Consider the following 56,499-nt stretch of genomic DNA (forward strand, 5'->3'; position numbering starts at 1 on the left):
ACAGCCTATCACTCTGAAAAAAGGAAAAGACGCCAGTGTTTTTTGGGACTTAGACAATTTTTTGAGGAAGTCTTATGCACTCCATTGCACTTTGACTTGTCTGAGCAAAAATTTGCCTGGCGTTAGATTGCGAAGCAACACTAGCCTTTGCTAGCGAATTGACGCCTGCGCCTGTTAGGAAATTGGCGCTAGTGTCAGCCACTTCGCCCTTTAAGTAATCTGCCCCTTAGTTACATTGAGTAGGAGAAACAACAGCCTGCCAGAAAGCAGTTCCACCCTAAAGTGCTGGCTCTTTCTGAAAGTACATGACCAGGCAAAATGACCTGAGATGGCTGCCTACACACCAATATTACAACTAAAAAAAATACAATTGCTGGTTCAGGAATGAAATTTTATATTGTAGAGTTCAAATAAAAATAAATCATAAAAATCATGACAGAATCGATTTAAAGGAGAACTACCACTTTAAGTAATTGTGATATAACATGAGCAGTCAAACGAGGCAAAAGTAGGTGAAAAACTATGAACATAAACTATATTGCCCAAGGCTACCACATTTAAAATTGGCGTCTAAGGTAATGTTGGTCTGCCCTGTAAGGAAATCAAAGCACCCACACCATACAATTACATGACTAAGCGGCCCTTTATGAAATGCACCCAGAGCTGTCATCAAAGAGCCCATGATTAAATATCAAAGGGAACACTAAGTAACAAGGTGCTAATGGCAAAATCACAAAGAATCAACATAAAAACCCAACACTTTCTTTTAATGCAATTTTCTGGAAATTAATATTTAGCATCTCTTTAAGGGCTTGAACGCACATGTGGATGCAGCTCCCAGCCACTGAACACAAAAGCAGTAATCATCCAGTATTATTCGAGTATTTATTTGCAATTTATAACAATGGCGGAAATCGAGAGTTTCCAAAATAAGATGTATTATTGGCAAGGATTTAAAGGGGACCTGTCACTATTTTTATTTCAGCCCAAATATATGTGCATAAGCGTTTTTAGGCTGATTACTGCCCCGTATGCGCAGTGAACAATTGGCCACTGGTGGAGAAAATGCATAGATTGAGGTTTTCCTATATGTGTATGTTTTGTCTTCTGTGTTCGGATCCCGAGTGTATAGTTACTATCCTAAACTTAAAGCAAAAAAAAAGTCTTTGGCTGTTTGACAAATAAAGACAGAAATAGCGACACGAGTACAAGAAGAGCATTCCCCCAAGAATGAAAGAGCCAGTAAATCTGTTTTTACTAAAATTCCACTACTTCCCACAAAGTCACTTATTTTTTTCCACATAAGAGTAAACATAATATTCTGTTGACAGGAGTATCACTATAATCCTTTGAGTTGCCATGCTGTACATTGTCAGTAAATGCACAATGTGGGGAAAATGGCTAATATCATAGATAGATTGTGCCAAAACTTTACTCAGGACAAAATTACCGCTGCAGCACCTCTTTGTTGTAACCTTCTTTTGACGGTTCACAGTATAACTAAGAAATGGTGCCAGATCCCGGACTGCATTGAGGAAGGTATATTTGAAACTTCCCTATCCAGGAAAAGGTACCATTGTTTTTATTATCCTTATTTTAACACTATGTTTTCTTATTGAGATAATAGGCACTATGTCTATCTAGGACACAATTAATAATCACATCTCTAAAAATATGAAGCAAAGACTAAGGGCTATTACAGACCAACGTTTTTACCTGCGCTCCCCTGCGTTCCCCCCCCCTGCGCAGGCGTAGACGCACTGAATTCTCTTCAAAGGGGCTGTACTCAAATGCATGTAAGCGAAAATGCAACATGCTGCGTCCCAACCTGCGTTCGGCGCTTACATGCGTCTGTGTGTGTACAGCCACATTGAAAAGAATTCAGTGCATCTACTCCTGCGCCTGAACGCATGAAACCGGAACGCAGGGGAGTGCAGGTAAAAACGCTCGTCTGTAAGAGCCCTAAGAGACTGTTGAATACAATTGTACTTATCACACTTGTTATACTAATTGATTTATGTGTGCTAAGGGGGGTGGGTTCTGGTGTGGTATACTTCCACTCAAAGAGGGTTAAATAGTTTGTACATTGTATCACCAGACAGGCTTGAGAAAGGGCGTGCGTAAGCCCGAAACCTTGCATGGTTGTTTGACCTAATAAATTAAAGTTTTCACTTTTTGCAGCAAAGAGGTGCTGCAGCGTTATGTTTTCTGTATGTCTATGCAAACCCCTGGCAAGAGTTTCCGAAACTGCTATGCACCCTACCTACAAGGTTAAATAAGGTGGTTGAAGCACAAACAATATTGTCTATTTTAAAGACTTCAATTGTAGATATATAGGGCGTGCACACTCAAAAAGTAATCATTACCATATTCACACAGTGGTCTTCTTAAAAAGCTTTCTTTATGTAATATAAATGCATCTGCAAAATTGCTTCTTGGAATCAATTTGAATCAAGAGTATTAACATATTAAAGGCATACTGTCATGAGAAAAATATTTTTTTTCAAAATGAATCAGTTAATAGTGCTGCTCCAGCAGAATTCTGCACTGAAATCCATTTCTCAAAAGAGCAAACAGTTTTTTTTATATTCAATTTTGAGATTCTTACATGGGGCTAGACATATTGTCAGGTTCCCAGCTGCCCCCAGTCATGTGACTTGTGCTCTAAAACTCCAATCACTCTTTACTGCTGTACTGCAAGTTGGAGTGATATCTCCCCCTCCCTTTTTCCCCCCAGCAGCCAAACAAAAGAACAATGGGAAGGTAACCAGATAGATAGTTTGTTTCCCCATAGAGCAGTCGGCGACTGTGTAGGGATTTGTATTGGATTTTATTTTGGCTTTACAACCCCTTTACTGTTTCTAACTCCAGCTGCAGGGACGAAGATTATTTCTTGCAAAGATGTTTAACAAAGTTATAAAATGGTGACCCATGTGGCCAACTTTGAAAGCATAAATCATTTGTAAGATTAGGCTTGCAGTGCAGTAAGGTCATGTTTATATTTAGTATACAAAATACAGCATTTCTAGCCTTATTCTATTTTAGACTTTACATCCCCTTTAAAGGAGCAGTGTAGCACCCATGGAATGCTCTTGGATAAATTTACGAATACAGTGCAAAGTGCAAAATTCTGAATCACTATTTTATTACCCACAATGCAGTGCACTATACACCACTATTGATGGATATTAGCATTCATTTTGGTAAATCGTGCGCAAATTATGACACATTTTCACTGCTAATTTGTGTTTAGGAACCCTGGATTTGTGCTAGGCTCATGATAATTCCGGGATCTACTAGCGTCAGTGTACACACTTGCACTTTATTATCAGGTAGGAGAGCGGCTGGGGAGGGGGGGGCAGGCCCGGACTGGCAATCTGTGGGTTCTGGCAAATGCCAGAGGGGCTGCTATAAGGTGCCATAGAAAGTCAGTATGTAGTGGGCTGGTGGGGGCTGTTTGGGCCTCTATGTGGGCTGATTGGGCCTCTGTGTACCTGAAATGCCAGGGCCTATTTTAATTCTCAGTCCGGACCTGGGGGGGGGTTTCTGTATTCTCAACTATAGAGGATTCTATAGTTGATTCTGAATAGTGTCAATGTGCACTCAGGGAACCCTTCTAGGTATGAATATGTTTTGTCTAATGCAGATGTCCCCAACCTTTTTTACTTGTGAGCCACATTCAAGCATAAAGAGAGTTGGAGAGCAACACAAGTGTGATAAAAGTCACAGGGGTGCCAAATAAGGGCTGTGATTGGCTAGTTGGTAGCCCCTGTGTGGACTTGCAGACTATAGGAGGCTGTATTTGACATTGTTTTTATACAACCAAAATTTGCCTCTAAGCCAGGAATTCAAAAATAATCACCTGCTTTGAGGCCACCGAGAGCAACAGCCAAGGGGTTGGAGAGCAACATGTTACTAACGAACCATTGATCTAATGCCTAGGAAGATCTGTATTTGTATTGAGTCAAAGATCTATATGTAACAGGCCGAGGGAACCCAGAGGACTACAGAAGTCGGAATAGCGTGGGAGAGCTTTGCTCAGATAAGCCGGTTTTGATTAAATCTTTGCATTTGGCTTGACTACATATTATATGGCCATTTTATTATAAATATTGTATCATACGAAGTCCTGTTTATGTGCTTTCTCCCTCTCATTCTGTTTCTATTATTAGTGTTATCAGTTCCTGAGAGGACACAGGAAGTATTTCATTCCATTTTTGGATGACTCCTGTAAAGGAGCTTCTGGTAAAATCTCTCTTTCTAGGCCTCTTGTGACTGTACGGCTTATCTTATCATTTTACTGTTACCCACTTTATTTCCTCAGGCTCTAAGGCCTGTTACCTTAGACATTTTCTCTGCTGGCCTATCTACACAGCCAATTTACTTTCTTTTGATATCGGCTGACAACATTGGTCTGTTGCACAGACAGAGCATATTTCGATGTGGAAATGTGAAAATATGCAGTTTCGCACACTGAGGCCATTTGATTTGTGGGGAGGCATTATTTTTTAAAAGAAAAATTGTTCTACAGGCAGTTCAACCACTGTAATGCTGCGGTGCTGCACTCTGAATCAGGCTGTAACCCTACAGGCCCCTATGTGGTAGTGCTGTGGCTTTACTTCTTAAAGGAACACTAACACCAAAAAAATGAAAGTAGCTCTAATATAGTTTTTATAAACAAGTTCATTCAAGCACAGGAGACACAGTAGATAACAGATGAGTACTGAAGAATCCCATTATGTTCTACAAAGTAGGGATGCACCGAATCCAGGATTCGGTTAAGGATTACGCCTTTTTCAGCAGGATTTCTGGAAAGGCCACCAAGGCCCAGGCCTAGGGCAGCAGATTTTTTGGGGGTGGCATGCTGCCCAACCACACCCACATTGGTTCAGAAACATTCGGGATACAAAAGTTTTTAAAATTAACCCTGCATCAATTCCCATTGCTTCGGGCCGATGATGAAAATTTGTGCAAATAAAGGAGAGGAGATGGGGGCGCCAAACGGCAAAGGTGCCTGGGGGCACCCGCTATGTAAATCCGGCCCTGAGGATTCGGGTTCAGCTGAATCCTTGTGCCTGGCCAAACCTAATCTAAATCCTAATTTGCATATGCAAATTAGGGGTGGGAAGGGAAATCACTTGACTTTTTGTCACAAAACAAGGAAGTTAAAAAAAAATCCACTCCTTTCCTGTCCCTGCATATGCAAATTAGGATTCGGTTTGGTATTCAGATGAATCTTTCACAAAGGATTCGGCTGAATCCAAAATAGTGGATTCAGTGCATCCCTACTACAAAGCTTATCTGTTATCTGCTGTGTATCCTGTACCTTTTCTCCATTTTCAGCTTTTAATGGCTGCCCCCATGGCTACACAGCAGCTTGTTTATATAAACTATATTAGTGTTGCTGAAGCAAGCACACCAGTTTACCAGTGGCAGAGAAACAGGACATTATGTTTTCATTATTTTTTTTGTCGTTACTGTTTTTTTAAAGGAGAGAGAAACAAATCTTGCATATATTCCAGCTGTTTGGCCATATGTGAATGGCTAACTGATGTAATATATTGGCTACAACCAATGTGGGCTGATAAACATGCTGAGCTAGGCTGCAAGGGTGAGCTTATCATAGCTTTGTATGACTTTATGAGATATCAGCTTATATTTGCAGTCTGACTCTGACCTGATAATATCAGAAAAATGCATGTGTAGGTGGGCTTTTAGGATATGGATGCTGCTGATTGGCTGTATGGTAAAGTCTTATATTGTTGGAATACGTTGTCCACAGATTGTCCACCTCTGGCTCATATAAGGAACTGTCCTCACATAAACTGGGGGTACACATACATGCTGTGTAGGTGGGCTTTTAGGATATGGATGATGCTGATCCTTTCCAGTCTAGAACAAAAAGATGGCTTGCAAGGCTGATTGTACCATAAACCACAGCTTCCATGTTATTAACACAAGCCTTCAATTTACCTGTTTAACTGGACAAGAAGTTCTGGTTTCCCACAATCCTTATGTGCCTCCATTTAAGAAATTGCAGCCAAATATAAGGCAGATTCTATGCAGGAACAGATCTGACTGTAAAAGCATCCAGTACATTAGTCTCCCCTGCTTCCAACCCTGCAGCCATCATTGATCACTTTCTAAGGGGAAGAGGTTCCCTGCATGTAGTCATTGACTATGTCTGACCCAATGATCCAATCACTGGCTCAAGGGGCAAACATTAGCTAAAGTGCACCATGGGGGGTGTTGAATAAATTAGTTAAAGATGCATTTGTGTGGTTACCTGGACAAACAAATAGACCTTTTTTTTCAGGCAGTCAATTCACCCGTAAAATCATTATTCTGTGTGGACGGTGGGTGTGTGTAACTGGGCTCTTCTATAAGTGAGGTAAGGCTACTATTGGATAAAGCTGGCCATACACGAAGAGATCTGCTCGTCTGGCGACATCGAAAAACGAGCGGACCTTCCCCCGATATGCCCACTATCGGCAGGGCTATATCGGGGTAATCAAGGAATAAAGTAATGGTGTGGCTCAACTGATTCCAAATGTAATGCAGGTACGAACCATTAAATTAAAACATGTAATGCTTTATTAAAGACGCTTAAAAATAGCAAGATAGCAGGCAGGGGAACAGCTCGACACGTTTCGTGACGTAAGTGTCACTTCATCAGAAGCATCTTGCTATTTTTAAGCGTCTTTAATAAAGCAGTACATGTTTTAATTAAATGGTTCGTACCTGCATTACATTTGGAATCGGTTGAGCCACACCATTACTTTATTCATTGATGATCACTTTACCGCGGCCAGAGCGGATTGTGTTGCTCCACCGGCGGAGAGATTACCTATGAGGGCTCAATCCCCGCCAGGATAACGTCTCCTCTCTTCTCAACTATATCGGGGTAACTCTAAAATTCGGCCCTAGGGCCAAACAATCGGATTACAATGAGGAGCAATGAGCTCCGATGGGTCAGTTGTGGGAAAAAATAAACCTTCCCCATCAATATCGTGGCCAGATATCAATTGGGAAGACCCGCCGGAAGCCCACATACAAGGGCAGATAAGCTGCCAAAATGGTCTAAAGGACTGATATCGGCAGCTTTATCTGCCCGTATACGACCACCTTTAGACAGAAATTCTGCCCTTGATCCAGATAAAATTGTTGCATAGGTCTGTTGCCCTGTGGCTGTATGGTAAAGTGTTATATTGTTGGAATACGTTGTCCACAGATTGTCCACCTCAGGCTCATATAAGGAACTGTAAGGTACACATACATGCTGTGTGAACTCAGCCTTTCATTTATTAGATAAATAATCTGTTGGTTAAGTGTTTGTTCTAAAATCTAGTTTTGATTTAATGCTAGTTGTATGTAGTTCAACACTTCTAGATCTTATATCCATATCCCTCTATAACTACAGGCACTAGCTGTTGTAGCAGAAGGTACTCCGGAGTATGGACCCACAAAATTGTTGGCTCAGACTTGCTTATCGTGGAAGTCTGGTAGATATATGAAGCCATATATTTGTACACAGGCTAGGGCGTAAAAAATATCTATATCTGCGAATGCCACTTTTTCCAGCTGTAGGGCCAGATTCAATTTCATGAGAAGAACTTCACAAGATGTCTATGGGGAAATTTGGAATTTAATTGGGAGTTTTTTCTGGTCATTGAACTATGAACAAAGAGCGACAGTGTGTAATAAATACAGCAACAAGAAGATATGAGAGAATATGCTGCCAGAAAACCAGGATCATGATATGCATGTTCAATTCTCTTATATGAGCTTTTTTTCTGTGCCATAAGGTAGTTTATCATTGGTTATGCACTTCATTTACTTTTAATACAAACAAACAATAGAAACTGCATACAGACCTGGGCAGAATGTCATGGGGAGCTAAAGTTGCTTAACTTAAACTTGCCCTGTGTAGTCCTCTGCCTGTTGTTTGGGCCTTTTCATGGCATGGTGGTAACTCTGTCATTACAGCAGTGCCATAAATAGGCATCCCGTGTGCCCCAGACCTCACTGCACCACAATCCATCTGCATATTAATCTGCAGCAAGATATCTATAGAATCTATATGCTCTGTTTAGAGACCTAACTGTGCAAACATCCCCATTCACTATACTACCATTGTACTGCCTGTCAGAAACTTTCCCATTCAGCTTCCCTTGGGCCCAGGTCTGGATTGAGATTCATAATAGGCCTTGACTCCCCTCTGGCATTTGCCAAAATCCACAGATTACCAGTCCAGGACTTGGGTCCCTGTCAAAGCCAATCTTGCTTACCAGTTGGACCTCTTTTATATTACGTCTACTTACATGACCAGAGCTGCAATCAGAAATCATAGGGGCCCCGTACAACAAAATTTTCTGGGACCCCTGGTCCCGGCCCACCACGGCCCAGTCTCCAAGCTCCACCCCAGATCCCACCCACTCCACAGTAAAAAGGCCACACAGACATCAGAGCGAAAAACAATAAACCTCTCTCTCCACACGAATTATAAAAAAACATTGGTGGCCAGGATCCCACATAAAAGTTTTTTTAAAAAAACATTGGTGGTCAGGGCCCCCTACAAGTTAAAAAAAAATTGGTCAGGGCCCCCCATAAAATATTATTTTATAAAACTTGGTGTTTAGGGCCCCTCTACAAGTTAAAAAATTTGGCGCCAGGGCCCCACATAAAAGTTTATGGTCAGGGCCCCCCTACCATAAAAGAGAGGTTTATTGTTTTTAGCTCTGATGTCTGTGTGGCCTTTTTACTGTGGAGTGGGTGGGATCTGGGGTGGAGCTTGGAGACTGGGCCGTGGTGGGCCGGGACCAGGGGTCCCAGAAAATTTTGTTGTACGGGGCCCCTGTGATTTCTGATGGCAGCTCTGGTAGGTAGTCAGGGGCTCCATATAATATTTATAAAAATTAATAAAATAAACAAATTGGTGTTTAGTGGAACTTACCTTAGGCTCCTTTCGTCTGTTTGTGGCTTCGACTCTGTTCGCGGCTTCGGACTTCGGCACTTCAGCGGTCAGGCTATTCAGGACTTCTGCATTTTGGAGGCTCAGCTCTTCTGCGGTTCGGCACATGACTTTTGGCGCTGTCGATGGGGGCCCTGCTAGTTTGAGAAGTGCAGCACAGCTGGACCCCCCTTTAGGCCTGGGCCTGGTACCCCCTGATGGCGGCCCTGTACAAAACTATGCTGATCCCATAGTCAATGCATAATGCTTGCCAGAAGGTCTGCTGAGCTGAACCCATCCTTCTTGAATCCTTGTTACATATTCCAGGGCTAAAAAAATAAAAGTGTAATAATCAGTAAACTCAGATTAACTGAGGCTGATATTTATTTCTGTATGAGCTGAGCTTATAATGTTCAAAACACAAACCTTGCAGCATACCAGGGGCCTGGTTTGCTCCTGACTTTCAACCTTTTGCATAACAATCAATTATATTGCTATCCTGTGTATCCTATAGCTACTATCGTCATACATTAATAATTGCCTATTCATGCCTAACCTTTGATCCCTGATTGTTACATAGCTATACATAGTTACACAGTATGAAAAAAGGACACACAGAGCATGGTGACCCAAATCTTCCACAGACAAGATGCAAATTAACCCAGACTAGCCAAAAAAGTAAAATTACTTCCCTGACCCTAAAACGGCAGATGGAAAATTCCTTGGATCACCTACTTCTTCTTTAATAATAAAAGATACATATGGTCATTGAGATAGCTACATTATCCCCTTTACTATATGCCATATAAGAAATCTACTTTCTGCTCATTATTAATCACTCTTTAGGATTTCACGTGTCATAAGCAGCAAGAGGATTTCGTACATTGCAATACCAAGGATATGTTTTAAAGTGCCGAAACTGGGACAGAAGAATAAATTCCATATAATGAGATCTAAAACCATATTGGCATTACCAGCAATAGTCCTATTTAACTATTCCTGTAAACAATGAGAACGTTATTGGGGTAATTAAACCTAAATTTAAATGAACTGTTCAGTATAAAAACAAAAACTGTATAAATAGTTGGGCTGTGCAAAACAAAAAATGTTTCTAATATAGTTAGTTAGCCAAAAATGTAATGACTGGATGTCTAACATAATAGCCAGAACATTACTTCCTGCTTTGCATCTCTCTCTTGGATTCCACTGATTGGTTACCAGGCAGTAACCAATCAGTGATTTGAGGGGGGCCACATGGGCCATAACTGTTGCTTTTGAATCTGAGCTGAATGCTGAGGATCAATTGCAAACTCACTGAACATTTATGTCCCATGTGGCCCTGACTAACACAGAGTTAGAGAGCTGAAAAGCAGGAAGCAGTCTTCTGGCTATTATGTTACACATCCAGTCACTCCAGCCTATATACATTACATTTTTGGCTAACTAGCTATATTAGAAACATTTTTTATTTTGCACAGCCTTATCTATTTTCCCAGTTTTTATTTTTAGATTGAACAGTTCCTTTAAGGAATATTTCCTTGGTAGTATTGAAAGTTCATTGGTGTGCATCCAGATTTATAGCAGTGGGCTCAGCTGTATGGGCATGTCACTTGCTGATGCCCGAGACCTATTGTTGGGGGGTACTCCTGCTAAACACATGTGTATAACTGCACTGCACAAAAGCAATGGTGAGAATGTATCAGAGTTTCTGGGTCAGCTCAGAAGTCAGATGCAGGCAGTGTCGGACTAGGAAGCCATCAGAAAGGCCCATTGGGAGATTTCCGGGTGCCCTGGTGGGCCAGTCCGACACTGGACACAGGAGTGTTAGTGTGCCGTGTTTCCATATGTTGTGGCATGCAGATCTAGAAGTTCACATGATGTGTTTATTCTTGCTTTTTGCCCTTAAGGGGTGGTTCACCTTTAAGTTAACTTTTTGTTAAAAAAGTCTAAGCAACTTTTCAATTGGCCTTAATTTTTTCATTTTTTATAGTTTTTGAATTATTTGCCTTCTTCTTTTGAATCTTTCTGGCTTTCAAATGCGGGTCACGGACCCCAACTAAAAAACATATGTCCGTAAGGCTGCAAATTCATTATTATTGCTACTTTTTATTACGCAAATATTTTATGCAGGCCCTCTCCTGTTCATATTCCAGTCTCTTATTCAAATAAATGCATGGTTGCTAGGGTAATCTGGACCCTAGCAACCAGATTATAGAAATTGCACCTGGAGAGCCAGGCCCGGATTCATGGCGAGGCCACAAAGGCCAGAGCCTAGGGCGGCAAAATAATAGGGGCCAGCTGCATCCTAAGGAGAACTGGGTTCTCTGCTTCTTGAGAGTGCACTCGGGAGGGGGGGGGTTTCGTGTCTAAGATGGCGCTAGGACCCTGTGGCCACAGAGGGGGTTCACGCACGAAGCATCCGACGCTGGCCATGGGGCGCCAGTTCCTGAAATCTGGCCTTGTGGAGAGCTGCTGAATAAAAAGCTAAATAACTCAAAAACCACAAATAATAAGAAATGAAAACCAATTGCAAATTGTCCCAGAATATGTCGCTACATCATTCAAAAAGTTTATTTAAAGGTGAACTACCCCTTTAAAGGAGAACTAACCCCCCTACCAAAAGCCCCCCTAAACTTCCAGGCATTGCTCCCTCTCCGTGATGTGCTTTATTGTCAAAGAACCCTTTAAAAAATGCTGACCCTTAAATGCAGAGAAGCGCAGCAGAGCTCCTGGCCGACATCTTCCGGCTCTTCTTATAATCTTTAGGTCTCAACACTGATTTGCACATGTGCAGTAGAAGCCGATTCCTGACTTAGCCCAAATGCACATGCTCAGGCAGGCTTTGTGTCTGAGAGACCAGAAAACTGTAAGAAGAGCCGGAAGATTGCAACCAGGACATTGTCGGAATGGCCCACCGGGATACCAGGAAAACTCCTAGTGGGCCCAGGTGTCAGGGGGCCGTTGTCCTGCTAAAGATTTGGCCTATTTCATGGCCATTCCCTATTTCTTTGAGAACAAAGAGGCTAAAAAGATGGAATAATAGATTATAGTATGTAAAGAATAGAGACTAGGAGAATAGAGGTTGAGTGAGGAGAAGAACAATAATAGTACTGAGAGTGGGCCCAGGGGCACGCCGCCAATGAGGCGAGCTAAGACGCTTGCCTCAGACGGCAACGTCGGAGAGGTTTCCAGGGGCGGCAAAAAGCCGCTCATGGTACCTTTAAGAGCCGAATTTCCGTTTTTTGGAGTCTGGAGAAGACGGTGCCAACTAGGGGAAAGCGTCAGAAGAGGTATGTGCCTGGCAACCCTCTGCCTTTGTGCCCTAGGCATGTGCCTCTTCTGCCTACCCCTAGTTCCGGCCCTGCTGAGTGGGTCCCCTGGTCTAAGGTTTTTGGGTGGGCCCCTGGTGTCCCAGTCCGACACTGGACCGGGAGCTCCATTACGCTTTTTAAATGCTTTTTTTTTTAACCTTAAAGCACATTGCAGGGAGGGATCGGGGGGCAATGCCTGGAAGTTTAGGGGGGATTTTGGTAGAAGGGAGTTAGTTTTCCTTTAAAATGCCAGAGCCATCACTCATTGCTGTGTAATTTGTGACACTGATCTTTCTGCCTTTTTATTCAAGTTGTTGACCTTTGCCTAGATTGGACCACTCCAGTTTCCTGTTGACTCTTGGCTCCACGATTTGGATTCATGAACCTGTGGCACCTGCCTCAACTTTATCTTTTCTGAAGCCCTCCTGCCCCTCTTCCACATAGCACTGCCTCTTCTCACTCCCAGGTCCCATTGCCTCTTGTGTGAAAGAGTTTACATGTCACAGAAGGTTCTGGACAGCATCAATGGCAGCATGTGATTTCTAATAAAATGAGCTTTGATGTACTGTATATCATTATAAACGGTGAGTTCTGATGTCATCAGTTATAAACGGTGAGTTCTGATGTAATTTCTGTCACATGACTCATTGAAATTTGTGTATTATAATAAATAAAGTACCCCCAGTTGTAAAATATGAGGATATTAGAAGTTACCTCGGAGTTCCATGACCTGTATAAAAATACGAGGCCGTGGTCATGAAACTCCTCGGTAACTTTAATATCCTTATAATTTACAAGAGGGGGTACTTTATTCACTATATAAACGGTGCTTAATGATGTCATCTGGTTATAATCGGAGCTTAGCGATGTCATTTCTGTCACATGACTCACTGAAACGTGTGTATTATAATAAATAAAGTACCCCCTGTTGCAAAATATTAGGATATTAGCAGTCACCTCGGAGTTCCATGACCTTGGGCCTTGTGCTTTTATATAGTCATGGAATTCCTCTGTAACTTATAATATCCTTATATTTTACAAGAGGTGGTACTTTATTTACTATATAAGGGAACCATATAATAAACTCTCTAATGCTTTACTTACCAGTAGGTCCTTCCAGGAGGTTTCATCTTCTGGAAAGGGTTTTTTTTATACAGTGAGAGCTGTGAAGATGTGGAATTCTCTCCCTGAATCCGTTGTACTGGCTCTTACATTAGATAGCTTTAAGAAGGGGTTGGATGGCTTTTTAACAAGGGAGGAAACACAGAGTTATTGAAAATAGGAGCAAGTACAAGACACTGTTTTAATATTACAGACAAAAAGGAAATCATTTTAAAAAAATTGGATCATTTGTATAATGTCTATGGGAGATGGCCTTTCTGTAATTTGGAGCTTTATGGATAATGGGTTTCCGGATTCCATAACTGTTGTACACCAGTTACTGGCAGGGCTGGTCCTATCAAATGTGGGGCCCAATTGGAACCATGTTGGCGGGGCCCCTAGACAAAGTGTTGCTGGCTACTGACACACCAAGTATTTAGGAAAATAAGGGCATACAGGCACAAAATAGAAAGGAAAGGGGCAGACAAGGTAAGAGAGTGAGAGGGATGAAATAGGGGCACATAATAGGGGCACACAGGGTAAGAGAGAGAGGGAGGAAATAGGAGAGTGGACTGGGCCAATTAGTTTGGGGGAGGCTGGGCAGATTCAGCTTGGGAGCAGGCTTGGTTGGATTGGGGGCAGGCAAGACCTATCAAGGTTGGAGGAAAGCTGGGCCTATGAGAGTTGGGGGCAGGCTAGACCTATGGATTTGGGGATGGGCTGGACTCTCAAAGTTGGGGGCAGGCCAGGCAGCATCATGTGCTGAGGGAAATATTATCTGTGGTGCGGGGCCCCCCAGAGGTGCGGGGCCCTATTGGGCTCAATTGGTCCAATAGGCCTAAGGACGGCCCTGGTTACTGGATCACACCTTACCCCATACCACAATACTTCAGTGTAGATATATATATACATTTGCCCCCTTCCTGGTTTCTTATTCTTTTGCATGTTTGTCACACTTAAATGTTTCTGCTCATCAAAAACCGTTAACTATTAGTCAAAGATAACATAATTGAACACAAAATGCAGTTTTTAAATGAAGGTTTACGTTATTAAGGGAGAAAAAAAACTCCAAATCTACATGGGCCTGTGTGAAAAAGTGATTGCCCCCCTTGTTAAAAAATAACTTAACTGTGGTTTATCACACCTGAGTTCAATTTCAAAGGTTATATAGTCATTTCTAAAGCTTTGGGACTCCAGCGAACCACAGTGAGAGCCATTATCCACAAATGGCAAAAACATGGAACAGTGGTGAACCTTCCCAGGAGTGGCTGGCCGACCAAAATTACCCCAAGAGCGCAGAGACAACTCATCGGAGGGGCCACAAAAGACCCCAGGACAACATCTAAAGAACTGCAGGCCTCACTTGCCTCAATTAAGGTCAGTGTTCACCACTCCACCATAAGAAAGAGACTGGGCAAAAACGGCCTGCATGGCAGATTTCCAAGGCGCAAACCACTTTTAAGCAAAAAGAACATTAAGGCTCGTCTCAATTTTGCTAAAAAAACATCTCAATGATTGCCAAGACTTTTGGGAAAATACCTTGTGGACCGACGAGACAAAAGTTGAACTTTTTGGAAGGTGCGCGTCCCGTTACATCTGGCGTAAAAGTAACACAGCATTTCAGAAAAAGAACATCATACCAACAGTAAAATATGGTGGTGGTAGTGTGATGGTCTGGGGTTGTTTTTGCTGCTTCAGGACCTGGAAGACTTGCTGTGATAGATGGAACCATGAATTCTACTGTCTACCAAAAAATCCTGAAGGAGAATGTCCGGCCATCTGTTCGTCAACTCAAGCTGAAGAGATCTTGGGTGCTGCAGCAGGACAATGACCCAAAACACACCAGCAAATCCACCTCTGAATGGCTGAAGAAAAACAAAATGAAGACTTTGGAGTGGCCTAGTCAAAGTCCTGACCTGAATCCTATTGAGATGTTGTGGCATGACCTTAAAAAGGCAGTTCATGCTAGAAAACCCTCAAATAAAGCTGAATTACAACAATTCTGCAAAGATGAGTGGGCCAAAATTCCTCCAGAGCGCTGTAAAAGACTCGTTGCAAGTTATCGCAAACGCTTGATTGCAGTTATTGCTGCTAAGGGTGGCCCAACCAGTTATTAGGTTCAGGGGGCAATTACTTTTTCACACAGGTTTGGATTTCTTAACTCCCTAAATAATAAAAACCCTCATTTAAAAACTGCATTTTGTGTTTACTTGTGTTATCTTTGACTAATAGTTAAATGTGTTTGATGATCAGAAACATTTTGTGTGACAAACATGCAAAAGAATAAGAAATCAGGAAGGGGGCAAATAGTTTTTCACACCACTGTATGTATATATATATTTTTTTTTTAGCAGGGTGGATAGTTATTCTACATATACCATTGAGCTTTGACTTAAGATCTTTGTCTTGGTCAAACACAGGAATGTTGTGACTTGGCTACTATACTGTATATAATCTCTACCACCACTTATCGGTCAGTAGTTGGGCCTGACTGCAATGACCCCTGACCTATAGATTAAGGTTCAGCACTGTGGGACTGCGCACAAGACAGGTCTGGAAACCTTTACTGTCAAACAAAACATGCCTTGTGTGTTTCATATGTCACTGTATGGAACTGAAGAGCACACAAACAATTGCTGGTCCTTCTTGTTTCGCAGCATGATTTCTCTCAGGTTGCACCCAGGCCCCATGTCTTGACTGGTGAGTTGTGACACAGATTATCTATAATATCCAAATCGTAACTGGGTCACTCTCACGCTTTTTTGTCAAAATTCAGGTGTGATTTTCCATATGTGAGAACCCTCAAGTGTAGGACCTGGGTCAAAGTTTTGATTGGGTGAGAGGATTACATTATAAAGGAAATTCCTAGCTACAAGAATAGCATGTTCATAAATGAAGTTGATTGTAGTTAGCGATACCATTTTTTTGAAGGTGCAACACGGACTGAGCTATAATTTTTGATTTAGTGATTTTCCATAATTCTCTTTGCATACAGGTATGGGACCTGAAAAAATTGAGTGAAGGCTGCGCTGTTGCACAAATAATTATATTTGGGGGAAAGCAGCACCAAAAATTAGTGGATCCACACTTCCACTGTGAGTAATGTCAGTCAGCAAAAAAGGTGCGCTAATAACCTTATAGATCCTCAAACAAAGGCACCTAAAAAGAAAAGAAACTACACATAGAGTAGTACGTTCAACTCTTCTTAGAGATAACTCAGATGTTAGAACTACTCACATTCACGATCATCAAACGAGAGCGTGTAGATTATTCTTTTTTAACAGGGTATATGCTGTATTGTAGCTTGCGATGTTTCTAAAGGGAAGAGACGCTACAGATGGTGAAGAATCGTCAGAGATCTGACTTAGACCCTGCGGGTCCTATGGACTTACCAGACTGCCGTCAGAGGAGAGCGTTGGAAAAATCACAAAGAGATCGCTGGATGTCGGCGTGTTTCCCAGGCGCTGTTTAGACACCGCTCCCTAAGTTCAAACAGCCTCGCTCACACACTTCGCGTCCACAAACACTGCTGTATCTCCTCACACAGTCAGTCCGCTCGCCTCCGGTGCCGTGCAGAGGATAAATAAGTGATTCCAAAGGGGATTAAATCTATAGCAAACTTTTATTTCATTAGCACAAAAGGCCCAACGCGTTTCATATCCTACCATACTTCCTCAGGGGAAGTATCGTAGGATATGAAACAGCCACTTATTTATCCTCTGCACGGCACCGGAGGCGAGCGGACTGACTGTGTGAGGAGATACAGCAGTGTTTGTGGACGCGAAGTGTGTGAGCGAGGCTGTTTGAACTTAGGGAGCGGTGTCTAAACAGCGCCTGGGAAACACGCCGACATCCAGCGATCTCTTTGTGATTTTTCCAACGCTCTCCTCTGACGGCAGTCTGGTAAGTCCATAGGACCCGCAGGGTCTAAGTCAGATCTCTGATGATTCTTCACCATCTGTAGCGTCTCTTCCCTTTAGAAACATCGCAAGCTACAATACAGCATATACCTTGTTAAAAAAGAATAATCTACACGCTCTCGTTTGATGATCGTGAATGTGAGTAGTTCTAACATCTGAGTTATCTCTAAGAAGAGTTGAACGTACTACTCTATGTGTAGTTTCTTTTCTTTTTAGGTGCCTTTGTTTGAGGATCTATTAGGTATGGGACCTGTTATCCAGCATGCTAGGGACCTGATGTTTTCCAGATAACAGATCTTTCCATAATTTGGATCTCCATACCTTAATCCTACTAGAAAACCATGTAAACATGGGGGGGGGAATCAAAATCTGAAAACTTCTTCGGTAAAATAGTCTGACAGAATCCGCACAAATTTTTTTTCCCCTTATTTATCAATACATTTTTTCTGAAAATTTCCGATAAGGGAAAAAAATGCAATAAAATCGTGAAGAAATTCCAATCATACAAATTTTTTTGGATTTGAGGCCCGAAAACCACAAAATCTCCTGATTATTGCATGAAACCCATCACAGATCAGGATATCTTTGGGACTCCTCCCATTGACTTCTACATGAACTCGGCAGGTCTGAGTTGGAGTACTTTTTTATTCAGACTTTTAACACCCTCTGGGTTTAATAAATTCAGAAAAATTTAAAAAAAAAAAAAAATTCGGATCTGATGCCCACAAACCATGAAATCTTCTGATTATTGCACGAAACCCAGTGCAGATCAGAATATCATCGGGACTTCTCCCATTGATTTCTACATGAACTGGCAGGCAAGAGTTGGAGTACTTTTTTATTCAGACTTTTAACACCCTCTGGTTTTAAAGGACCAGTAACATCAAATAATTTTTAAAAAAAATTCGTTAGAATACAACGAAAAAAAACACCAAGACAAATTAAAATTTCAAAATTGCAAAGCCTTTATTAAGAAATAACTTACCGAATCTCCACTTCCTGTCCTCTTCAGAAACTGCGATATGGCGACCATCCATAGTGCGGTGCTGGATTTGTCCTCCCTGGCTAGCTCCCATAGTCTACTGACAGCAGGAAGACGGTGCTGGAAAGCGGACGGCTGGATGAAGAGCTGAAGTGCCCGGTGTGTTCCCGAAACATCCTTGTGCAGAGCAGCGCGCCTCTGGGGAGATCTTGCAGGGACTCAGCCTCCTACTAACCCGGCCCTGCAACAGCAGCCGATTCTTAGCGAGAGTGCCCCAGGCGGGTGGCAGGGCACACAGACATCGCTGATTGTCTCTTCATCCCCTCTGGGGCGCATCTATCAGCGCAGGAGAGTTACATCGCTCAGATACAAGAAGCGGTGTGCCGGGCCGGTGTCTGTGTGAGGCGCACACCGACAGCCGCACACTTTTTTCACAGGCAGCATTCTTATGCACGGATTGTAATCTGCATCGCGCCGCTGCTTAGAAGCCTCCTTAGTCCCGCTCTGGAGAGAGGCTGCTGGGATTGTACAGATTCCCCCTTTTGATTCCACTCAAATCCCTCATCACCAGGGCTCCCCTCCTCCTCCTCAGGTTTATCAGCACTCCCCTGTCCCCTCCTTTCGCCTCCATCGCTCCGGCTTTAGCTCCCGGTCACTGCCACAACTGCCGCCTGCATGTGAAGCACCCAGGGGCCCCCCGCCTGGGGCACTCTCGCTAAGCATCTGAGGGATGTAACTCTCCTGCGCTGATAGATGCGCCCAGAGAGGATGAAGAGACAATCAGCGATGTCTGTGTGCCCTGCCACCCGCCTGGGGCACTCTCGCTAAGAATCGCCTGCTGCTGCAGGGCCGGGTTAGTAGGAGGCTGAGTCCCTGCAAGATCTCCCCAGAGGCGCGCTGCTCTGCACAAGGATGTTCCGGGAACACACCGGGCACTTCAGCTCTTCATCCAGCCGTCCGCTTTGCAGCACTGCTGTCAGTAGACTATGGGAGCTAGCCAGGGAGGACAAATCCAGGACCGCACTATGGATGGTCGCCATATCGCCGTTTCTGAAGAGGACAGGAAGTGGAGTTTCGGTAAGTTATTTCTTAATAAAGGCTTTGCAATTTTGAAATTTTAATTTGTCTTGGTGTTTTTTTTTGTTGTATTCTAACGAATATTTTTAAAAAAAATTTTGATGTTACTGGTCCTTTAATAAATTCAGAAAAATTCAAGTTCTTTTTTTTTCCACTTAAAATTCGCATTTTAAAATTTTTCGTGTTTTTGCCATTCAGACTTTAATAAATAACCCCCTTAACAAACCAATTTTTTTTCTGCTTCCAATAAGGATTAATTATATCTTAGTTTGCATCAAGTACAAGCTACTGTTTTATTATTACAGAGAAAAGGCAATTGGATTTCCAAAATTTGTATTCTTTGGATAAAATGGTGTCTATGGGCAACAGCCTTTTCGGTGCTTTGTGGATAACAGATACCATACTTGTAAGGGTGGTGGCAGACGTGGCTACTGGGGGAGATTAATCGCCCATCAACAAATCACCTCTTCTTCGGGCGACTAATCTCCCCTAAATGCCTTCCCGTCAGCTAGAATGTAAATTGCCGTCGGGATGGCACTCAGAACGCTTCGTTTTCCAAAGTCACCCGCTGTTGCCTGACGAGGAACGTTCTGGCGACTTTGGAAAGCCGAAGTGATCCGAGTGCCATACCCAGGGCCGGAACTAGAGGTAGGGAGAGTAGGCACGTGCCTAGGGTGCAAAGCTGAAGGGGCGCCAGCAGTAACGTAACTAGAGGGGGGCGGCCACTGGCGCGGGACTTGCTGCCAATTGCACCCCCTGCTCCCCCGGTAGTTACACCACTGGGCACTTACCTGGTCTGTTGCCTACCCCTTGTCTGGTCCCCTCTCTTCCCGTCTTCTTGCGTTTTTGCACGCACACCGTTTGACGTTTCTGCGAATGCGTGCCGGTGTTAATTCGCACATGCACTCAGCCGGAGCTGGTCAGGTTGCCTAGGGAGCCTGGCCCAGCTCTGGCCATACTGCCTGTGATTTACATTCTAGCCGACGGGAAGGCATTTAGGGGAGATTAGTCGCTCGATGAAGAGGCGATTTGTCACTGGGCGACTAATCTCCCCAGTAGTCGCATCTGCCACTGCCCTAATAGGTTATATCGTGCCTACCGGGCAGTGTTGCTAAACACTTTGTTGAAAAAGGAAAAAAAAAAGAACAAATGGTGCAAAACAGATGAAAATACCTGGAAGAACCCTGTTGCCAACATGGAACATGATTACTTCAGCCCTTACATCACCGGCTTTGCACTCACAATCGCTTCCCAAACATCATGATGACAAAAAAAAATAACTTTTCCCATGGACTGTCCCCAGAAATGGAAGTCTGCAACCTCTGACACTTTTTTTTTTGTTCCTACAAGAATAACGGCGATGCCAGGAAACGGTGTTGTCAGGATGAAGAGCCTGCAAAACCTAATTCCCACCACACAAACTAGATCCACTTTCCTCTGTCCACTCACGTTCTTATAGCGCCATCTGGCGCGCCATATCACCTAGTCAAAGCGGGAATCATGTGCTTTCATCTGATTGGCCAATGCTGTAGGCTGTGCTGTTTGAATCATGCTGCGAATAGCGAAAGGCGTGTCATGGCGGCTGCGTGTTTAGCTGTCAGCAAGTGATTCAATTCGGCTGAAGACTCGTGCTCCTGTTGTACCGGGGCAGCCGCCGGTGTGCGAGAGACAGTGGAGGAGATGGACTTTCAGAGAGGTAGTAATAGTGTGTCACTATACAGTTACACTTATGCGCAGTGTCAGCTCGTCCTGGAGTTAGATTGTCAGCTGTTCTGCACAGTCACCAAGAGCCAGACGTCAACAAGATGTGAGCAGGGCAGTATTAAGGGCATGGTTCCCCCACTTTGATTATGTTGAAGAATGGCCAATTCAAGCAACTTTTCGATTGCCCTTCATTGTTTCTTTTTTTTTTTTTTGTTTATAGTTTTTTTTAATTATTGAATTAAATTAAATTAAATTGAAATGCGGGTCACAGACACCATCTAAAAAAAAAAAATGAAATGCTTTGTAAGGCTACAAATTAAACAGTATTGCTACTTTTTATTGCTCTTCTTTCAATTCGTGCCCTATTCATATTCTAGTGCATGGAATATATTCAAGTGCATGGTTGCTAGGGTAAATTTGGACCCTAGCAACCAGATTGCTGAAAAGCTGCTGAATAAAAAGCCAAATAACTCAAAAATGACACGTAATAAATACCAATTGCAAATTGAATCAGAATATCACTCTCTACATCAGTGATCCCCAGGTCCGGACTGAGAATTAAAATAGGCCCTGGCAGAGGCCCACTAAATAAATACTGACTTTCTATGGGACCTTACAGCAGCCCCTCTGGCATTTGCCTGAACCCACAGATTGCCAGTCCGGGCCTGGTGATCCCCAACCAGTAGCTCGCGAGCAACATGTACTCTCCAACCCCTTGGATGTTGCGCCCAGTGACCTCAAAGCAGGAGCTTATTTTTGAATTCCAGGCTTGGAGGCAAGTTTTAGTTGTACAAAAAACAGGTGTACTGCCAAACAGAGTCTCCTGTAGGCTGCCAGTCCACATAGGGGCCACCAATCACAGCCCTTATTTGGCACCCTCATGCTTGTGTTGCTCCCCAACTGTTTTTATTTTTGACTGTGGCTTATGGGTAAAAAAGGTTGGGGACCCCTGCTCTACATCATACTAAAAGTTAATTTAAAGGTGAACAACCCCTTTAAAGGAGAAGGAAAGTTTAAAACTAAGTTAGCCTTATCAGAAAGGTCCATCTAAATATACCAGTAAACCCCCAAAGTAATGTTGCTCTGTCTCCTGTCAAAAGAAACACTGCATTTCTTTCCTTCTATTGTGTACACATGGGCTTCTGTATCAGACTTCCTGCCTTCAGCTTAAATCTCATTGCCCTGGGCAAGAGCATGCTCAGTTTGCTCCTCTCCCCCCACCCCTCCCTTCTCTACTGTGATCTGAGCCCAGAGCAGGGAGAGACTCAGGCAGGAAGTGATGTCACACCACATTAATACTGCAGCTCCTATTCTAAACAAACAGAGAGTTTCTAGAGCTTTTTACTCAGGTATGGTAAAACATTCTACAGAATAAATATAGCATTCTAGCTTGCACTATTGCAGCTAATCTATTGGCAATAAAATGCCTCCGTAGCTTTCCTTCTCCTTTAAGGCACAAGTGGTCTCTCTGATTTTGCATTCAGCATTGCACTCTGATAGAGTGCAATGCTGAATCGCCCATAAATATCAAAATTTTCAGGTACCCTTCTGCCACCGGGCACTGTTCATGATGAACTTACATTTCAAGCATCCCTATGTAATAAATACAGGCAGAGAGATATCAGGCACATCCTAAAAACATGGAGATCCATCTGTGCATTTGGGCCTAATTGCTTAACATCCAGGCCTGGCCCAGAAGACAGCAGTTTATATATTCTCTGCATATTTGGGTGGCTTTCCTCTGAATGCTAAAAGTTTCTGTCCAAAGACCTTTTGGTAGTTTATTGACTACTGATTAAATTGACCCTAATATGGGTGTGTGTTATGGCCTCTGGAAGGGACATTAGATTGCAAGATCCTCAGGTGTAGGTGTATGATTAACTGGTTACACATAAGTGACTCTGACCAGAGAGACAACAAGTAGCCTTGCTGAATAACAACCAATATGTCATTTTATATGGGTATAGCCAAGGGTAATTGTATCATCCCATAATTTCCCCTTTTAAAATATTTTTAGTTTGTATGCCTTTCTCAATTTGTATCGGACCTGTTATCCAGAATGATTGGGACTTGGGGTTTTTCCATATAAGGGGTCTTTCAATAACCTGGACAGTCCTGGATTTGTGGCAAGGCCACAAAGGCCCAGGCCTAGGGCGGCGAAATTTTAGGGGCGGCATGCCGCCCAGCCACATCCTAAAGTGTATGGGGAACGCAGCGTTCCCCATCGCTATGACGCACACTTGCGCGGGGTGGGGGAATGTTGATTGTCGATATTGGGTGCTAGGACCCAGAGGCCTCGGGGCGCCCGGGAGAGAAATCCATCACTGAACCTGAAACTTCATATAATAAGTCTTCTAAAAATAATTTAAATAGTAATCAAATAATTGTTTTCCCACCAATAAGGAGTACTTATCTAGGATTGGGTACAGGTACTGTTTTGTTATTACAGAGAAAACGGTATTATGGTTTATTTTGAATTATGTAATTGAAGAGGTTCTCCACCTTCCAAAAAACTTTGTTTTCAGATTGTTCACCAGCAATAAATACTTCTTTAAATTACTTTCAATGTTTTATTTTTCACTGTTTTTCCAAAACTGAAGCTTTAAGTGGAATGTTCCCGTGGTTACAATTTGCTACATTTAGTTGATCCATTTCTCAGCAGTATCTGTGGAGTATCAGCAACTATTGTATCAATTCTAACAGCTGCCTTTAATGGCACTCAGGGATTCTGCTCAGCAGGGACAAAGATAACAAATGTATCAATTTAGAACAGGAAAAGAGTCGGCGATGACAACCGTCAGAAAGACACAAGAAAGTGAAAAATTAAAATGTAAACTTCATTATTAGAAAAATGATCACAAATAGAAAGCAATTGAAAAAAAGTGTTTGTTTCTGGTGAACAATCTGAAACCAACTGAACTGAAAAAAGTGTTGGAACCCCTTTGGGATTATTTTCACCTTTCACCACAAGGGTGGGTTGTTCACCCTTTTGGAGATGATCTTTCTGTAATTCGGTGCTTTCTAGATAATCGGTTTCTGGATAATGGATCCTATGCCTGGATTATATATATAATCCCTGCTCATAACATTACATATGTGGATACTTGCCACATCTCTGTTTGTTAAAGCTGAACTATTTTGAAAATGAAAATTTAATATAAGCTTCATCATACTGAAATAAGAAACTTTCTAAATACAATCTGGATCAACTGGCAGATAGTTAGTTAATAAAAAAAAAAAAAAAAAAAGGTTGAACTCGATGGACATGTCTTTTTTTCAACCTTACTTACTATGTTACTATGTTACTATGTTACAATCAATTAAATATTCTGTAGCGTTTCTGAAATAATCACGTTTATGTTCGCTATTCCACTCTCTCCATCTGTTTCTTTTCATTCTGTCTTCATTTAGGAGTTGTATGTCAGATATTCATTGACAGTTGCATCCAATATATCTTAGAGGGGGGCTCATTTTGCCTAGAAGATGTATTACAGCTCCAGGGCCGGAACTAGGGGTAGGCAGAGTAGGCGGCCGCCTAGGGCGCAATCATGATGGGGGGCGCACTTTTAGGGGGATTTTGTTTTCTTTTTTTTAAACCCTGGTTTGATTGGCCTTTAATAGTTTTTTAATTCACCTAGTCCAAGCCCCTCTTTCCCATGATTTGTACTGTGGGCACTCTCCACCTCCCTCTTGGCTGCTGCTGGCACAGCTACATTTTTGTGGGCAATATGGTGGATTTTTGGCTCCTGCTTGCACAAGTACATATTTGGGAGAAATATTGTGGAATTTCTGGCTGCTGCTGGCACAATATGAGGGATTGGCTACTGATGGCACACGTACAAATGGGAGTAATATTATAGCTGCTGGCACAGGTACACAGATGTTTGGGGCATTATGATGGATTTTTGGCTTCTGCTGGCACAGGTACAAATTAGGGGCAATATGATGGATTTTTTTTGGTTGCTGCTGGCATAATTACAGACTGGGGGTAACACCATGATGGATGTTTTGTCTTATGCTGGCACTGGTACAGATTGGGGGCTTGGGGGTAATCTGAGTGATTGACTGCCATTGGCACAGGTACAAATGGGGGTAATATGATAGGCGCTGGCACAGGTACATGGGGCAACATAATGGCTGCTGGCAGAAGGTGGAAATGATAATATAATAATTATAATGATAATATAATAACAAATGATAATGTAGGGCCGGGTGGGGGGCACTGATTTAATCCCTTGCCTAGGGTGCCAAAATACCTTGGCCCGGCCCTGTACAGCTCACTCGATTAAAATCACCAGACATCATGTCTCTCTACATTCAGAATTTGTGCAAAAGGCAGTTATTTTGTTAGATTTTGTTTGCACTGGAATCAGTTATTTGAGTGAGCTCTAATTCATCTGCTAGGAAAGGAAGCCCCCCTATAAGATATATTGGATCTAACTGTCAATGTATATCTGACACCCAACTGCTGCATGAAGACAGAATGAAGAGAAACAGATGCTGAGGGAGGTGAACATAAACTTAATTATTTCAGAAACAACGCAGAATATTTAATTGATTATATTGAGAAATTTCCTTATTTCAGTATGATGAAGCTTATATTACAATTTAATTAATGCAATAGTTCCCCTTTAAGCTTTCTCAATTTCCCAGCTGATTCATCTTGTTCAGCGTTAAATCACAGTGCTGCTGCTATGGTAGGAATGCTCTGGACAGGCAACAACATACTGTATGGGACGATTATATTATAATGGGGGACAAAATGCTTTACATCACATCATTGTCACTTTGAATGGCAGTTGCATAAAAACACCTTGCCTGATGTGGATAAGGATTTATCTATCGCTGGAGATCTGACAGCAGCATAAGTTTTTGTGCGTTTGATTGAACCATGTTAGAATGGAAACATCTATGCTGCTTCTTTGTGGTTGTACTAGGCTACATTGTTGCATGAAGACAAGCAATTGACTCCAATCTCCCACAGGTATCTGGTCGGCGGCTCTTGATGGAGACCTCAACAAAGTTAGATACTTTATTCATAAAGGGAGGGATCCGAGCCTGCCTGACAACTTCAGCTACACAGCGCTGGTGAGACCTTAAAGGAAAACTAAACCCTAAAAATGAATATGGCTGACAATGACATTTTATAAACCAAACTTATTGCACCAGCCCAAAGTTTCAGCTTGTCAATAGCAGCAATGATCCAGGACTTCAAACTTGTCACAGGGGGTCACCATCTTGGAACATGTCTGTGATACTCAAATGCTAAGTGGGCTCTGAGCAGCTGTTGAGAAGCTAAGCTTAGGGGTCGTCACTAATTATCCAGCAGAAAATGAGGTTTGTCTGTAATATAAGCTGATGCTACCCAGCTGATTATTAAATTCTGATGCTAATTGCACTGGTTTCTGTGCTGCCATGTAGTAATTATCTGTATTAATTACTAATCAGCCTTATATTGTGATATTTATATTCTATGTGTACTGTATATTGTGAGTGGGTCCCTAAGCTCACTATATTTTTCATTAAATCCAAACATAGATGTTTAGTTGTAGGAGGTGAATGATTGCCTCTGATTGATAAAAACTGGATTTGTATTAAAAATGAGGAATATGATATCGTACCCTTGAAAAGAAGAAGGCTGTGTATCATAAGAACATGCTTATTCTGCTCCATGTCACTGGGAGGGCTACACTGATAGCCAGGAAAGTAGCAGGACTATCCTTTGTATAAAAAGACCAGCTTCAATGTATTCACAATAGGAGAGGACAGACTGTCTGAAATAAGCTTTGGCAGTCTGGCACCAAATACCAGACTGTGTACCCAATCTAATATTAGATGGCAACTCTGGATATGTCCACAACAGTGCAGCCATTTACAATCTTGTGATTGAACAAACATCCAAAATTAAGGAAGAGCACTGGAGCCACTTTTAAATACTGGTGATTTTTAATGTTATAATTTAGATTTTAATCTCATAATTTTGATTTTTAATTTCATAACTATGACTTAATCTCATAGGCATGACTTAATCTCATAATTATGACTTTAAAAAGTCAAAATTATGAGATTAAAAGTAAGAATTTTGACTTTTTAAAGTCATAATTATGAGATTGCACCGAATCCACTATTTTGGATTTGGCAGAACCCCCGAATCCTTCGCAAAAGATTTGGCCCGAATGCCAAACTGAATCCTAATTTGCATATGTAAATTAGGGGTGGGAAGGGGGAAACATTTTTTACTTCAGTGTTTTGTGACAAAAAGTCACATAATTTCCTTCCCTGCCCCTAATCTGCATATGCAAATTAGGATTCGTTCGGCCGGGCAGAAGGATTCAGCTGAATCTGAAAACGACAGAATCCCGAACCGAATCCTGGATTCGGTGCATCCCTAAACTGCTGTAATGAACGGAGGTTTGCGACAGGTCTGCAACTGCCCTCGCTAGAATTCATGGCACAGTCAGTGCACACAGGCTACAAAGATTAGTGCAAGGACTACGGGATAATGTTTATATAATTCCAATTTCCACACTCCCACGTTCTTGATTAGCTTAATACAAAATTAACATAGAACAATTGTCTATAACTTGTCTATAAAATCTTAACCCTAAACTTTGTGGCTTCTTCTATACAGCTCGGTGGCATGTCTTCCTAGCTCGTGTGCCTGCAATGCTGCGTCCTGGGGGAGAAATAATCGGTCGGTGTCCTTCCAGCTTGAATGTATTTGCAGCACGACAAAGTGAAGACCCCTCTGGCCAGCAAGGGAGAGACGGAAAATGCTTGGGCACTTTATCTTTAAAAAATATAATGGCACGGAGGAAAGGCATTGGGGGAAATCTGCAACAGGTGCCAGTATAAGGACATAATAATGCTCTCCGCTATATCAACAGGTCGCTGCAGGGGGAGAGAGTGGGTGCCATATTTGCTTGCAAGTTACGTCGGGATTAGAGAGGTTTTCCTCCTTCATCACTTCCTCTCCAGCATTCTGTGGCCAAATATCTGTTGGATTTTCTTTTCTGCTTTCTGCAAACAAAATAGAATAAAAGTCAATATTTTAACTGTTCAGCACCCAGGGAATGGGAATGTGTATGCACTAATTCACTGCTAAACAGTGGTGTGGTCTTTGCAGCTTATGGGCTGGTCATGACTGTGCTTACTTAAAGGGATACTGTCATTTGAAAACATGTTTTTTTCAAAATGCATCCATTAATAGTGCTGCTCCAGCACTGAAATCCATTTTTCAAAAGAGCAAACAGATTTTTTTTTATACTCAATTTTGAAATCTGACATGGGGGCTAGACATATTGTCAGTTTCCCAGTTGTCCCCAGGCATGTGACTTGTGCTTTGATAAACTGCAGTCACTCTTTACTGCTGTACTGCAAGTTGGAGTAATATCACCCCCTCCCTTTCCCCCCGCAGCAGCCGGACAACAGAACAATGGAAAGGTAACCACATATCACCTGCCTGGTAGATCTGAGAACAGCACTCAATAGTAAAAGCCAAGTCCCACTAAAACTGATTTAGTTACATTAAGTAGGAGAAATAACAGCCTGCAAGAAAGTAGTTCCATCCTAAAATGCTTGCACAAGTCACATGACTGGGGCAGCTGGGAAACTGACAATATGTCTAGCCACATGTCTGAATTCAAAATTGAATATAAAAAAATCTGTTTGCTCTTTTAAAAAATGGATTTCATTGCAGAATTCTGCTGGAGCAGCACTATTAACTGATGTGTTTTCCCATGACAGTTTAACTTTAACTTAACTCTATGTTGATCCAGATGAAGGAAAAGCACCTCCTCTGCAAGTTCTAAGACTGTTTATCATACAGTAAAAATCTTTTCCTGACCTCAGCCTTTTATTTTCTGGTATAAAACAAACATACAAACCACCCCTTTTTGGTGTCATATGTACAGAGCAATGCACATGGGACCAAATATTCTGCATGTAAGAAAATTGATTTAAATACACAGGTATGGGATCCGTTATCCGGAAACCCATTATCCATTAAGCTCCAAATTAAAGAAAGGCTGTTTCCTATTTTATCCAAATAATCAACAGTTTTTAAAAATGATTTCCTTTTTCTCTGTAATAATAAAACAGTACCTTGTACTTGATCCAAACTAAGATATAATTAATCTTTATTGGAAGTATCTGTAAATACCCAGGTCCCAAACATTCTGGATAACAGGTCTCATACATGAACCATGAAAGGAAGGCATTTTCTGTGTTAAGGCCATTAACGTTATAATTATGGTAATGGCTGATGTAATAAAGTACTAAATGTTATTTAACTGATAAAAGTGTCCAAGTAGAAATCCACGTGCACTGTAAAGGTGACCATACACATGATGACCCATACAGCATAGTGATGCCCAGGTGTGTCCGTTACCTTTCGGTTGCTGATGTGGGTGTCAGGTCCAGCTGTCGATATAGCCAGATCTTCACTGAAGCCCTTTATTTTTTCCAGTGATCACTCACCTCTTTGTGGCATCAATGGCAGTCTCCTTTGTGACGTCACTAGCAGGTTCAGGTCATGGGAAATGTAATGGTTTGGGTGGATAGGGTCGGGTGCTGGTCAGAGATTTTGTGTCCTGCATATCACTAGTATAGTACTCCGATCAACTGACCCACAAGCTGAATGCATGAATATAGTAGAAGTAGCTATATATTTGTATGGCCGCTTTTCTATTCAGTGCTGGCTGTTCACAAATTCAGAGCAGCAGGAAGTGAATTCCTTTAACTAACCAATGGCAATTTTCTGTCAGGCCAGATAACCCTATATCCAGCAAGATTAACTGTTACTATCCATTGCTATACAGAGAGGTCACGTGCACACTCAGGCCCTTCAGCGCTGATTCCACTTGGTGCCAAATGTCTAAGGGAGACGCCACCCCCAAAATTCCAAGTAGTAAAGCTATACAGGCTAGCACACACAACGAATAAAACCGGGGTCATACCCCTGGTGCGTTTATTGCGTCACAACGTTTCGGGGGTTTGTCAGGTAATCCACCTGACGAAGGGGGAACACCCCTGAAACGTTGTGACGCACAAACGCACCAGGGGTATGACCCCCAGTTTAATTCGCTGTTTGTGCTAACCTGTATTGCTTTACTACCCATTGCTATACATGATCATAATATTGGGCCATATGGTTGAAATTGGACAAAATCTGGTTTACCAGCTTAAAGAACAGGAAATATTTTTTTTTTCTCCCTGCGGCATAATAGTTTTTTTGTTTTTTTTCCCTGGGGTACAACCTGTGTCACTGTGTAAGCTAGAACAATGAGTCTACCATCTACACTGTTTGGTAGGAGTAGGCCCATTCACTGTTCAATGAATAATGTTCTTAATGTACTTTGTTAGACTTGAACATGGGGTAGCAGCAGACTAATGAGAAGGCTTATTCAGTTGTGTTCAGAATAATAGCAGTCTGACATAACTAACCTGAACAATCACTGTTTTTGGTAGAAATTCTATTTCTACATGGCAAATAATTTACTAGTAGGTGTAGTAGAGTAATAGAAACCCAACAGTCTTGACATTTTGCTGATTCGGTGTCACTAAATCAAGGAGTGGTTCACTATTAAGTTAACTTTAGACGCTGCTACTTTTGGGAACAGCCAATTTTCTTCACTTTCTGTAAAGGAATAACACAAATTTCATAAATGCTTGTTCATGTTTTGCTTTGGAATATAATGTGCAGTGTTCCCAATGCATTTGCGTGTATGGAGATAAAAGCTATTATAAGGATTTTTAGCTTTAGTAACTTTTTTATAAACATGCTGCTATTATTCTGAACACAACTGTACATGCAGGGAGCTTCCATACCACATCAAACGCAGACTTCATCTAAGCCAAGTGTCAGGTCTTAAATATGACAGAATTGTCCGCATTTCACTAATGAACTAGAGTTAGTTGGTGTTTCTACATCAGCGAAGCATGAGAAGTGCAGTAAAGCTTAAGCTTTGATGATCCTATAGATCAGTACTGAGAAGCACCACTGAAATTAAAGCCTCAATTTTGAATTATTGAGAAGAACTGAAATAGAATAACTTATTGAGAAGAACTGAAATAGAATAACTCTGGCCCAAATGTAATACATCCAATGTGCTCCTTTCACAATTAGCTTTCTCCATGTATTTATTTGCAGCACCAGTAAACAGTACTTATTCCCTGCTACCATTTTAGATACTTATTTAAAGGAAAAGTAACCCCCTTAAAAAAAACCCACCCCTCCTCCCCAGCCTATCTGCTACCCTGGGCAAATGCCCCTAATTTTTTACTTACCCCTCGGTGCAGATTCACGGCTTCAGAGTTCACAGGCACCATCTTCTTCGGTCTACTTCTTGCTTCAGCAATTTTCGTGACTGTCGGCGCATGCGCAGTTGAGAAAAGCCCAACTGCGCATGCGCTGATACGGAACTTACTCCCCGACGAAGACAGAAGAGAAGAAGATGGCTGCCGTGAATTCAGATGCCGTGAATCTTCACCGAGGGGTAAGTAAAAAGTTTAGGCATTTGCCCGGGGAAGCAGCTAGGCTGAGGGGGTGGAGGGAGGGGGTCTATATAGGGTAGGGTTTTTTTTAAATAAGGGGTTTCATTCTCTCTAAGGGTAAGGGCACACGGGCAGATTCAGGGAGATTAGTCGCCCCGGTGACAAATCTCCTCTTCTTCGGGGCGACAATCTCCCCGAACTGCCTTCCCGCTGGCTAGAATGATAAATCGCCAGCGGGATGGCACTTGCGGCGATTCATTTTCCGAAGTCGCCTGAAGTTTCCTCATGAGGCAACTTGGGAAACCAAAGTGCCGCGAGTGCCATCCCGCTGGTGATTTTTCATTCTAGCCGGCAGGAAGGTTAGAGGAAGGCAGTTTGGGGAGATTGTCCCCCTGAAGAAGAGATTTGTTGCCGGCGACTAATCTCCCCGAATCTGTCCATGTGCCCTTACGATAAGTGTTTTTAGGTCACTCATATACCAAACCTATCTAAACCGTTAGATAAAGATAATGATTTTCCAGAAAGGACATAGTAAATGTGGGCCTTTGTGCTGAATGAGAAGAGAAGCATTAGCGTGAAGGATGAAAGGCACAGCATTGGCTGCAAGCAGAGAAGGGGAGCCAGGGTTCCTCATAGATTTGCACTGGATGGTTGATAAGCAGCAAAGTCCCATATTATATTTACCTCTGTACAATGGTATGAGCCGCTATTAGCTGAAACTCTCAATTGTGCCAGTAACTGAAGTGTTGATTAGAAGTGCTAGAAGTACAGGTAATATAAAGAGGTAGAGATGGAGAAAATGGAGAGAAAAGTTAGGGGGAAGAAAGACATTGTTCCAGAAAAATGATTCAGTGCGGATTATAATTCAGCAAATCAAACAGTATCTTAGGTGTAGGCAAACTCAGGCACTCCATTTGTAGCAATAACCAGCATGTAGTGCCAGCAGTCTTCTCACCTAAGCACATCATGTAACATGCACATCTTACTACAGCACAATTATCTTACTCCTAGCGATGCACCAAATCCAGCTTCTGGTTTAGGTTCCTGGAAAATCCTAGCACTTTTTGTAGGATTCATATTCAGCCAAATCCGATCTCTTACAGTTAAAGGCGCATTTATCAAGGGTCGAATATGTGCGAGTTTTTTTTAAACTTCCTTAAATTCGAATTCAAAATTCAATTGGGGGAAATTTATTTGATAAATCAAATTGTTAAAACTAGGGACTAATTTTACCATATTCGATCTGAATTATACAAAACTCAAACGTCAGGAAGGCTACAAACATCTCCAAATTGATTCCTGGACTTCTCCCATTGACTTTAACATGAATTCAGCAGGTTTTAGGTGGCGAATTGTCAAATTCTTAAAGGGCAAAAGTATAATAAATCTCAAAAAATCTAATTTGATTTTTTTTTAAAAAAACTCGAGTTGATTTTGGATAATTCCCTAGTCAAATCTGAATGTTTTGATTGGGTGGATCTAAGAATGGTGGATTCAGTGCATGCCTATTTTTGCAAATTTTTTTTTGAAATTTAAGGGAACAGATTTCAGTTGCATTTCTAAAGACAGACACATGAGGGCACTCACCAAACTGCACCGATGTGCTCAGCCAATGGGCTCAACAAGTGGAGCTGTAACAAGGCAGATACAGCCCCTGGGTTGGCAGTGTCTCCCACAAGCACCAATGGGAGGTATTACCAAAAGGACAAATTTATTTAGATCGATGGGATTGTCTGTTAAAACTGTCCCAAGGGGGGGGGGGGGCACACAGGGTAATAATTCTAGCAGTTAACCCAAAAGTGGCCAGAATAATATGTTTGTATATTGACAAACTAATGGCCAGAGATTTGCTCCTCACAAAATATCAGCTTCACACAGTGGGGCTCATTTATCAGCATTGGGCAAACTGTCATCTGCAATTACCACTGATTGGTTTCTATGGGTTTCTGCCGAGGTGCAATGTGTCCTTTATTGGAAAATAAGCCTCTGTAAGTTTTAAGCATCTTTAAGGAACAGTAAAATCACAAAATTAAAGTGTTTTAAAGCAATAAAAATTAGGGATGCACTGAATTCCCTATTTGGGATTCAGCTGTATCCTTGGTGAAAGATTCGGCCGAATACTGAACCGAATCCTAATTTGCATACGGAAACTAGGGGCAGGAAAGGAAAAAGTGAAAAAAATGATACCCTACCTGCCCCTAATTTACAAATGCAAATTAGGATTCGGTTCGGCCAGGCACAAGGATTCGGCCGGATCCGAATCCTGCTGAAAAAGGCCGAATCCTGGATTTGGTGCATCCCTTTTATAAAAATATAATGCACTGTTGCCCTGCACTGGTAAAACTGGTGTGTTTGCTTCAGAAACACTACTATAGTTTACATAAATAAGCTGCTGTGTAGCAATGGGGGCAGCCATTTAAAGGAGAAAAAGGCTCAGGTTACACAGCAGATAAGCTCTGTAGAACATAATGGTGTTATCTGTTATCCACTATTTATCCTGTGCCATATAGCCTTTTTTCAATTTCCGCCATTGCTACACAGCAGCTTGTTTATATGAACTATAGTAGTGTTTCTGAAGCAAACACATCAGTTTTACCAGTGCAGGGCAACACTAAATGACATTGCCATTACTTTAAAACACTTTAACTTGATGTTACCATTCCTTTAAGTAAGATGATCGGGGTTAGAAACATAGGCATCAGCCTCCCAGCAGCTGCGGCAGCAGCCCCCAAGACAAACTAGCTCTTGTTTCTCCTACAGTTACACTCCTGAGAATTATAACATTATAGAATACTTGCTACATACCTTGACTATCTGCAAGTCACTCAAGGCTCTCACAGTGTAGTCTGGATAGTAGAAACTGGAATCTGTAGGACTGTTTTGAATACCAGGGGACTGATGACCTGAGGAATACGGCACGAGTGACAAAAGGAAAGCAATGGTGATTGGGATGATGTGGTTAGTATACGGGAAGAAGTACAGGCATGGGATCTGTTATCCGGAAACCCATTAACCAGAAAGCTGGGAATTAAGGAAAGGCCATCTCCCATAGACTCCATTATAATCTAATAATCCAAATTGTTTTAAGATGTTCCCTTTTTCTCTGTAATAATAAAACAGTACCTTGTACATGATTCAGACTAAGATATAATGAATCTTTATTGGAAGAAAAAACAGCCTATTGGGTTTATTTAATGTTTACATGATTTTCTAGTAGACTTAAGGTATGAAGATCCAAATTACAGAAACATCCATTATCTGGAAAACCCCAGGTCCCGAGCATTCTGGATAACAGGTCCCATACCTGTATTCAGATTCTACATTGGAACTATAAACCTCAATAGTTTAGACCAGGGCAGGATAGCAGAAATCTGTATAACTGAATTGGCTCTTACCTAACAGACAGGGACTCAGTGCAGCTACACCATAGTAGGTGAATGCTCCATTCTCAAACTTCAGCCCTTCTTTTCCAATTTCCACTTGCACCGTACCCTAATACCAAAAGAGAATTTGTAAAAGCCTATGACTGGAAGGCTGACCGTTTTGAAATGACCGTCCCCTAGAGATCACCTGCAGAATTAGAATGAAGTAATCCACAGGCTGGCTGCGTAGGTATAGAAAATGCTCAGGACACAGACGATCGCTGTCATCAAACTTCACCTCCTGGGTGACTCCTGGGAGCTTTAGTAGGTTTAAGAGGGCTTTCTCTGAAACCCTGGAGGTAACAAATAAAACCACTTCTACCAAAGACAAGAAGAGGTTAAGTGGCAGGGAGGGAAAGCAGCATTGTAAAGAAAAAGAGTGTTATTATTACTAGCTTATATTTGTAAAGCACCAACATATTCCACAGCTATGTACAACAGAAGTAATTATACCGTGAATATACAGATTCCATACCAAAATATAACCCATACAAGAGGTAAGGAGAGCCCTGCTCAAAACAGCTAAAATCCATTGGGTGACAAGACCCTGGGGAAAGAAACACCCAAATAAGAAATGAGCCTCCCCAAGTATCTGCAACTATATAAATTGGTGCACCAGCATTGAGTGACTGTTAAAGGAGAACGAAGGCTTAACTAAAGAAGTCGGCTAGAAATTTTGTACATTATGTGTTAGGCTTCTGTATTATCCCAAGGCAACCACATCCCTTTAGCAGTAAAGATCTGTGTCTCCAAAGATGCCCCAGTAGCCTTCCATCATCTTTTCTGCTGATTCACTGCACATGCACTGTGCTGCTGTCACTTACTGAGCTTAGGGACCTACTCACAATATACAGTACAAATAGAATAGAAATGTAACAATATAAGGCTGATTAGTAATAAATACAGATAATTACTACATGGCAGCACAGAAACCAGGGCAATTAGCATCAGAATTGTATAATCAGCCCTGTAGCATCAGCTTATATTACAGACCAATCTCATTTTCTGCTTGATAATTTGTGACGATCCCTAAGCTTAGCTTCTCAACAGCTGCTCACTGAGCATGTGAGTGTCGCAGACGTGACAAGTTTGAAGTCCTGGATCATCGCTGCTATTGAGAAGCTCGGTATATAAAATATGGCATTTTTAGCCATATTTATTTTTAGGGTTTAGTTCTCCTTTAAGGTGGCCATACATGGGTCGATAAAAGCTGCATACAGACCGAGTTAGCAGCTTATTGGCCCGTGTATGGGGTCCACCGACGGGCTTTCCCAACTGATATCTGGCCGAAAATGGGGCAGATGCCGATCAGGCAGGGCTAAACATCCCGTTGGATCGCAGACCGCATCTGTTCTCAAGGTGGGGAGAAATCTGCTTGTTTGGCAATGTCTCTCTGAGTATGGTCACCTTTAGTGGATAAAGAGGCACACAAGTGTTTCGCTGTCCATTTGGCAAGGCATTTGCTGGAAGAAAACAAAAGCAACTGCTGCCCCATTTTAGTCGGGTGAAAAGTTCATCACTTTAGAAAGTCTACACGCAGGAGTAGTGGGAGAAGTTCATTAAATTAAATAATACATATGATGGTTTGAAAATAAACATGCAGCACTGCAGCAAGTGGTGGCCATGGATAAAACTAACCCTGAGTCAGAAAGCGCTGTGTTGCCAGCAGAAGCTGGGGCGACATTTTAACCTTCTGTTCGGCTTCTGAGCTTCTAAAGAAGGACAAGTCATCCCCACCACGGGGTATTACTATTGGCTGTACTGGCTGCCTCTTCTTTTTTACTTTGTGCCCTGTGGAGAAGTAAAAGGTACAGCAAATATTGCCATAAGTAGGTAATGATATTCTCTCATACGCTCTACAATACAGTAACATGTCTGACCTCTAAGCAACTTCCAGTTGCATTTAAGAGCAGTCTTTATCATGCAGGCAGTGTTTTTAACCAAAACAAGGTAGTAAAGTATTAGAAATTGTGTCAAATTGTTGTACATTTAATTTTAATATATACTGATATTTTATATATAGTTGTGGTGCTTTAGATCACAACTACTTTTTCAAGACCATAAGCCTAAATATTCCAATTTACTGCAATAGGGGGTGATTTAAAATGGTTTGTTCTTCAGTCCCCATATCTGGATTGCGTAAAGGGATTCTGTCATTTTTATGATGTCGTTTTTATTTCTATTTTTACACTGCAAATAATTCCCGCTACAATATAAAATTTAATTCCTGTAATATTGGTGTGTAGGCAGCCATTTAAGGTCATTTTGCCTGGTCATGTGCTTTCAGAAAGAGCCAGCACTTTAGGATGGAACTGCTTTCTGGCAGGCTGTTGTTTCTCCTACTCAATGTAACTGAAGAAGTTGCAGTGGGACCTGGATTTTACTTAGATCTACCAGCCATCTGTTATCTTATCGATAAACTGTGGTGTGGTAATGGCGTATGCTCACCCGGCAGCACGTATCCACGTGATCGATGCTCTCGCGAGAGCCCGGCCACTTCGCTCTGGCTTTGGCACCACAATATCTCACTTGCTTCTAAACACTGAACAAGACAGAGCTGTTCAGCTGTTATCTTGTGTCAGGGAGCTGCTTTCTCGTTACCTTCCCATTGTTCTGTTGTTAGGCTGCTGGGGGAAAGGGAGGGGTGAGATCACTCCAACTTGCAGTACAGCAGTAAAGAGTGACTGAAGTTTATCAGAGCACAAGTCACATGATTGGGTGCAGCTGGGAAACTGACCATATGTCTAGCCCCGTGTCAGATTTCAAAATTAAATGTAAAAAAATCTGTTTGCTCTTTTGAGAAACGGATTTCAGTGCAGAATTCTACTGGAGCAGAAGGGGCAGATGTGAATAAAAAGTACTTAGCTCTGTTCCTAACCACCAGGGTAGCAACTACAGAGGAAGCAGACCCTGCAGCTGCAGGGGGCCCCCAGGAGGTATAAGGGCCCCAGGAAGCCCTAATTGATATACAATTTCCATCATTATTGGTAATAAAAAGGTCACCTTCTAGGCATTTTGGGGGCCTGAAAAATAATTTGCTGTGGGGTCCATTAATTTCTAATTACACCACTGCTAACCACACATTGATAACAATGGCCTTACTGCAGTCCTCTGACTCATCCAAAATTTCTGATTTTATGATCTCCTCTATGACATCTTCGAGGGTCACCAGTCCCATAACTTCATAGAACGGATCTCCTTCTCCCTCGTTGTTCACTTTCTGTACGATGGCCATGTGGGACTTGCCTAAGAAACAAAGTCACAGAGGAAGGATTGCCAGGTCGAATTTAAAACACAATTAAAAAAGAATGCATAAATGATGAAAAAGACCAAAGGATGGACAAATATTATAAGGTTGTACTTTCATTTCAATACAAATACACAGAATACAGTAGAGGAGGGTGCAGTTTTCATATTTCAGGGACACTCCAGGGACAATATCTTCGGTCCCTTTTATTTGAAGTATCTCCTACCTCCTGTTTCTGATTAAAGGGGTTGTTCATGTTTGCGTTCACTTTTAGTATAATGTAGAGAGTAATGTTATGAAACAATTAGCAATTGGTTTTCATTTTTTATTATTTGTGGTTTTTGAGTTATTTAGCTTTTTATTCAGCAGCTCTTCAATATGCATCTTAACCAATCTGGTAGCTAGGGCCCAAATTATCCTAGAAACCATGCATTGATTTGAATAAGAGACTGGAATATGAATAGGAGAGGCCTGAATAGAAGGATCGGTAATAAAAAGTAGCAATAATTATACATTTGTAGCCTTACAGAGCATTTGCTTTTTAGATGGGGTCAGCGACACCCATTTGAAAGCTGGAAAGAGTCAGAGGGAAAAGGCAAATAATTATAAAACTATAAAAAATAAATAATGAAAACCAATGGAAAAGTTGCTTAGAATTGGCCGTTCTATTATATACTAAAAGTTTACTTAAAGGTGAACCACCCCTTTAACCTAAAAAAGACATACAGGCTTGCTCAAACACTCATACAGCTCTTGCATTCACCACAACCCCTCACCCTTCTTGAACTCCTCCAGCACAGCTTCCAGCTTGGTATCACTGAACACAAAGTGGACAGGATGGCTGTAAAAGCGAGTGATGGTGCTCAGTGAAGTACAGTCTTGTGGGTCCACAAAAGCCAGGTCCTTGACATAAAGGATATCCACAATATTGGAGCGCTCGTTCTCATATACTGGGATTTGGGTATAGCCACCCTCCATGATGCTGGACATGGTGTTGAAGTCTAACAAAGCATCACTGGGAAGCATAAAACATTTACCCACCGGAGTTAGAATATCCTCTACGGTCCTATTCCTTAGGGCCCCCTTGCTGAATTCATCCCTCACCAATTCACTGTAGGGGTCTCCACATCGGGCCATTTCCAAGATATGGACTCTTAGTCGGCTGCAGCTTGGATCCTGCCCAAACGCTGTCTCTAAAAGCCATGACATAGGGAATGAGAGGAGCCCTGCCAGGAGCAGGAAGAAATGTGTAAGCCATAGGCACTTGGGAGCTAGGACGGGCCCCCAGCGAGAACTTACTGCAGCTGGTAGCGCCTCACCAGCCAATAAAAGCAATCCAGCTGCTGAGAATATGGCTGCAGGTAGTGAACCTATAGCATGGTACAGCAGAACGGCCACTGCAGAGTTAGTAAGGCAGCACAGGGCCAGCATGGAGATCAGTGTGTAGCCGCCCCAGCGCGTCCGGAGGGGGTCCAACCGAGTGGCCCCGTGTCTTTCACTGGGACTTCCCCAATCTCGCAACAGGCCAAGCTCTGGGGGTTCCAGGATTAGAGTGCTGAGCTGAAGCCCCCTGAGCAAGCCAGACAGAAGGACACACAAGACAATAAGAAGAGCCAGGAGCCAGGAAGCCAAATAATGCCTTGCAGCGGTTTCAGAAGGTTCTACTGGGGAAACTTCATCCCTAAAACTAAACAAGCTGGAGCTGAAGGAGCCCATGGTACACTGTGGTTCATCTCCTTGCCAGGGCGGCTTCTCCTCTTCCTCACCAGCCTCCAGGACTGTAATGAGTGTGTCTCCGCCGGGGAATGGGGCCCAGCTGTTTCCTTTGCGGGTGCACAGGGGGTACATGAGGCCTCGGTCCTTCCTCTCATTCACAGCCCGCACAGTGACCAGACCTGAGTGCTCGCTACACACTCGGAACTCTTCCAGCAGTTGGAGGGGCGAGTCTGGCCCTGGGGAACAAGTCTTGTTTGTGGGGCTGCCAATAGATACCCAGGGCCAGGTGTCATTTCGTAGCCCCGATCCATAAAGACGGAGGCGGAAGGAAGAACCAGGGCGAGCTCTGATCACTCCGCCACTCATTGACACGCCACTTCCCTCCTCCAGCCGCAGTCCTAACACCCGATCTTCAATACCGCCAACTACTTGCGCTGAAGCCAACCCGGTGTCACCGAACCCGGCCAGAAGCAGCAACCCAACCCCGGCTGCCGCCATGTTGGTGGAGGCAGAACAGCCTCTTCTATGCGTTTGACCCCTCGACCAATCAGATGGAAGCCGCCGCTTTCGCTCCTCCAGTGAGAAGCCGAGTGAATAACTAGAGCCTATAAAAAGAAGGAGGCGCGGCAGAGGGCGTGGCTACACTGTAAGGCAAATGTAAACAAGGACAAAAAGCACTGGAAGGCTTAAAACTTTACTAGTGAGGTGTTTATTGGCTACACTTCTCCTCACGGACAAGGCCCCTCAGGTGTTGTGACCTGTTCCTCACATGCTCAAAAGAATAACACCTAACACTGTATAAGGGCTTGTCATCCTTTCCCACCGGTCTGAGCTTGTTGGAGCATTGTGGGAGTTGTAGTAATACGTTCCTCATATCCATGAAAATCCAACATATTCTCTCATATTTAAATCGCCTGCTTGGGCAATTCTTATAAGCAGCCTCTGAGCCTGCACCTTGTAAGGCCCAATAAAGAACCTTACCATAATATTTGAAAAGATCTGTCATTAATGGAGTCCAGTCAGGGGTCCCAGGAGATCTGATGGGGGCCCTGGTTCTAAAGCTGCTTATGTTTATAGTTTATTAGTGTTGTTTCAGAATGTGCAGGTTTGATATGTAACTGAGTATGTGATTGGCTGTCAGTTACTGGGATATCATGCCTTATCTCGGTGACATCACTCCCAGCTCAGCTGTGATTGGCTGAAAGCTGCAAGGAAGGTGATTTAACGGCTCAGGTACAGATGACCGTTATTTCATTTCTGGATTCAGAGGTAAGTGCAGCTGATCCATCCACGGGGAACAGGGGGGGCATATTTAGATGATACAAAGGGCAATTTTGGGTGTTTTGTCACCCATCATTTATAGTAGCTTGGGTAGTGGGACCATCACTCCCAAAATTGACCCACTGCCTACCACTCTAATTGCTTGGGGAGCTGCTTGTCATGGAACTGTTCCAAATGGCATCTGTGTGACAAGCAGAGAAGGGGGGGAGTAATTTAAGGCAGCTTGGCATGACTTTCCTGCAATAAATACACTATGGTGGTATACATTGTGCTCTCTGGGTATTACCTTCTAAACATGTGAAATTTCTGCAATTGTACACCGGGACTGCAGCCTGTTGAGAGGCACTGAACATATATTTAAATAAAAAGACAACTCAGTACAGATATCTAGATATTACACTTATACAGGGTATCACCTGAAAATGGGTTTCTGATGGCAACCCTGACCCCCAATCTACTAACACACGTGGGTGTTAAAGTGCCTAAAATCTCCCCATATGCCATCTCTAATGGGAGTGAGACCATAAAAACGTATAGTTCTAAGGAAATATGTGTTTAGTTTACTTGTTGTTGCATTTGAACCATTAGACCATTTTCTCTGCCTCTGCTGTAAATACCAACGGTCATATTCCAACTGTCATTTTCCAACGGTCGCAGTCATCCTAGCAACAGTCAGTGGCCTCAGCACTAGAGTGGGTGATCGTTCAGAGAGGCTTAAGTAGAAAGACAAGTAGCACAAATCAGAAGAATAAATGTCTGCCCTTAGGATTCCTGGCATTATGGGTGCAGGGGCACTGATCAGTGCACAGCTGGTTATGGGAAGCAGGCACAGTGGGTACATACAGGGGGAAAGGGAAACCAATAGGAATATGGAGATGATCCCTGTATTAATATAACCAATAAATCATAGAGCATGATGGGATCTGTAGTCCTGTTACAAGCCAGTCGTGATCATGACATTATAAGCAATATAAATGCTACCTACCTCTTATGGTCAACCCTTATAGTGCATTATGGGAGATGAAGGCCCTTTCCACATGCCAGTGATAAAAGCCTACATCCTGATTGCCCAACATTTTTGTCAGCTAAATAGCACACGCAACAGCAGTCAGGCTCCCTCACTTCCAATTACAGCCTTATAGTGGATAGGATATGTAGTTTATGCATTGGCATACTATTTTTAATCACAATGTAGAAGGATAAAGAGCTGACATTGCCATTTAGGGCATCTGGGGCTCTAGAGGTGTCGGGGTCCACAGCCCCCATTATGCTCCTGCTCACAATCTCTTATTATTTCTCCCCAAAAAGTGAAATATCCCGAGCGATTTGAGAGAGACAGCAATTTGAGAGTGACAGTGATTTCAGAGAGCCAGCGATTGTGGGAGAGAAAGATTGTGAGAGAGAGACAGCGAAACAAGAAGAGAGAGAGAAGAGAAGAAGAGAGAAGACAAAGAAGAAAGAAGACTTGAGTCACCCCCTGCCAGAGTTTAACAACATCCTCCCATTCAGGATCCTCTGGACAAAGGTACTGGTCCTGTATTTCCCCCTCTATAATATGTGCTTGGAACAGTAATCACTTGGCTGTAGGAGTTGCCATGCTGCTCGTTATAGATGTAGCTATAGCTGTTCTTCTTTATTCTCACCTGTATATTTGTGAGTTGGGGGATTTATCTTTAGTCTGTCCCTGTAGTTCCCCCCCCCCCTGCAGGCTGATCCCAACATACTATTGTCCCTGAAATTCAATGTACACTCCCCACTCTAGCAATGTACTTTATCCCACTAGTATAAACTGGACTGTATGCTTTTCTATTCCAGGGCACCCCTAACATGGGACTCCGCTGGAAAATTTCCAGGGTGGGGCAAATAATGTATTATGTAATTTAGGGCAGATGGGCAGCCAATCATAGCATTCGAATAGTTCTAGTTCAACAGGTTCAGTAGACTCACAATAAAATAGGGCATACTATCATGGCAAATAAATCATTTTAGTAAATATGCTTGTTCCTATGTGCTGTCCCTTTACATACGGCACCTCTCCACATTAACTCTAACCTTCCCAAATCTCTATTTTATATTACAGGGGCGTCGAAGATGGGTTTGTGTTCAAGCAAGAACCGCCTCTACATAAAAGACTATCGCCAGGTAAGGCTGCTCTCTAAAGTGGCTGCTGACAAAGGTACCTTCCATGTAAATGTCATCAAATAGAAATATAACAGGGTTTAGGTTAGCTATTTGTGAGAGTTGACATATTATTTGCTCTGTCTATAGAAATCAATGTAACAGCTCCCCTAGTGGTAATAAATACATATTGTTTTGTTTATTCTGCCTATGGGAAGAAATTGTCACTTTCATTATTACTGGGGATTAAACACAAACTACTGGAAACCTTAAAGGACCAGTAACATCAATTTAAATAAAAAAATCGTTAGTATAGAATGAAAAAAAAACCACAAAGACAAATTTTAGTTTTAAAATACTAAGTCTTTATTAAGAAATAACTTACCGAAACTCCGCTTGCGCTCCTCTTCAGAAAAGGCGATCCATTGTGCGGCGCTCGATTTCTTCTACCTGCCTTCCTTATAGGAGAAAGCCAAGGAGGAGAAATCGAGTGCCGCACAATGGATCGCCGGATCACCTTTTTTGAAAAGGAGCACAAGCAGAGTTTTGGTAAGTTATTTCTTAATAAACACTTAGCGATTTAAAAGTTTAATTTGTCTTTGTGTTTTTTTTTTCATTCTATACTAATGAGTTTTTTTTAAAAAACATTGATGTTACTGGTCCTTTAATATCTTCTTGTTTCTTACATTTCTCTAGGGCTCACAGTGGATCTACAGGAAGGAGGAGAGGATCTGTAAGATCGCTGATTTGGAGAGCATGAGGAAAGACATCATAGGCGAAATCAAATGGACAAGTTATGATTATTGTATGGCCAGAGACAGCCTCGAATTCAGCAGGTGGTGGAAAATCAGATTTATGGCTGAGGTCCTGCAGGACAAGATGAAGGCCAAAGCCCAACTGAAGTCCCTCTACAAACAACTAGAGGAGATAAACTGGGCAATTTATAGGAAGTACATGGATACATATCCAGGTGCAGTATCTGATGAATATATTTGTTCAATTATTATTATTTTGTAATAGGGCTGATTGCTACTGATTGAAAGCCATTGCAATACTGCGATTTTCTGAAAAACAACCTCAAAAAGAACATATAAATCCTGTGCCGCTGAAACCTATTGAGATGCCTTAGAAACCAATGGGAAGTGTCTTTATCATTGTGGCAAGGAATTGGGTTTGATCAAATGGCTTGAAAATGCAGAGAAACCTGCGATTTGCAACTTGTCCCATAATCACAGAAAGCCGAGGGAAATGGTACAACCGCATTGAGTAATGTTAATTTGCTTAACTGCCATATTTCTGATTAAAATGCCCCGAAATGTTACAGAATGTCTCCAGAGATATCACCTGCTAAGGTAAAAACCTTTGGTACAAGTTTAATATTATTTTTTTTTGGTTTTGCAGAGAGCCCACCAGCCATCAGCACCACTGCAGTTTACTCTGTACCAAGTATTGATTTACCTCTGTGTAGGTGATCTTCATGACACAGAGGTGAGTGAACCATTCACAATTCCATCAGCAGTGCCTCTACTCCAATACACCACGATTCCACCAGTGGTGCTCCTCCTTACACCTAAAATATGGTTCCATAGACAGGAGCACCCTTAGGCCACTCGGTAGACCCTGCATTCCTTTTCACTCCATCCCTCAGACTGCAGAAGCCGGGTCTGCAGGCTCCCTGGGGTCCAATGGAATGAAGAGGAATGCAGTGTTCACCTAGCAGCTTAAAGGGGCTTGTGTGTATGTAGCCATATTCCCCTCTGTTTCAATTCCCTGCACTGTAATTCCACCAATGGTGTCCCCTTACACGTAAAATATGGTTTCATGTACAGGAGCACCCTCAAGCCACTCGGTAGACCCTGCATTCCTTTTCATTCCATCCCTCAAGACTGCTAAAGCCGGGTTCTGCAGGCTGTCTGGAATGGAGAGGAATGCAGTGTTCACCTTGTAGCTTAAAGGCGCTCATGTGTATGCTGCCATATTTCCTTCTATTTCCATTCCCTCCATCGCAATTCCAACCACAGTGTCCCTTCATTCCCCCTAAATATGGTTCCATAGACAGGAACACCTTTAAGCCACTCGATAGACCCTGCATTCCTTTCCACTCCATCCCTCAGACTGCAGAAGCCGGGTCACAGGCTGCCTGGGGTTCAATGGAATGGAATGTAGTGTTCACCTTGTAGCTTATAGGCGCTCATGTGTACGCTGCCATATTCCCTTCTGTTTCCCTCACCCTGCTTCTCTTTATTTAATTTGGCGCATTGATCCTGGGAGCAAATCCGATCGTCGTTAAGGGGTCAGGAAGGAATTTTTCCCTCTAGTAAGCAGATTGTCTCAAGCTTGCCAGGTTTTTTGCCTTCCTCTGGATCAAATAGCGCAGTTTATCTAATTATTATCAATAAAACTGTGACTTACACAGATTTAACATCAAGCTGCTTTGTGTGTGTCTTTATTCTGGGTATTGGTCACATTTGGGAGGGGTAACATATAGATGGGGTAGGGGGTGTAAGAATGGAACAAATAAGCAGAGAAGAAACACTGGAAAGTTAAAGAAGAATGAAAGTGAAATTTACTCATGTTCTTGTTTTATAAGAAACCCAATCAGTGGAAACCAAGTGAGCTGCAAAGCAGGAAGTAGTGTCTATTCTGTTAAACATCCAGTCACTCCAGTCTTTATAAATTAAATTTTTGGCTAACTATATTAGAAAAAATGTTGGTGTTACAGTTCCTTTAAAGATAAGTTCTGTCATCCCAGTGTCATTACTATAGAGAATTGACAGGGCTGGTAAACACTTGTAGGCTGCAGCTACATTTATATGCAAAATATATTTGAATAAGTGGATAGAAGTAGAATACACAGGACAGGATCTGGTTAATACTTTGCTGCACAAGGGAGATGAAGGCGAATTATAGACTGAGAAGACTAAAGGCAAAGGTTAAAGTAAATGTATGTGTGCACTTTGTGGAGAACTTGAGATAGCATGCTATATTTTCCCTTGTATTAGTATAATGGAACACCAAAGGTTTTGTTGAGCAAAATGTGTGACAATTCATTCTTATGGGAACAGCTTGCAAGTGCTGGCTAATGCAACACTCAAGCGGCAAATGCTGGGTCCATACAGAGAGTAGACGTCAATGACTGTTCCTTTAAAAGAGGCTAGTATGTGTATAGGATATTTTTCATTCTTTAGGCTAATCAAAAGGCAGAAGAAATTGTTGCAATTTCCCATTGACTTAAATTGGAAGCTTGTGGTCTAGGGCACTGCCAGACGTATTCTTCACACTGCTGCTACTTCATCTACTTACCTAAGACAGCTGCAAAAATTGGAAAGTGGCTCATTTTTAGGCCAAGCTGCTTGGCCACTTCCTGCATTACAAACTGGTTGGTGGTCAAATTCTTACCATTCCAACTGAGTTTGAGGGCATGGGAGCTGTAGTATGAAGGGATGTTACAGCAGGCTTCATGTACACTCATGAGCAATTAGTCCATTAAAACCTGCTTACCAGGTGTAAGATTTAAAAGGTATCAGTACTAAGATTAACTGGCCACAGCATAGAATACACATCAAATTCATATTGTAAAATTCTGCATATTTCACACCTCTAATCCCCCCCTGCATTGTTCACACCTGTAACCCTCTATTGTTCACACCCCTAAAGCCCTGTACTGTTCACATCTCAGACTGAAAGTGCCCACACTGTTCACACCTAATACAAACTGCTGGAGGAGCACCAGCATTTTGTCACTGTATGTAGCACAGTATGAACTGCTCTTATTAGTCGTCCTAAAAGGTTTCCCTGTCTCCTGCTGTAGTCTGCCTTCCCTATGCTCCCTGTTTGTGCCATACTCTGCCTGCCCTATGGCTCCTGTGTGTGCCATACTCTGACTGCCCTATGCCTCCTTTGGAAAATCAATATGGCAATTGATTTTAGCTATTTTATTGCAATAAACAGTGAAAGAATAAGAACAGGAGAACTTCTCCTCGGCAGCTTTCTAGTTCTTCTGAGCAATCATGGGAGGAAAGGAAGGTCCCGAGAGGGTTGTATTTCAAAGTCTTGTAAGTCTAGTGATTGTGAATCCCACTTGGAGTTGTTTGCCTTAAAGGGGTTTTTCACCGTTAAGTTAACTTTCAGTATATTATAGAATGGCTTATTCTAAGCAACTTTTCAACTGGCCTTTAATTTTTAAAGTTTTTGAATTATTTGCCTTCTTCTTCTGACCCTTTACAGCTTTCAAATGGCGGTCACTGACCCCACGTAAAAACAATTGCTACTTTTTATTACTCATCTTTCTATTCAGGTCTCTCCTATGCATATTCCAGCCTCTTGTTCCAATGAATGCATGGTTGGTAGGGTAATTTGAACCCTAGCAACCAGTTTGATAAAATTGCAAACTGGAGAGCTGCTGAATATAAAGCTAAATAACGCAAAAACCACAAACAATAAAAAATAAATACCAATTGCAAATTGTCTCAGAATATCCCTCTCTACATCATAGTTAACTCAAAGGCGGACAACCCCTTTAACTGGGGTCTCTGACGTTTTCCAGCTTTCATTGACCCCATGTAAAAAAAAAAAATGAATTTAATAAGGATATGGTCACCCTTGATATCAGAGCATCTTTTGCTGTGGAATCTCAGACAAGGGAATCCTAACAGATGTCAAATCCCCCCCCCCCGTTAGCCAGGGGGAAAAAAACACACAAATAGATGAATAATAAGTTATTTATTGAATTTTAATAATAATGACAACGTGTAAAGGCATACTGAATAGCATTGAATTACTAGTTAGTGATGGGCGAATTTATTTGTCAGACATGGATTTGCGGCGAAAAAATTTGCACATGTAAAAATTGTCAAACGGCAATATTATTTTTACTCCCATTGAATTTAATGCATTTTGACAAAAAAATTGCTGCGCGTCAAGATTATTTTGACGGCCATTTACTTAAATGTGTTTCGCAAATTTTTCGTCATAACCGGATAACTGTAGTGTACGTACCTTCAACGGGATACACCATATCTGTACTGCCACATTGATAACTGAATTGATGCTGCTAAGGTTGTTGGTTATGTAAATACTATGTAAAAAAACAAAATACAATAAAAATAAATTTGGGGAAAAAACAAATGCTCTGTAAGGTTACAAATGTGTTGTTATTGCTACTTTTTATTACTCATATTTCTATTCAGGCCTCTCCTATTCATATTCCAGTCTCTCATTCAAATCAATGCATGGTTGCTAGGGTAATATGGACCCTAGCAACAAGATTGCTAAAAATTGCAAAGCTGAATAGAAAGCTAAATGGAGAACTAAACCCCTCTTTTAGGCTAAAGTCCCTACTGGCCTCCCTCCTGCACAGTGCAACAGCAGATTATGTGTCCCCTCTAGGAATACTGACCCACACCTGCAGAAGAGCGCAGCAGAGCTCACGGGCATCATCTTCGTCAACTCTGTATTCTTCGTGAAGTGAACGGTGTATCGTCACATGCGCAGTTGGTACGTTACAACTACGCATGCGCTGAAAATAATGGAGATTCCCAAATGGCTTCACGAAGAATACCGAAGCAACGAAGATGACGCCCGTGAGCTCCGCTGCTCTCTTCAGCAGGTGCGGGTCAGTGTTACAGTAGGGGGGCATGTCACAGTCAGTCGGCGGGGGGCCCTGGACAGTAGTCCCGGTGGGCCCCGGGCTACCCTGGTTCTGGCCCCAGAGGGGCTGCCAGTGTCGGACTGGCCCAGCGGGACACTGGGAAAAAACCCAGTGGGCCCGACCCTTGTGGGTCCCTGCCGGGCCAGACCCCATCTCCCTATATTTCAATTTTGAAAAAAAAAGTTTTCTGCGCATCGTCGTCTGGGTGCCGACATTATGGAGTGGCCAGCCCAATCCACGGACCTTAGTAGAAAACTTGTGGGGGGACATAAAAAATGCTGTTTCTGAGGCAAAACCGAGAAATGCAGAATTGTGGAATTTAACAGGTGGCAGAAGTTGGTGGACTCCGTCCAACACAGATGTGCAGCAGTTCACAGAAACACTTCTTATACAACTACATATAAATTGTCATTCAATGGAAAGCAAAATCTTGAATAATTTTTCAGTTTATACAGTGAATGTTTGAGTTTGTATAGAAGAAAGCAGACACTGCTATTTTTTGGAACAGCCTAATATTCCCTTTTCTTCACTTTCTGTAAAGGAATAATACAAATTTGATAAGCTACAAGGATTTTGAGCTTTATTCACTTCTTTAAACACATTATTATTTTGACCACAACTGTATCTAATGTGCAACCCTTCGAATTTTGTTGAAGTACTCCAGAGCACTGGGATGCATGCAAGCGTCTTAGGGCTCATACATACAAGCATTTTTCCCCCCTCCGCTCTCCTGCATTCAGTTTTAACTGGTTTCACTGCATTGGAGCGCAGGATGAAATGTATTCTTTGATTTCTTCTGGTGCTGTAATCCCACAGGCATGTGTAAGCGCCGAATGCAGGTGGAACAGAACATGTTCTGTTCCACCTGCCAGAACATGTTGAGTGTTGTAGGTTGGGCTTTCCCGATCTTAATTTCTGGCCGGCAATGATGCACACAAACCCATTAAATAATACACTCTTTAATAATTAAACAATTCAGAATATATAGCCATCCAAAAAATCGTACCATTCTTCCCCTCTGCAAAAAGGCAAAACAAAAAAAACAGGAAAAATAAATAAATATTTGCAAACAATTCCTTTTTTCCCCCCAACAGTACAACGTGTTATTTTCCATTCACTGATCAGGAGGGCCCAGCCAAAAAGAAAAGGCTATGGCTTGTGCAGATATAGAATCTGGAAAGTTCACTTATTAGCAAGCACAAGGTTCTTTTTGGAAACAAAAAAAAAAAAAAAAAAGGTGGGGGGGCAGTAGGTAAAAGGTGGTCAGCTTCATCCAAAAAATGCAACTTCAACTTGCTGGAACCTGTGTGGAACTCGTGTGTGTTCACTACTGGAATTTCCAGAATTGAAGGAGATACTCCTGCAATAATACTTCTTCTCCTTCAAGCAACAGTAGGTCATTAGAAAAGGCCGACACCTTGCGGATACAGTGCAACAGGGCATTAAGAGAATTATTATTATTATTTCTGTGATAGTTCCCCCTTTAAAGGAGAAGGAAAGGCTTGGTGCACTTGGGGTGCCAAATGTTAGGCACCCCCAAGTGATTGAAACCCCAGGCTGGTGCTCCTATCAGCAGAAAACTGCACCGGCCCGGGATTATACCAGTGAGCCCCACGGAGCGATCCACTTCTGTCTTCCTCCTTTTTCAAATTTCCCGGGGCAGACGAATGCACAGTTGAACGAAATAGCCGACTTTTTCGTTAAAATTCAGCTTTTCGTTCTACTCCACATGCGCAACTGCGTGAAGAAGGAGGAAGATGGAAGAAGATCGCTCAGTGGTGCTCACTGGTATAACCCTGGGCCTGTGCAGTTTTCTGCTACAATACAATCACTTGGGGGTGCCTAACATGTGGCACCACCAAGCCTTTCCTTCTCCTTTAACTCTTAGTTTTGTACCAACAAGAATACTGTAAATTTCTGCAAAGAAAGCACAGAGAAAAATGTCTAGGATGAACCAATAAACCTCCGTGAGTGCAGCAGCAGCAGCAAAGACCACATACTTGTGTGAGATTAAAGGGCAAGCACATGACAAAGTACACTGCAACAGAACAGGGTTGGGTGAGTGAGTCTTACAGTGGGGAAACCAATTAGCAGCCGGGAGAGGGAATTGTGATGTGAAGTGTGCGAGGATCTTTTGCACAAAATGCCATGCTGCTTCTACGTGCAAGAACATTTTGTAACATTCATGAATTTGCAGAATTAAACTGAAAGCCATGTGCTTCCGTTGTACCAGGAAAAGTGGTAGGGGGATTGCTGTGCATAGCTAAAAGCATTAGGGCATTCTTTGTCCTCTGGGGAGTGAATGTGACATTGCTCAGTGCCCCGGTAAACCAATGTGTCTTTCAGACTATGGGCCAACAAACTACAGTTCCAGTGAGCAAGCACCCAACTGCCATCATCAGCAATGATATTTAAATAGGACACCGAACCTACTACACATCTCCTTACCTGCCTGAAACTACAGCAGCACCTCTTGTACCTATATGAACAAAAGTTGTAAAGTTGTCAGGTATAGCAGCTTGTAAACATCTGATAACACCACACAGTGCTTAAAGGAACATGAAATGAAAATGTTTTTAAATAATAAAAATATAATGCAGTGGTAAAACTGATGTGTTTGCTTCAAAAACACTACTATAGTTCATATAAACAAGCTGGTGTGTAGCCACGGGGACAGCCATTCAAGCACAGGATACACAGTAGATAACAGATAAACTCTGTAGTACATAATGGTGTTATCTGTTATCCACTATTTAACGTGTGCCATATAGACTTTTTTCAATTTCCGCCATTGCTACACAGCAGCTTGTTTATATGAACTATAGTCGTGTTTCTGAAGCAAACATCAGCAGTACCAGTTCAGGGCAACGCTACAGCATATTTTTATTACTTTAAAACACTTACATTTTTGGGGGTTACTGGTTCTTTAAAGGATAAGTAAACTTTTAAAATAAATCACTAACTGGCCAGCTCACCTTGCATAGACAAGCATCTTATTTTACTTACAGTTTGGAACTGGCCCCCCATGTTATTGTGTCCAGTGCAAGAACCCCCTAATGAACCCTAAGCGGGCTAGTCGGTGCACACACAAGAAAGAAGTCATACTGTCACATAATCTATGGGATTTTGCATTACATTTGGATGAAACTTTGTAAACAGTAAAGGGAACATAAAAGCTATAGTTGAACAAGAACACACTAAACCAATTCAGCAGCCTTACCCAGAGTGCAATGCAAATAAGTGGCATGCATTTTATCCACCATGAACACACTCGATCTACAGTCTTCAAGCATTAGAAATGTTATATATGACAAGATGGTCTCTACAACTTCCATGTTGAGCCGGCGGCTCTCGATGGAGACCTCAACAGAGTTAGACACTTCATTAATAAAGGGACAGATCCGAGCCTGCCTGACAACTTCAGCTACACAGCGCTGGTGAGACCTTAAAGGAAAACTAAACCCTAAAAATGAATATGGCTGACAATGACATTTTATAAACCAAACTTATTGCACCAGCCTAAAGTTTCAGCTGGTCAATAGCAGCAATGATCCAGGACTTCAAACTTGTCACAGGGGGTCACGATCTTGGAACATGTCTGTGACACTCACATGCTCAGTGGGCTCTGAGCAGCTGTTGAGAAGCTAAGATTAGGGGTCGTCACTAATTATCAAGCAGAAAATTAGGTTTGTCTGTAATATAAGCTGATGCTACAGGGCTGATTACTAAATAATGATGCTAACTGCACTGGTTTCGGTGCTGCCATGTAGTAATTATCTGTATTAATTACTAATCAGCCTTATATTGTGATATTTATAGTCTATGTGTACTGTATATTGTGAGTGGGTCCCTAAGCTCAGTAAGTGACAGCAGCACAGAGCATGTGCAGTGAATCAGAAGAAAAGAAGATGGGGAGCTACTGGGGCATCTTTTGAGATACAGATCTTTACTGCTAAAGGGCTGTGGTTGCCTTGGGCTAGTACAGAAGCATAAAACATAAAGCACAAATGTATAACATTTCTAGCTACTTCTTTAGTTAGACTTTAATTCTTCTTTAAAGGGATACTGTCATGGGAAAAAAAAAAAATTTCCGAAACGCATCAGTTAATAGTGCTGCTCCAGCAAAATTCTGCACTGAGATCCAATTCTCAAAAGAGCAAACAGATTTTTCTATATTTAATTTTGAAATCTGACATGGGCTAGACATATTGTCAGCTTCCCAGCTGCCCCAGTCATGTGACTTGTGCTCTGATAAACTTCAATCACTCTTTACTGCTGTACTGCAAGTTGGGGTGATATCACCCCCCTCCCCTTCCCCCAGCAGCCTATCAACAGAACAATGGGAAGGTAACCAGATAGCGGCTCCCTAACATAAGATAACAGCTGCCTGGTAGATCTAAGAAAAGCACTCAATAGTAAAATCCATGTCCCACTGAGACACATTCAGTTACATTGAGTAAGAGAAACAACTGCCTGCCAGAAAGCAGTTCCACCCTAAAGTGCTGGCTCTTTCTGAAAGTACATGGCCAGGCAAAATGACCTGAAATGTCTGCCTACACACCAATATTACAACTAAAAAAAATACACTTGCTGGTTCAGGAATGAAATTTTATATTGTAGAGTGAATTATTTACAGTGTAATTTAGAATTAAAAACATCCTAAAAATCATGACAGAATCCCTTTAATGTGCCATTATATCTCTAATACATGCATTTGCTACAGGTTTCTTAAAGTAATCTTGTACATTGATTGTACAGCTTTTGAAGGAACATCATAACTCAAAATATTGCTATACCCAATCTACTGGTTGTTGTTTACTCCTCCTTCCGCTTCTTTCCAAGCATTACAGCAGCAGACAAGGATGTGTCCCAGTGTGCCGCTTGCTGTTGGACAGTGTGGCTGACTGCAATGCCCAGACACATGGGGGTGGCACAGCTATTCACAGGGCTGCATACTGTGGGCACTTGGAGGTGGTGCAGCTACTCTTACAGCTACTCTTACAGCACGGAGCTGATCCAGAAAAGACTGACTCAGACGGGAGTACAGCTCTTCACAAGGTGAGAGTAACCAAAGCCCCTGCTAATGTATTCAACAAAGAAGGCGTCTCTGCAGAATTGCCTTTCTTCTGTAACTTATTCATGCCTTCTAGCATTTTTGTTGGTGAACTCCAGACAATACCAGCACACCATCTAAGAGGTGATAGCATTTAGCAGGGTTCTGCACAGAGCACACCTCTTTGCACAAGGGGATGCAAAATTATGCCATGGCCATTTCAAGGTCCAGGGCAGGGCTCTAGTAAAGATGCCATGGATATTTATTTTTAATCCAACGTGCAATGTTTATTTTTGATACCATCATACTTTTCTGTGCCCCAATAAGAATGTTGGTCAGCAGTACTAGTAATCCTGTGAGGACCGGGACAGGAAAAACAACGTCAGAACCCAAAAATTTCTGGACCTTGACACCCAACATGTTGCTATGAAATCCTAGACACATGGAACTTCAGTAGTAATTTGTCATCATGGCAGGGGTGTTATCTCTGAGTTTTATGATGTTACTCTAAGTGTCATTGCCCACGGGTTGCCTTGCTGGGTAAAATTAGTTTTGCCAGTGCTTCCATATAATAAATCCCCTATTGTCCCAAGCATTTCAACCTACAAGAAATCCCTAGTTGGCCTCAAACCCCAGGCAGATCGGGGCATGATGAGAAGGAGGTGGAGGCAGGAAGGAAAACTTGGCATTAGAAAGCAAGACAGGGACTCCTTCCCACTTATGTTAAGCGCAGAAGACCCAGAAACATGTTTGCTTTTTATATTATAGGAACTAGAATGGTTTATTGGATATTTACTGTTTTGGGAGATAGGCTAGACATACCCCAGTGAAGAATCAGGTAGACTTGACTTGTTTAAGCTCTCATGCTTGAAATCAGTTGTAATCACTGATGAACCTTAATAGAGACCATGATTCAGTATCTTCTATTTCTCAATGGGAATTATAGATTGAGGGAAGTTACTCTGAACAGCATTTATCATCCACGAAAAGAAAAAGCCAGTGTCATTTTATGAAAAGTCTATGCTCTTAAAGGAGAACTAAAGCTTAATTAAAGGAGTAGGCTAGAAATGTTGTACATTATGTTTTGGGCTTCTGTACCAGCCAAAGGCAACCACAGCCTTTTAGCAGTAACGATCTGTGTCTCCAAAGATGCCCCAGTAGCTCCCAATCTTCTTTTCTGCTGATTCACTTACTGAGCTTAGGGACCCACTGACAATATACAGTACACATAGAATAGAAATGTCACAATATTAGACTGATTAGTAATTAATACAAATTACTACATAGTAGCACAGAAACCAGTGCAATTAGCATCAGAATTTAATAATCAGCCGTGTAGCATCGGCTTATATTACAGACAAACCTCATTTTCTGCTTGATAATTTGTGATGACCCCTAAGCTTAGCTGCTCAGAGCCCACTGAGCATGTGAGTGTCACAAACACTTTCCAAGATGGTGACCCCCTGTGACAAGTCTGAAGTCCTACTTCATTGCTGCTATTGAGAAGCTAAAACTTTAGGCTGGTGTAATAAGTTCAGTATATAAAATATGGTATTTTTAACCATATTCATTCTTAGGGTTTAGTTCTCCTTAGTCCTCATTTATTAAGACATGCATTTTGTAGTGACACAGTACCTCTTGTCTAGGCAGCGGAGTGTGGTCACCAGAAGATATGTCACCTGCTTCTGAATCACAGTAGCAAACTCTTGGAACTGCGGGACAGTAGGGGCCAGACTGCTGCCGACCTGACTCCTACGGGTGTGAATCAGCTCTTATCCCTCTAAATTTCCAGTAAGTTAATCCGAAATTGATTTTTGATTCTGACTTTTGTATACTTACCTGCAGGGGTGGCAGATTTCAGCTAATGCATACATGCCCAGGTTTAAATCCTTAAAGGACCAGTAAAATATTTTTTTTTTCTTTTTTAAATTAGTTTCTACATAACGGGAAAAAAAAGACACACAAAGTCTTTATTAAGAAATAAGTTACCAATACGACGATCCATAGTGCGGCGCTCGATTTCTCCTCCCTTCCTTCTATAGGAGATAGCCAGGGAGGAGAAATTAAGCGCCACGTGATGGATCATCGCCCTGTCGCCTTTTCAGAAGAGGAGCAAAAGCGAAGTATCAGTAACTTATTTCTTAATAAAGACTTTGCAAAATTAAAGTTAAATGTGTCTTCGTGGTTTTTTTTCGTTATGTAGAAACAATTTAGAAAAAAAATTGTTACTGGTCCTTTAATGACCAGGTCTGGATCATCATCTCACTAAGCATGTGCTGTTATTTCAGGACTGTGGCATTTCCAAATTTTTCATTGTCACACGTTAATAAAACATGTGTATGTGTGTGTATATAACATTATATTTTTCATTAAATCCAAACATAGATGTTTAGTTGTAAGAGGTGAATGATTGCCTCTGATTGATAAAAACTGAATTTGTATTAAAAATGAGGAACATGATATCGTACCCTTG

The 56,499-nt window shown here is 42.1% G+C and overlaps 1 protein-coding gene and 1 long non-coding RNA gene across 2 annotated transcripts; one reads left to right on the forward strand and one right to left on the reverse strand.

Moving 5' to 3' along the window:
- Positions 1–20,841: 20,841 nt before the first annotated feature.
- On the forward strand, positions 20,842–28,105 carry LOC121402135. The gene is made up of 3 exons (XR_005966594.1): positions 20,842–21,037; positions 26,030–26,133; positions 27,677–28,105. It is a non-coding gene; the product is annotated as an uncharacterized LOC121402135 (long non-coding RNA).
- A 10,748-nt stretch (positions 28,106–38,853) lies between these two features.
- LOC121402134 (metal transporter CNNM4-like) lies at positions 38,854–40,422 on the reverse strand. The gene has a single exon (XM_041588141.1). The coding sequence runs from the start codon at positions 40,420–40,422 to the stop codon at positions 38,968–38,970; it is 1,455 nt and encodes a 484-aa protein (XP_041444075.1). The 3' UTR covers positions 38,854–38,967.
- Between the last annotated feature and the right edge of the window lie 16,077 nt (positions 40,423–56,499).

The sequence above is a fragment of the Xenopus laevis genome, chromosome 3S (genome assembly GCF_017654675.1).
Source record: "Xenopus laevis strain J_2021 chromosome 3S, Xenopus_laevis_v10.1, whole genome shotgun sequence".
NCBI classification, from domain to species: Eukaryota; Metazoa; Chordata; class Amphibia; order Anura; family Pipidae; genus Xenopus; species Xenopus laevis.

Coding starts and splice junctions, on each gene's coding strand:
- LOC121402134 (XM_041588141.1), bottom strand. CDS start 40,422: ATGGCGGCAGCCGGGGTTGGGTTGCTGCTTCTGGCCGGGTTCGGTGAC.